Consider the following 72,089-nt stretch of genomic DNA (forward strand, 5'->3'; position numbering starts at 1 on the left):
GCTCCTGAGGGGGGGACCCATGCCGGATTTTTATTTAAAATCCGGCGGGGACTTCCCCCTCAGGATTCATAACAAACGCCGCACACGTGTAGAATTGGCGGGAATCCAAGTCGGATCTCCCGTCGCTTCTATGACGCGCTTGCTGGGATGTGCTGTCACTATTCCAGTGAGTGCGAGATCTCGGCACCATGTCGCCGAGTATCAGCGCGACGCTGTCGTGCTAAAAGCACAATATCACAAACACCTACTGTAAGACAGGCTTGCTTTTTTTCTTGGGTAGTCTCAGGGAATACCCCTAAATTTAGTAGTCCAAATGTCAAACAGGGGGTATTCTTCTGAAGAGGCCTACAGGATTCTGACCCAGTCGGATGAGGAATGGGAACTCTCATCTGACGAATCTAGTGGGTCAGAATATGAACCTGTAGAAAGCAGTGGCAGTCTGACCTAAAGTTCGGACGAGGAGGTTGAGGTCCCTGATATCACCAGGCATACCCGGCCCCGTGTCGCTAGACCACAGGTTGCGCAGGATCCGCTTCAAGGGCAGCAGAGTGGGGCTGGCACTGTCGGATTACGTGGTGAGGCATACACCAGCAGCGCAGCCCATCCTGGACCTAGTACCAGCACTGCCGTACAACATGGTGAAGTGGCAAGCACCAGAAGGGCAGTTGAAGCTGGTACGGTGGCACGTGCAATAGTTACCCCGTCGCAGCCACCGCACAGACAGGCCCGTAGAGCCCCTAGAGTCCCTGAGGTGCTGGCAAACCCTGATTGGCAGTCCCCAACTTCAGCCGCACCTGTAGTTCCCCTTTTCACCGCCCAGTCTGGAGTTCGGGTTGAGACAGCTCAAATCGGTTCGGCCCTGGGATTTTTTGAGCTGTTCTTGACTGCGGAGCTCTTGGACTTAGTCGTGGCAGAAACAAATCGGTATGCCACTCAATTTATAGCCGCCAACCCGGGAAGCTTTGATGCCCAGCCTTTCCGGTGGAAACCAGTCCAAGTTTCTGAAATTAAAATTTTTCTGGGCCTTCTCCTCAACATTGGTCTAACCAAAAAGCATGAATTGCGGTCATATTTGTCCACGAACCCAATTCATCACATGCCCATGTTCTCTGCTGCTATGTCCAGGACACAATTTGAGACCATCCTGCGTTTCCTGCACTTTAGCGACAACACCACCTCCCGTCCCAGAGGCCACCCAGCTTTTGACCGGCTCCACAAAATTCGGCCCCTCATAGACAACTTTAACAACAAATTTGCAGATTTGTATACCCCTGAGCAAAACATCTGCGTAGACGAGTCCCTTATACATTTTCTCGGGCGCCATGGCTTAAAACAATACATCCCAAGCAAGCGCGCCCGGTATGGGGTCAAATTGTATAAGCTCTGTGAAAGGGCCACAGGCTATACCCACTAATTTCGGATCTATGAGGGTAAAGATCAGACCCTGGAGCTGGTCTGTTGCCCTGACTACATGGGGAGCAGTGGGAAGACAGTCTGGGACTTGGTGTCACCCTTATTTGGCAAGGGGTACCATCTTTATGTGGACAATTTTTACACAAGTGTGCCCCTCTTCAGGCATTTGTTCCTAGAACAGATTGGCTGCTGTGGCACCGTGCGACCTAGTCGCCGGGGCTTCCCCCAAAGGCTCATTACCACCCATCTTGCAAGGGGGGAGAGGGCTGCCTTGTGTAACGAAGAACTGCTCGCGGTGAAATGGAGAGACAAGCGTGACGTTTACATGCTCTCCTCCATTCACGCAGACACGACAATACAAATAGAACGGGCAACCAGTGTCATTTAAAAGCCCCTCTCAGTCCACGACTATAACCTTCACATTGGAGGGGTGGACTTCAATGACCAGATGTTGGCTCCTTATTTAGTTTCCCGACGCACCAGACGCTGGTATAAGAAGGTGTCTGCATTTTTGTTTTAATTGGCTGCATATAATAGTTTTGTTCTCTACAGTAAGGCTGGGAGAACAGGATCCTTCCTCAAATTTCAGGAAGAGATCATCGAGAACCTCCTGTATCCAGGAGGTTCCGTGGCTCCATCCACCAGTGTAGTGAGCCGTCTACACGAGTGACATTTCCCCAATGTCGTTGCTGGTACCTCAACCAAACCGTCACCCCGAAAAAGATGTCGTGTCTGTAGCAGGAGTGGAATAAGGCGTGACACCCGCTTTTTCTGTCATGACCACCCTGCCCTATGTTTAGGGGAGTGTTTCCAGAAGTACCACACACAGGTACACTTAGCATAGGGATTGCATCTCACAGGACAGGCACACAGGGCTATTAGGGCCCATTCACACAGAGCTGCTGCAAACCTCTCCTTTCACCTGGGACAAAGTGCATAATGTACTTCGCCACATCTTTGGGCGATTTGCGCTTTGCACATTGTCCCATGGGGAAGGAGAGGTTTGTCCTATAAAGGTAAAAAATAAATAAAAATCACTGGTAACATAGTAACATAGTAACATAGTACATAAGGCCGAAAAAAGACATTTGTCCATCCAGTTCGGCCTGTTATCCTGCAAGTTGATCCAGAGGAAGGCAAAAAAAACCTGTGAGGTAGAAGCCAATTTTCCCCACTTTAGGGGAATAAAAAATTCCTTCCCGACTCCAATCATGCAATCAGAATAACTCCCTGGATCAACGACCCCTCTCTAGCAGCTATAGCCTGTAATATTATTAAGCTCCAGAAATACGTCCAGGCCCCTCTTGAATTCCTTTATTGTACTCACCATCACCACCTCCTCAGGCAGAGAGTTCCATAGTCTCACTGCTCTTACCGTAAAGAATCCTCTTCTATGTTTGTGTACAAACCTTCTTTCCTCCAGACGCAGAGGATGTCCCCTCGTCACAGTCACAGTCCTGGGGATAAATAGCTGATGGGATAGATCTCTGTACTGACCCCTGATATATTTATACATATTAATTAGATTTCCCCTCAGTCGTCTTTTTTCTAAAGTGAATAACCCTAATTTTGATAATCTTTCAGGGTACTGTAGTTGCCCCATTCCAGTTATTACTTTAGTTGCCCTCCTCTGAACCCTCTCCAGCTCTGCTATGTCTGCCTTGTTTACAGGAGCCCAGAACTGTACACAGTACTCCATGTGTGGTCTGACTAGCGATTTGTAAAGTGGTAGGACTATGTTCATATCACGGGAATCTATGCCCCTTCTGATGCAACCCATTATCTTGTTGGCCTTGGCAGCAGCTGCCTGACACTGGTTTTTGCTGCTTAGTTTGCTGTTTATTAAAATTCCTAGATCCTTTTCCATGTCAGTGTTACCGAGTGTTTTACCATTTAGTATGTACGGGTGACTTGCATTTTTCCTTCCCATGTGCATAACTTTACATTTATCAGTGTTAAACCTCATCTGCCACTTATCTGCCCAAGCCTCCAGTCTATCCAGATCCCTCTGTAGTAGTATACTGTCCTCATCAGTGTAAATTACTTTACACAGTTTAGTGTCATCTGCGAAAATTGATACTTTACTATGCAAGCCTTCTACAAGATCATTAATAAATATATTGAAGAGAATAGGGCCCAATACTGACCCCTGAGGTACTCCACTAGTGACAGTGACCCAATCTGAGTGGTAAGCAAAAAAGTTAACATTCTGTTCAAAAAGTTAAATAAAGTTTATATGTTCCGTTCTAATTTTATTATAAAGTTAATAAATTTATTGCGTTGCGGTCTGGTTTCTTTTTTTTTTTTTTTACCTTCCAGGTGGACCAACCGATCGACTAGCTGCAGCACTGATGTGCATTCTGACAGAAGCATTGCGCTGCTGTCAAATTACACAAAAGTCGGTGTATGCGGCGCTGCAAGACGATATTTCTCCTCTGCACTAAAAGATACGTTTGCCGAGACATATGAGCTGAGGGGGAGGCGGTGTTCATATACTTTGGCAAACACTTTGTATATAAATAAGAAATCCCGGCAATGATTTATTAATTCACATCGATTGATGTGAATGGAGAAATCTGGTTTGCCAGGGCATACGGGCTAAGTGGGTTTGGATGTTGGGCAGAGCTCCTATGTCCTGGCAGACACCTTTCCCCTCCTTTTTTTCATCCACACTGATCGATGCGAATGAAGAAATCTGTGCCATTCATTTTTTCTTTCAGCCCAGAGGCTGAACGGAAAAAAAAAATCTCATTACCTGTATGCTCAATATAAGGAGAATAGCAGAAACTCCTAATGCTGGCCATACATGTAATGATTGCGGAGACCCTCAAATGCCAGGGCAGTACGAACACCCCACAAATGACCCCATTTTGGAAAGAAGACACCCCAAGGTATTCGCTGAGGGGCATATTGAGTCCATGAAAGATTGAAATTTTTGTCCCAAGTTAGCGGAAAGGGAGACTTTGTGAGAAAAAAAAAATCAATTTCCGCTAACTTGTGGCAAATTATTTTTTTTATATGAACTCGCCATACCCCTCATTGAATACCTTGGGGTGTCTTCTTACCAAAATGGGGTCACATGTGGGGTATTTATACTGCCCTGGCATTTTAGGGGCCCTAAAGCGTGAGAAGAAGTCTGGGATCCAAATGTCTAAAAATGCCCTCCTAAAAGGAATTTGGGCCCCTTTGTGCATCTAGGCTGCAAAAAAGTGTCACACATGTGGTATCGCCGTACTCAGGAGAAGTTGGGGAATGTGTTTTGGGTATCATTTTACATATACCCATGCTGGGTGAGATAAATATCTTGGTCAAATGCCAACTTTGTATAAAAAAATGGGAAAAGTTGTCTTTTGCCAAGATATTTCTCTCACCCAGCATGGGTATATGTAAAAAGACACCCCAAAACACATTGCCTTACTTCTTCTGAGTACGGCGATACCAGATGTGTGACACTTTTTTGCAGCCTAGGTGGGAAAATGGGCCCACATTCCAAAGAGCACCTTTCAGATTTCATAGGGCATTTTTTACACATCTTGATTTCAAACTACTTCTCACGCATTAGGGCCCCTAAAATGCCAGGGTAGTATAACTACCCCACAAGTGACCCCATTTTGGAAAGAAGACACCCCAAGGTATTCCGTGAGGGGCATGACGAGTTCCTAGAATCTTTTATTTTTTGTCACAAGTTAGCGGAAAATGATGATTTTTTTTTTTTTTTACTTTTCTTGCAAAGTCTCTTATTCCACTAACTTGTGACAAAAAATAAAAACTTCCATGAACTCACTATGCCCATCACAAAATACTTTGGGGTGTCTTCTTTCCAAAATTGGGTCACTTATGGGGTAGTTATAGTTCCCTGGCATTTTAGGGGCCCTAATGTGTGGGAAGTAGTTTGAAATCAAAATGTGTAAAAAATGCCCTGTGAAATCCTAAAGGTGCTCTTTGGAATGTGGGCCCCTTTGCCCACCTAGGCTGCAAAGAAGTGTCACACATCTGGTATCGCCGTACTCAGGAGAAGTTGGGCAATGTGTTTTGGGGTCTCATTTTACATATACCCATGCTGGGTGAGATAAATATCTCGGTCAAATGCCAACTTTGTATAAAAAAATGGGAAAAGTTGTCTTTTGCCGAGATATTTTTCTCTCCCAGCATGGGTATATGTAAAAAGACACCCCAAAACACATTGCCCTACTTCTTCTGAGTACGGTGATACCAGATGTGTGACACTTTTTTGCAGCCTAGGTTGGCAAATGGGCCCACATTCCAAAGAGTACCTTTCGGATTTCACAGGGCATTTTTTACACATTTTGATTTCAAACTACTTCTTACACATTAGGGCCCCTAAAATGCCAGGGCAGTTTAACTACCCCACAAGTGACTCCATTTTGGAAAGAAGACACCCCAAGGTATTTTTTGTCACAAGTTAGTGGAATATGAGACTTTGTATAAAAAAAAAAAAAGTCATAATTTTCCGCTAACTTGTGACAAAAAATAAAAAGTTCTATGAACTCACTATGCCCATCAGTGAATACCTTAGGGTGTCTACTTTCCGAAATGGGGTCATTTGTGGGGTTATTCTACTGTCTGGGCATTGTAGAACCTCAGGAAACATGACAGGTGCTCAGAAAGTCAGAGCTGCTTCAAAAAGCGAAAATTCACATTTTTGTACCATAGTTTGTAAACGCTATAACTTTTACCCAAACCATTTTTTTTTTACCCAAACTTTTTTTTTTTATCAAAGAAATGTAAAACAATAAATATAGAGAAAAATTTATATATGGATGTAGTTTTTTTAAAAAAAAATTACAACTGAAAGTGAAAAATTTCTTTTTTAGCAAACATTTAGTAAAATTTTGATTAATAACAAAAAAAGTTAAAATGTCAGCAGCAATGAAATACCACCAAATGAAAGCTCTATTAGTGAGAAGAAAAGGAGGTAAAATTCATTTGGGTGGTAAGTTGTATGACCGAGCAATAAACGGTGAAAGTAGTGTAGTGCAGAAGTGTAAAAAGTGGCCTGGTCATTAAGGGTGTTTAAGCTAGGGGAGCTGAGGTGGTTAAGATCTCCTCAAGGTTTTGTCTAAAACATTAGTTAAAGTTTATCTCAAGTAAATGAATAAGAGAATATGCAGAAGAGAGAGATAAGTGCCTCGACTTTTGTATGGAGTACTAGTGCCATCTAGTGTTAGGGTAACATTAAGGTTTAGGGTGTATTATCCCTAGGGGAGGTGCTATTAGTTATAAAATGAGGTCACTAGTTAATGATAAAACTTGACCAAGCCCTTTCTAAGATAGGATAAAAAGATGGTATGGGCTGACAGAGGGAAACCATCAAAAGGGAGAAGACCATCATCAGAGAACCTTTAGATCAGATCAGGAAGCAAACCATCATCAGATCATCTTGAAGAAACATCTTAATCCATCAGATCCAGACCTGACCACCTTTTCAGTCATTGGAGGCAGCCATCTTAAAACCTTAGAAATTGATTTCTGCTAGCTGACATTTTTGGTATAGTATATTCTTACCTATCTTTTATAGGATAATTAATTAGTATAATATATCTATATACATTCAATTAACCATACTTTGTATATAGTTTCTGTTTTGGAATAAGATTGGGGTATACCTGCAGCATCATCCTAAAACTTAATCCAATCCAGGGAGATTGAGAATATACTGGTGAAAACACGGTATCATCTCCAAGGAACTGAATTCAGTTCTAGACCGTTATGGTTGAATATGTATATATATCTGTATAGGTAAAAGACAAACCAGATTTGGGTTTAATCAGACATTTGTCGGCTGAGAGAAATCAGGTATCAAATTGATTTAAAATATAATTGAGGGGTATTATTATAATAAGGCATAATTGTGTATATATATAAATACTCTCGATTATTTTGACTTTCTTACTATTTTGCATATCATTGATTGAATTTCAATTGTCACCAATTTTAACATATATTATTTTGCACAAAAAATTGTATTAATAAATTATATATATATATATTTTGTCTATAACAGGGTTTTGTCTTCAATTCAACGCAGATCACGAGCTTGTTTTAGCTTGGTATTTATGATATTAGATTAGAATCTCCTTCATTACAGATTCAAATTTATTCTCATAAATAATATAGACTGTCAATCTGAGACAGCATAAATATTCCGACAGCCTCATATCTATTGGTTGTTGGTATATTGTATTGATTGTGTGAACAATAGTTGTTTTTGCTTGTCTCATCTATTTCTATATCTTTATTTGAAGTAATTTTTACACTATTCGCTGGATGATTTAATGTATGTTCTTTTTGTACATGTTGTCTTAATTTTTTAGATTTTTTATTTATTATCTCCTGTTCTAGAGTGTCTATTCCTTTACAGATCCTCTCTTGCCATTTGGTATATGTTTCACCCTGTGGTAATTTATCAATTGATCTGTTTTTCCGTTTCCTCTAAAATTGATGTCCTTCTATTTATTATCATCTGTGTCAATATCCGTGATTGTGATTTTAAAAAAGTGTCCCATTCCGTGTAAAACTCTTGACTATATAGGTCTTGTGCAAAATCTTTTGTGATTAATAGACCTTTGGGTATTATTCCAATGTCTAAATATTTGTTAAGTGACTTAATTTCCCATTTTTATTTTAATTGTTTAGACAGTAATTTCTCCAATTCCCTAAACATATCTGCAGCTGATCTTGATGGGTTAATATGACGATTGTCTATTTCCACTTCATCAAAGACATATAGGTCAATCTTCTCATATTTATGTAGTGTCCCACTACATAAGAGTGGGCACTACACAAGGGTCAATTGGGTCACGTTGTTCTCCACCTCCTGTGGAACATGGTTATTGTATTTTATATGCCATTTTAATGTATGATTGTCATTTTATTAATGTATCTCCTGAGTACCAGCCCTATTAGGGGTGTAATTTCTCCTCCTAGACTGTAGAGGGAGCTAGGGAACATAGTATAAATAGCCAGGTCCAGACCAGAGAGATAGGTCAGTGTGTACAGAAGTCAAGAGTCACCTTAGCCAGAGAGTAGCTGAGGTGCAGCTTCTGACATGCAGCTAGATAGCCCAGGCTTCTAGCTTGCCACCAGGAGAAGAGCTTGCCTCCTGAGAAACGCAGTTCCCACAAGAGTACAGAGCAGAGCCATCATTACAGCTAAACAGAGAGCTGAAGGGCAGAAGGATATATATATGCAAAGCAAGGAGTCATATACCTGAGGAAGTTTCCCTAACCAAGGTTAAAGCCAGCAATAGGGCAATAGCCTTGGGATAAAGACAGACAGGATTCTGAGGAAAAGTGCAGTCTGATCTGTAAGTGTTTAACCCTCTGAATATCTTGCAAGAACAATGTACCTGCCAATTGATGTCAAACCTGCATGTTACTGCCTCTTACATGTGGAACTGAACAACGAACTGTAAATAGTTAACTGTTTCAGTAAAAGGAAGTTTTGGTTCACTGCAATTTGTGTTCCTCCATTATTACTGCAACAAATTGGTGTGCCACCGATGAACTTTAAGGGATATTGCCACAGGCACATTAAACCTACAACACCTAGGGCACCTCACCTACCACCTGGCCTGGTCCCTATATGCAGAGAGTGCCCCAGAGGACTTCTGTGCCAGCCTCTCCATCACTGCTGTACGCCTGCCCAGGGTCTTTTATAAACTGTGAGTAACCAAGAGCAACCCTCGTTTTGCCTATTAACCATGACCTCACCATCGCAATACCCTGCAAGGCTGTGTACTGCATATTTTGGCATCACGAACAGGATGTGATCATTCCTACGCCATTGTGGAATTAAAACTGTGTGCCGTTATTGCCCATAAAGTGATAAAGCCCTATATGTTTATTTGAAAAATTGCTGGGCCAAGAACTGTGAAAATCGCGGTGTGAAAACTATATATTGTGGACTGTTTGCCGCTTCTTAAGTCACTGCTTGCTGTCAGTGAATGGACAGCGTTATACCTAAAGATGGCCACCTAAGCTGACTGAAATAATTGCTGCGCCATCCCTGTATTGTATTGGCGGGAAGAATTTGGCCCCGTCTGCTGAAAAAGCGGGAAAGACTGGATGTCCGCGCCACCGCCTTATCAGCTTATTTGCATGTCTGCCAGTATGGACTCCGCCTCCCCATGTTGGAGTACCTGGGGGGCGGCCTCCCGGAGCAGTGGGAGGTCTTGTGTGCTGTACTGGATGCCGCCCTGTTGCTCTCCACAGAAGGATTGAGCATGCTGAAGAGTGAGGATTGCTCTGATTTGATGGTTTCACCTGTTGTCCCGATTATGGAATCTACCATGTTGGAGAAGGAAGAAGCACCACCGGCCTATACTCCGGGACCGGAGAGGCCACCCTGCCTGCCACAGGGATCGCAGCCCGAGCCGTACTTTGGCTCAGGGAAAGACTTTGCCCGACCCAGTGTGCAATGGTCTGCGCTGATGGCCGAGATACGAGATGCGGCCATACAAAAGACTACACGCAAGAAAATCTACTTCGAAGAACTTGCCAAAACAGTCTATGAGCACCACGCCAATACTCAACCCCGCCTGGAAAGGAGGATGGGGTAGTGGTGGAATTTGACAAGAGTCGGGGGTTCGGCTTTATCAAGGACTATTCCACCGGTCGAGACCTGTTTGTAAACCGGAGGTCTGTCAAGCGCAGCTACCTGCCGGAGCATATGCACAACCTCCGCGAAGGAGAAGAGGTGGAGTTTACCCCCGCTGAGGGCCTGAGAGGTCCATACGCCACGGCTGTAGCCCGTCTCAAGCAGGGACCTGAAAATTGGGAGGAGCCCGAAGAGCCCATCAGCCCGGAACGTGAGCCCGAGCGCCCGGAGTCCTTACCCCTCACCTGAGTTGCCCCGCCGGTAAAAGACTCAGGTGGATATGGAGAATCTGGAGAAGTTCCATGCAGCCCTTGATACCCTACGGAGAGGGAAAAGTTCCGACCCCGCACCGGAGCCTGCTGCAAGAGCGCTGGAGACCTTCAGCGAAGCAGCGCCTGAGAGACTGGAGGATCAAATCGCAAGGTTAGAGATCCAACTTCATGGCCTGCGCCAACTGGTTGCGTCCAGAGCGGCACCAATACCGTCGGACGTTTGTGGTCCTCCAGAGAACTCCAATGTCCCTGAGCCTGTAGTCAGAGTTCCAGTCCCTGCCAGCTCGGCGACCTCTATAGCTGTGCCCGCCGCTGCGGTACCAGAGAAACTCTGCTATTCCAGGAGTCGGGTCTGTCGCCTGAGGCCAGCGACACCCAAACCCATGGAGTCTCCTGAAGCGTTAACCCCTCCTGCAGTGTTAACCCCTCCTGCAGTGTTAACCCCCAAGGCCCATGGGGCCTATACCAGTGACAGGGCCATTTATGCTACAATTGCCTGCCAATACCATTTTGTGGGCCCAGCCATACATGGATCCCCGTTTTAGGCCAAGACCCGGAGCAGAGCCAGGATGTACCACAACTGATGACCAGTGTGGACTTGACACATACCTGTGAGTAGGCCTGCTTGGCCATGTTTTGTTTTAATGATGGACCCTTACAGTCAACTTAACTGTTTCAGGACAGGGGTCCTTTGTTTTGGCCCAAAGAGCTGCTGCCAGTTACCCACGGCCCAGTGGTAGTTGAAAAAAACCCCACTGAGTATAACAAGTGCTTTACTGCCATCCTTCTACCAGGACATCCTGCCAGCTTTATAGTGCCAAACCAAGTTGTGCCTGTTATTTTTGCACTTTAAACTTTTAACCCCCTTTTTGAGTAGGGGATATTACAGCACTTTTTATATACCAGGACTTGCCAGGGAAAAATGTCCCTGGGATATGGACTTTTTGTGCTGTGACTTTTATGTGCAATATTAAAACTTAAAGAAATGTGCCCAGAGATGACCACGGTGCTTGTTGGGTCTCTGAGATGCTGTTTTATGGGACTATTGCATTTTATTATTATGGACTATCCTGGTTATTCCTGATACACTGTACCAGGTCAGCGCCCCTGTTCCCTATACTATCCTGAGTGAAGAGAACGACGCCCTTTTTCACCGCACTTGTTCCTTTGCCAGCAGAGCTGCCTGATAGTTATATTGCAAAAGTAGATGTGTGTGCCTGCTTTGCATTTTTTTTCTTTTGTCTTTCAGGTTGCAGTGTCCAGCTGGGCAGGCCCCTTGTGTTGTGCCCAGAACTGGCAACGTCAAAGCAACGGTGTATGTAGTGTCCCACTACGTAAGAGTGGGCACTACACAAGGGTCAATTGGGTCACGTTGTTCTCCACCTCCTGTGGAACATGGTTTTTGTATTTTATATGCCATTTTAATGTATGATTGTCATTTTATTAATGTATCTCCTGAGTATCAGGCCTATTAGGGGTGTAATTTCTCCTCCTAGACTGTAGAGGGAACTAGGGAACCCCCTAGTATAAATAGCCAGGTCCAGACCAGAGAGATAGGTCAGTGTGTACAGAAGTCAAGAGTCACCTTAGCCAGAGAGTAGCTGAGGTGCAGCTTCTGACATGCAGCTAGATAGCCCAGGCTTCTAGCTTGCCACCAGGAGAAGAGCTTGCCTCCTGAGAAACGCAGTTCCCACAAGAGTACAGAGCAGAGCCATCATTACAGCTAAACAGAGAGCTGAAGGGCAGAAGGATATATATATGCAAAGCAAGGAGTCATATACCTGAAGTTCCCCTAAAGACAGACAGGATTCTGAGGAAAAGTGCAGCCTGATCTGTAATTGTTTAACTCTCTGAGTATCTTGCAAGAACATTGTACCTGCCAATTGATGTCAAGCCTGCATGTTACTGCCTCTTACATGTGGAACTGAACAACGAACTGTAAATAGTTAACTGATTCAGTAAAAGGAAGTTTTGGTTAACTGCAATTTGTGTTCCTCCATTATTACTGCAACAAATCGGTGTGCCACCGTTACCGACACTGGCGTCACAAACTTTAAGGGATATTGCCACAGGCACATTAAACCTACAACACCTAGGGCACCTCACCTACCACCTGGCCTGGTCCCTATATATAGAGAGTGCCCCAGAGGACTTCTGTGCCAGCCTCTCCATCACTGCTGTACGCCTGCCCAGGGTCTTTTAAAAACTGTGAGTAACCAAGAGCAACCCTCGTTTTGCCTATTAACCGTGACCTCACCATCGCAATACCCTGCAGGACTGCGTACTGCATTTAGTTTCCATAAAGCTCCAGATATCCATTGTTGATATGTTGGGAGCTCATCTTGTGGGAGTAAAATTGAAAATAATGATATATATATATATATATATAGATTGGGTTGCTCAACCAACAAATAACCAAAGAATTAGGTGCACTCTCCTATGGCGACATAATTGCAAGAAAAAGTGATAAAGAGGGAGGGCACTCTCTTATCTGGTGCTTTATATGGAAAAATCTTGATTATCTAAAAAGTTTTTTATTCAGCTAAAGAGCATTTACATACTGCAACAGTTGATCCCATAGTGTACAAAATCATTTAAAACCGTATGTAAAAAAAACATATTTGTGAAAAATAAAAATTTGTGAAAAATAAAATATTAAAGCCAACATCTGTCTAAATCCTTATTTTTAGGCTCAAAATCGGCCTGCTATATTGCACACTATGGGATCAATTGATGCTGTATGCAAATGCTCTTTTTCGGAATAAAATACTTTTTAGATAAACAAGATTTTTCCATATAAAGTACCAGATAAGAGAGTTCGCTCCCTCTCCATCACTTTGTTTTACATTTTATTATAAGGTCAAGTGTAAATTCACAATTTTCCTAACTGAAAAGTCAAGGATTTAGTAGACCGTCACATAAATTATGGAACGGTTATAGTTACACAGTATCCAAAAATAAGAGTGAATCTGGATCGCACATCCTCATACTATGCTTTGATCTAACAACAGCTTCTTAGCATAATTAACCCCTTACGGACACATGGCGTACCGGTACGGCATGTTTCCCGAGTCCTTAACCCCTTAGGGACGCATGACGTACCGGTACGGCATGTTTCCCGAGTCCTTAAGGACCCATGAAGTACCGGTACGTCATGTGTTGTTCCGATCACTGCCGCCCGGCCGGCTGTGATCGGAACACGGTGCCTGCTCAAATCATTGATAAAAAATAAAAAATAAAAAACTATGATGAAATTAAAATTTTGCCCACCTTACTTCCCAAAAAAAGGTAATAAAAGTGATCAAAAAAGTCGCATGTATGCCAAAATTGTAACAATCAAACCGTCATCTCATCCCTCAAAAAATGAGACCCTACTTAAGATAATCGCCCAAAAACTGAAAAAACTATGGCTCTTAGACTATGGAAACACTAAAACATCATTTTTTTTGTTTCAAAAATGAAATCATTGTGTAGAACTTACATAAATAAAAAAAAAATAATACATATTAGGTATCACCGCATCCGTATCGACCGACTCTATAAAAATATCACATGATCTAACCCCTCAGGTGACCACCGTAAAAAAATTAAAATAAAAACTGTGTAAAAAAAGCAATTTTTTTGTCATCTTACGTCACAAAAAGTGTAATAGCAAGCGATGAAAAAGTCATATGCACCCCAAAATAGTGCAAATCAAACCATCATCTCATTCCACAAAAAATGAGACCCTACTTGAGATAATTGCCCAAAAACTGAAAAAACTATGGCTCTTAGACTATGGAGACACTAAAACTTCCAGCAAAATCTGCCTTCCAAAAACCGTATGGCATTCCTTTCCTTCTGCGCCCTACCGTGTGCCCGTACAGCTGTTTGCGACCACATATGGGGTGTTTCTGTAAACGAAAGAATCAGGCCATAAATATTGAGTTTTGTTTTGCTGTTAACCCTTGCTTTGTAACCGGAAAAAAATTATTAAAATGGAAAATCTGCCAAAAAAGTGAAATTTTGAAATTGTATCTCTATTTTCCATTAATTCTTGTGGAACACCTAAAGGGTTAACGATGTTTGTAAAATCATTTTTGAATACCTTGAGGGGTGTAGTTTCTTAGATGGGGTCACTTTTATGGAGTTTCTACTCTAGGGGTGCATCAGGGGGCTTCAAATGGGACATGGTGTAAAAATAAACAGTCTAGCCAAACCTGCCTTCCAAAAACCGTATGGCATTCCTTTCCTTCTGCACCCTGCCGTGTGCCCGTAGAGCGGTTTACCACCACATATGGGGTGTTTCTGTAAACTACAGAATCAGGGCCATAAATATTGAGTTTGGTTTGGCTGTTAACCCTTGCTTTGTAACTGAAAAAAAATATATAAAAATTGAAAATCTGCCAAGAAAGTGCAATTTTGAAATTGTATCTCTATTTTCCATTAATTCTTGTGGAACACCTAAAGGGTTAACAAAGTTTGTAAAATCAGTTTTGTATACCTTGAGGGGTGTAGTTTCTAGAATGGGGTCATTTTTGGGTGGTTTCTATTATGTAAGCCTTGCAAAGTGACTTCAGACCTGAACTGGGTCTAAAAATTGGTTTTTGAAAATTTCGGAAAAATTTCAAGATTTGCTTCTAAACTTCTAAGCCTTGTAACATCCCCAAAAAAGATCCAAACATGAAGTAGACATATGGGGAATGTAAAGTAATAACTATTTTTGGAGGTATTACTATGTATTATAGAAGTAGAGAAATTGAAACTTGGAAATTTTCTATTTTTTGCAAATATTTTATAAATTTGGTATTTTTTTATAAATAAAAATGATTATTTTTTTACTTCATTTTACCAGTGTCATGAAGTACAATATGTGACGAAAAAACTCTCAGAATGGCCTGGATAAGTCAAAGCGTTTTAAAGTTATCAGCACTTAAATTGACACTGGTCAGATTTGCAGAAAATGGCCTGGTCCTTAAGGTGAAATAGGGCTGAGTCCTTAAGGGGTTAACATTGCTTCTCAATGCAATTGATAGTATACTGACCCCTATTTTGCATGCTATACATAAGGCGTTAGTATACATTTTGATCAAAAAGCATAGGCCCACTCACCACGACAAGGTTTCCTCCTTGAGTAGGAACCTGCTCTAAATTTCAAGCAACACTTGTTTTTGGATATTTTATAGTAAAACATCAAGCATGTTTTCTGTATAAAAGGCAGAGTAGTAGTGCAGAGATGTAGTTCAGAACAGCAAGAATGAGGTTCTGCGGCAGCTGTTTTATTAAAGGGGTTCTGCCACTTTGTCTTACTGATGATCTATCCTCTGGATGCATCCTCAGCAGGATCGCCCAGGATCAGACACCTGGGACCCCCGCCGATCAGTTGTTTGAGGCCAGTGATATTAGTCGTGACGTCACTGGGCCTTCAGGAAGCAACAAGATGGCTGTGGCGCTACTGCCAGTGGGGCTAGCTTCTCAAATAGCTGAACATCGGTGTCCCCAGGTGTTGGACCCCTGCTGATTAGATGCTGATGAGCTATCCAGAGAATAGCCCATCAATGAGAAAAAGTTGCAGAACCACTTTAAGCACTGTGCTCCAGCCACTCATTTCCTGAAAGCATTCCCTAATCAAAGTCCCTCAATTATATATTTCTATACTTTCCCTACACTGTCCCTGTTACACTAGAGATGCTTTCTTTTGAATCTGTATACTGCATATACCCCTCCACCTTTATTAACAGCTCAACACAGTATGATGTTGTATTCATTGTGTAAAGGCATCTCCCTGCCTGCTGTCCCACTGATCCAGATGCAGATCCAGGCTGCCTGTCACCCTGTGAGCGAATCAAGGCAAGTCCCCTCCCAGGGTCATGTGAGCATCTTTCTACTTCCTCCCTCATATTTTTGCCAGCCAACACATGCACTAAAATGGCACTGCTCACCGCTTTCCTGGATTTTTTCTGAAGCAAATCTAAAAAGCTTTGGGCTTGTTTGGGAATTTTTATGAAATTCTTAACCTGTTAACCCCATCCTTAAGCAGAATAAATTTAAACTATTAACACTTCTATTTTTGAAAGCATTCTTACTTTACAGCTTTTTTTTTCCACACCTGCTTAAAACTTGCTGCTGCGCTTATTTACTGTACATTGCACAATAATAAAGCCTTTAGTCACATTATATTGCTAGCTCCCCATAATTATGACACCATAAAATGTCTTGATATCTAAAAGTTAATCACTGAGCACCATACATGGTTGTGAACAAGACAATGAAGGCGGTCTTCTTTATTCAATCACATTAAGAGTTTCCTCCTTATCCTTTGGACATTCAAGATCCTTGGATAACAGCAATCATTATTTAGTGCTTATGCAGTCACAAATGACAGTGTTTCCATTTAGAATAATATATAAGTGAAAGGAGTGTAGCACAATAGGAGTTATACAGTACCAAGGCCATGTTAACTAATATCCTTGCAGCACTTACACATAGAAATGTCTGTGTGGGATTCTATTTTGACAAGTCAGCAGCGTGGAGTCTGATTTTTTTGTGTGTATTCCACCAATTTAAAAGGTCCTGGATACAATGCCCAGAGGAAAGAATGTATATATGTGAGTACTCTACTGACATATTCAACTGCCCATTTTCTGGGACTTGGGTGATCTATTGAACACTACAAAACAGCTAAAGAGAAATTCCACAATACCATTGTAAAAGAAATAAAACACAGCATTGTAAATGCCACATAAAGATGACACATTATTCTAGTAAAAGCTAGAGTACATTTTTTTTTATTGAATAGCATAAATTTCACTATCCATTGGCAAGCGCATATTGTACATTTATTTCTACTTTTAAAAACATTATGTTTTTCTTAATGTAATAATAGTATATTATTTCAGGTAATATATTGTTATAGAACTCTGCTGACATATTCGTCTTTGCAAATACCACATACTAATAGAATAGATAGTAAGAAAGTAGCATATCTGTGCTCTGCCTTGAATTAAAAAGGTTTATTCAGGGCTAAAGCTAAGACTTTTCACAGAATGAACAGGGCTGTGTACTCTATCTTCCTAACTACTTAGTATTTATTAATGCTTTCTGTCTCATGCGCCAACTAGCAGTTAAGAGGATCACAAATCTAAAATACATTTTGTAAAATCTAATAGACAGCATTATTCTTTTTAAAATGACTAAATGGGTTCTTGAGTAGTTTTATTTTCCCAGACAACTCTTTTTCATGGTATGTACAGTACAGAGTATTGCAACAGCCCAATTCATTGGAGTGAGGATGAACTGCTACTAACTACTAAGGGTACTTTCACACTTTCGTTAGATGATTGCCGGAACTGCCTGCCAGATCTAAAGAATCTGTATGCAAACGGATAGCATTTGTTTCCAGATTCGGATGTGGATCCATCTGACAAATGCATTAAAAAGCTGGATCCGTCTCTCCGGTGTCATCCGGAAAAACGGAGACCTGATCCGTTTTCCGGAACACTTGGTACATTTAAATGGAAATTAATGCTGGATCCGGCATTCCAGCAAGTATTCCGGAATTTTGGCCAGAGAAAATACCGCAGCATGCTGCAGTATTTTCTCCGGCCAAATACCGTGAGAGGGACTGAACTGAAGACATCCTGATGAATACTGAATGGAATGCTTTTCATTCAGAATGCATTAGGATAAAACTGGTGATTTTTTTTTCCAGTATTGAGCCCCTGTGACGGAACTCAATACCGGAAAACTTTAACGCTAGTGCAAAACTACCCTAAGCAAGTCACTGTACAGGAATATCTCAGTTGCTGGAAAGAAAATATAATTCTTGATAATTCCTTTAAGTTTTATAAATGCTCAAGAAAAGGGGAGTGCACGCTAAAAATATAATCTACCATCAGAAAAAAATTATTGCTATAATAAAGCCACTAGAACATGATTGTCAACTTCCATCTTCCTACAGCTATCAGGGCATTCTGGGAGTTGTAGTTTTGCAAGAGCTGGAAGACAACGAGTTTGACATCCCTGCACTAGAAAATATAAAAATTATATTTAGACCTTTAGAAAAGCATAATATATATGTTAAATTACTAATAAATGTACTCACTTAAATAGGTTTTCTGGGACCATTCACCATATTTATCCCATACAGCGAATGGCCTAAAAAATAAATAAAAAATAGCTGATTCACCATTTTTTAATCGCTTCACTTACCCAAAAGAAAATTAATAAAATGTAATCAAAAAGTCACACACACTCCATGGTATAATAAAACATGATATTAATAAAAATGAAGATCGTTCCACAAAAAATGAGCCCATACAGCTTCATAAACCAAATTACAAAAAAAAGTTATGGCGGTAAGAATATGGCGATATATATATTTTTTTCAGTGTTAAAACACTAGAAGAACTATAAACGGTAAATGTGATATCTTTATAAATGTACTGACTGAGAGAATGAAGAGCAACATTTAGTTTTACTGCATAGGGAACACCGTAGAGACAAAACTGGTAAAACTGTGGCAGAATGGCTTTTTTTGTTTTAATTCCATCCCATTTGGAATTTTTTCCCACTTTCCACTACATTGTATGCCATAATAAATGGTGGCATTAGAAAATACAACTTGTCCTACAAAAAAATGTTAAAATAAAGAAACCTCCAGTATTGAAGGAGTTAAAGCTTTATTCTCTTACAATAGAATTAAACAGTTATTCTACCTGTGGATAAATGGATTGGATGATTTCTGGCCATGACTTTGGTCAAGTCACAAAAGGACTGGAAAAATTAAATGAGTGCTCATATTTGGTATTGGTTATCATATTTTCACTACTTTCAAAATCTCCAAAATCATTCACATTCTGTGTGCATAGATCATACCAGTCCGGGGTTCTGTTATCAACTTAAAGGGGCTGTCCCATGAAAAATATTCTACAGTTTTTAAACCAGCATCTAAATATGAGTACATTTGTACTTGCATATAATTAAAAATTTAGTATAGCCACTGAGTTATTTAATAAAATGTATCTGTATAGTGCCACCTACAGTTTTTTTTTTCCCTATTTCTTTGTCCGGCTCACTTAGATAGCCGCAGCCCGCACATGCTCAGTTTCATCCTTCTTCTGCCTCCCGAGTTGTAATAAGGAGAGAGCTCCAGCAGAATCGACACACCCTCTTAGCTCCAGCAGAAAAGACACTCCTCTTGAGCTGCCAGCTTGACATAAATCTAGCAAAGTAATGAATGGGGAGATCTCTGGATCCATGTGTTTGTCATGTACTATATGATGTCTGATTTTCATTTTTTACATTATTCATGGGATAAACTTTTTAATACATTTACAATACTTGCTAACTTTTAAGGTAAAGCCTTATGAATTTTCATAGCAGAATTTGGACTGCAGATTTTACTGTGCTTCTGAGGCAGAAATTCTGCTGTGGAGTTGTTGCAGATTTCACTGTAGATTTGCCATAAATGTTATACTATGTGTTGCAAATAGAGTTGAGCGAACACCTGGATGTTCGGGTGCGAGAAGTTCGGCCGAACTTCCCGGAAATGTTCGGGTTCGGGATCCGAACCCGATCCGAACTTCGTCCCGAACACGAACCCCATTGAAGTCAATGGGGACCCGAACTTTTGGGCACTAAAAAGGCTGTAAAACAGCCCAGGAAAGAGCTAGAGGGCTGCAAAAGGCAGCAACATGTAGGTAAATCCCCTGCAAACAAATGTGGATAGGGAAATGAATTAAAATAAAAATAAAAAAAATAAAAATGAACCAATATCAATTGGACAGAGGTCCCATAGCAGAGAATCTGGCTTCAAGTCAGCAGAGAATCAGTCTCTTCATGCCATAGCAAAGAATCTGGCTTCATGTCAGCAGAGAATCAGTCTCTTCATGCCATAGCAGAGAATCTGGCTTCATGTCAGCACAGAATCAGTCTTCATGTCATAGCAGAGAATCAGGCTTCACGTCACCCACCACTGGAACAGGCCACTGTCACACATTTAGGCCCCGGCACCCAGGCAGAGGAGAGAGGTCCCGTAACAGAGAATCTGGCCTGATGTCAGCACAGAATCTGTCTTCATGTCATAGCAGAGAATCAGGCTTCACGTCACCCACCACTGGAACAGGCCACTGTCACACATTTAGGCCCTGGCACCCAGACAGAGGAGAGAGGTCCTGTAACAGAGAATCTGGCCTTATGTCAGCACAGAATCTGTCTTCATGTCATAGCAGAGAATCAGGCTTCACGTCAACCACCACTGGAACAGGCCACTGTCACACATTTAGGCCCCGGCACCCAGACAGAGGAGAGGTTCATTCAACTTTGGGTTGCCCCGCAATATAATGGTAAAATGAAATTAAAAATAGTATTGAATGAGGAAGTGCCCTGGAGTAGAATAATATATTGTTAAGGGGAGGTAGTTAATATCTAATCTGCACAAGGGATGGACAGGTCCTGTGGGATCCATGCCTGGTTCATTTTTATGAAACGTCAGCTTGTCCACATTAGCTGTAGACAGGCGGCTGCGTTTGTCTGTAATGACGCCCCCTGCAGGCCAGCACCTCCAAGGCATAAAAGGCTAGCTCCGGCCACGTGGACAATTTGGAGACCCAGAAGTTGAATGGGGCCGAACCATCAGTCAGTACGTGATGGGGTGTGCACAGGTACTGTTCCACCATGTTAGTGAAATGTTGCCTCCTGCTAACACGTTCCGTATCAGGTGGTGGTGCAGTTAGCTGTGGCGTGGTGACAAAACTTTTCCACATCTCTGCCATGCTAACCCTGCCCTCAGAGGAGCTGGCCGTGACACAGCTGCGTTGGCGACCTCTTGCTCCTCCTCTGCCTTCGCCTTGGGCTTCCACTGGTTCCCCTGTGACATTTGGGAATGCTCTCAGTAGCGCGTCAACCAGCGTGCGCTTGTACTCGCGCATCTTCCTATCACGCTCCAGTGTAGGAAGTAAGGTGGGCACATTGTCTTTGTACCGGGGATCCAGCAGGGTGGCAACCCAGTATTCCGCACACGTTAAAATGTGGGCAACTCTGCTGTCGTTGCGCAGGCACTGCAGCATGTAGTCGCTCATGTGTGCCAGGCTGCCCAGAGGTAAGGACAAGCTGTCCTCTGTGGGAGGCGTATCGTCATCGTCCTGTGTTTCCCCCCAGCCACGCACCAGTGATGGGCCCGAGCTGCTTTGGGTGCCACCCCGCTGTGAACATGCTTCATCCTCATCCTCCTCCACCTCCTCCTCATCCTCGTCCTCCAGTAGTGGGCCCTGTCTGGCCACATTTGTACCTGGCCTCTGGTGTTGCAAAAAACCTCCCTCTGAGTCACTTTGAAGAGACTGGCCTGAAAGTGCTAAAAATGACCCCTCTTCCTCCTGGGCCACCTCCTCTTCCATCATCGCCCTAAGTGTTTTCTCAAGGAGACATAGAAGTGGTATTGTAACGCTGATAACGGCGTCATCGCCACTGGCCATGTTGGTGGAGTACTCGAAACAGCGCAACAGGGCACACAGGTCTCGCATGGAGGCCCAGTAATTGGTGGTGAAGTGTGTCTGATCCGCAGTGCGACTGACCCGTGCGTGCTGCAGCTGAAACTCCACTATGGCCTGCTGCTGCTCGCACAGTCTGTCCAGCATATGCAAGGTGGAGTTCCACCTGGTGGGTACGTCGCATATGAGGCGGTGAGCGGGAAGGCCGAAGTTACGCTGTAGCGCAGACAGGCGAGCAGCGGCAGGGTGTGAACGCCGGAAGCGCGAACAGACGGCCCGCACTTTATGCAGCAGCTCTGACATGTCGGGGTAGTTGCGAATGAACTTCTGCACCACTAAATTCAGCACATGCGCCAGGCAAGGGATGTGCGTCAAACCAGCTAGTCCCAGAGCTGCAACGAGATTTCGCCCATTATCGCACACCACCAGGCCGGGCTTGAGGCTCACCGGCAGCAACCACTCGTCGGTCTGTTGTTCTATACCCCGCCACAACTCCTGTGCGGTATGGGGCCTGTCCCCCAAACATATGAGTTTCAGAATGGCCTGCTGACGTTTACCCCGGGCTGTACTGAAGTTGGTGGTGAAGGTGTGTGGCTGACTGGATGAGCAGGTGGAAGAAGAGGAGGAGGAAGCTGAGTAGGAGGAGGAGGAGACAGGAGGCAAAGAATGTTGCCCTGCGATCCTTGGCGGCGTTTATGTTACTGTAAAAAATATATGTGTTTCTCTTTATCTCATCTACCTGGTCTACATCAACCCTAACTTGATTAATGTGTCTTTTTTGTGACATATGTTTACTGGTATTCAAATCAATGCTGTCTTACTTCTATCTGTAAAGCATTGTGCACTTAATCATAAGATCTATGACCTTTATAAAACAATAAAAATTGTTAACTCAAAAAAAAAAAAGCAGAATAAAGTAGAGACAGGTGAGTTGATTTCAGCGGTCTGTCAGTGGTTGCCAGGAACCAACTTCACAAACATTGCAGACTCTGAAAGAGAGTCAGGGCCACCTGAGAAGAGTCATGGTTATTCTTGAATTCCTGCTCTCTCTGCCTACCTGGTGATGACTGACAGTCTTCTACCTAGTTTTCTCCCTTTCTCTCTAGGAGAGAACTACCAATTATTAGTAGATAGGCGGGAAAGCAGGAGATTATGAATAACCATGACTCTTCTCAAGTAGATTTGACTCTTTACAAGGCCTGTGCTGTAATGATTATGATGCTAAATCGGCAACCACTTACTATTAGCTCATGATTGACACACCGCTGAAATCAGGATTTTAGTCACTGCTTTATGCTGTCCTCAGTGAGGTCAGCATAAAGTTGATTGGTTCCCTTTAACATTTCATCCACCTTGCTGGTAATGAAAAAAATGCTGCAGATTTGCAACACATGGATCCCCAGCACAAATCTGCAGTTTAAATGTCCCTTGTAGATGTACCCAGGGCTGGAATAGGACTAATCCCTATCAGCCCATGTGAGATTGTGGAACAGCTCTTCCTGTATAATGTTTGTGCCTAAATTGTATTGAAACTGTAATTTGGCATTCTGGGCACTAGAGGCCACTGTTTCGCAGCTACAACCAGCACACTCTGGTATTTGCATATGTAAAGCAGGTGATGACTCATGCAGGCTGCTTCTGAGTGAACTAGGAAGTGCTGATCTGACATGGTGGAAGCAATGTTCTGTGAGAGACTGAATCCGATTCCATCTTGGCTTCCGGGTGTCCAGGAGTGAATGGGCATGCAGAGAAAGGAGACTAGTTGTTGTCCCTTACTTGGATCCGGCTCTTTGAAAGAGAGATTGTTCCAGGAAGACAGTGTACAGCGTGGGGGTAGAAGTCTGATTACCAAGCAAGGCCGCACGGTTGCTGAGAGTTTGGTGGCCATCCCGAGTAAGCGGCATCCTCGGGCATAGAACGGACGCAGGTCAGTACACCTGGTTACTCGACGTCTTATACTGAGTGGCGCCTGAAGTAACAGGAGACAAAGCCTAGGCCTGAACATAGTTAGATAGTTAGGTTTATATGTTTTGCTAGGCCAGACAGAACTGTTCTGCGGTGCAGTATTTTGACTTGCAGGATCTGCTGCGTTTGCCACCGGCTAGGTGTGTCCTCATTAGTGGCACAGCACGACTTGCAGGCTCTGCTGTGTACTCCACCGGGTTAGGCCTGTCCCTCGGACAGGGACAGTGACTGAGAGCCAGGAGCATAGCTTAGTCTGTGTATATTCATATTGTTGTGTTATTACACATATATATATATATACACTGCTCAAAAAAATAAAGGGAACACTTAAACAACACAATGTAACTCCAAGTCAATCACACTTCTGTGAAATCAAACTGTCCACTTAGGAAGCAACACTGAGTGACAATTAATTTCACATGCTGTTGTGCAAATGGGATAGACAACAGGTGGAAATTATAGGCAATTAGCAAGACACCCCCAATATAGGAGTGGTTCTGCAGGTGGTGATCACAGACCACTTCTCAGTTCCTATGCTTCCTGGCTGATGTTTTGATCACTTTTGAATTCTGGCGGTGCTTTCACTCTAGTGGTAGCATGAGACAGAGTCTACAACCCACACAAGTGGCTCAGGCAGTGCAGCTTATCCAGGATGGCACATCAATGCGAGCTGTGGCAAGAAGGTTTGCTGTGTCTGTCAGCGTAGTGTCCAGAGCATGGAGGCGCTACCAGGAGACAGACCAGTACATCAGGAGACGTGGAGGAGGCCGTAGGAGGTCAACAACCCAGCAGCAGGACCGCTACCTCCGCCTTTGTGCAAGGAGGAACAGGAGGAGCACTGCCAGAGCCCTGCTAAATGACCTCCAGCAGGCCTCAAATGTGCATGTGTCTGCTCAAACGGTCAGAAACAGACTCCATGAGGGTGATATGAGTGCCCGACGTCCACAGGTGGGGGTTGTGCTTACAGCCCAACACCGTGCAGGACGTTTGGCATTTGCCAGAGAACACCAAGATTGGCAAATTCGCCACTGGCGCCCTGTGCTCTTCACAGATGAAAGCAGGTTCACACTGAGCACATGTGACAGACGTGACAGAGTCTGGAGATGCTGTGGAGAACGTTTTTCTGCCTGCAACATCCTCCAGCATGACCGGTTTGGCATTGGGTCATTAATAGTGTGGGGTGGCATTTCTTTGGAGGGCCGCACAGCCCTCCATGTGCTCGCCAGAGGTAGCCAGACTGCCATTTGGTACCGAGATGAGATCCTCAGACCCCTTGTGAGACCATATGCTGGTGCGGTTGGCCCTGGGTTCCTCCTAATGCAAGACAATGCTAGACCTTATGTGGCTGGAGTGTGTCAGCAGTTCCTGCAAGACGAAGGCATTAATGCTATGGACTGGCCCGCCCGTTCCCCAGACCTGAATCCAATTGAGCACATCTGGGACATCATGTCTCGCTCTATCCACCAACATCACGTTGCACCACAGACTGACGAGGAGTTGGCAGATGCTTGAGTCCAGGTCTGGGAGGAGATCCCTCAGGAGACCGTCCGCCACCTCATCAGGAGCATGCACAGGCGTTGTAGGGAGGTCATACAGGCACGTGGAGGCCACACACACTACTGAGCCTCATTTTGACTTGTTTTAAGGACATTACATCAAAGTTGGATCAGCCTGTAGTGTGTTTTTCCACTTTAATTTTGAGTGTGACTCCAAATCCAGACCTCCATGGGTTGAAAAATTTGATTTCCATTTTTTTATTTTTGTGTGATTTTGTTGTCAGCACATTCAACTATGTAAAGAACAAAGTATTTCAGAAGAATATTTAATTAATTCAGATCTAGGATGTGTTATTTTTGTGTTCCCTTTATTTTTTTGAGCAGTGTATATATATATATACACTCACCTAAAGAATTATTAGGAACACCTGTTCTATTTCTCATTAATGCAATTATCTAGTCAACCAATCACATGGCAGTTGCTTCGATGCATTTAGGGGGGTGGTCCTGGTCAAGACAATCTCCTGAACTCCAAACTGAATGTCAGAATGGGAAAGAAAGGTGATTTAAGCAATTTTGAGCGTGGCATGGTTGTTGGTGCCAGACGGGCCGGTCTGAGTATTTCACAATCTGCTCAGTTACTGGGATTTTCACGCACAACCATTTCTAGGGTTTACAAAGAATGGTGTGAAAAGGGAAAAACATCCAGCATGCGGCCGTCCTGTGGGCGAAATGCCTTGTGGATGCTAGAGGTCAGAGGAGAATGGGCCGACTGATTCAAGCTGATAGAAGAGCAACGTTGACTGAAATAACCACTCGTTACAACCGAGGTATGCAGCAAAGCATTTGTGAAGCCACAACACGCACAACCTTGAGGCGGATGGGCTACAACAGCAGAAGACCCCACCGGGTACCACTCATCTCCACTACAAATAGGAAAAAGAGGCTACAATTTGCACGAGCTCACCAAAATTGGACTGTTGAAGACTGGAAAAATGTTGCCTGGTCTGATGAGTCTCGATTTCTGTTGAGACATTCAAATGGTAGAGTCCGAATTTGTCATAAACAGAATAAGAACATGTATCCATCATGCCTTGTTACCACTGTGCAGGCTGGTGGTGGTGGTGTAATGGTGTGGGGGATGTTTTCTGGGCACACTTTAGGCCCCTTAGTGCCAATTGGACATCGTTTAAATGCCACGGGCTACCTGAGCATTGTTTCTGACCATGTCCATCCCTTCATGACCACCATGTACCCATCATCTGATGGCTACTTCCAGCAGGATAATGCACCATGTCACAAAGCTCCAATCATTTCAAATTGGTTTCTTGAACATGACAATGAGTTCACTGTACTAAAATGGCCCCCACAGTCACCAGACCTCAACCCAATAGAGCATCTTTGGGATGTGGTGGAACGGGAGCTTTGTGCCCTGGATGTGCATCCCTCAAATTTCCATCAACTGCAAGATGCTATCCTATCAATATGGGCCAACATTTCTAAAGAATGCTATCAGCACCTTGTTGAATCCATGCCACGTAGAATTAAGGCAGTTTTGAAGGCAAAAGGGGGTCCATTGTGTATTAGTATGGTGTTCCTAATAATTCTTTAGGTGAGTGTATATTGCATTATTGCTCTTTGATCAAACTGTATACTATTGCCTCCTAATAGTGCATAGCAATAGATTGATAATAGTGTTGTATAGCCATGTTTTATCATGCTGAAATTTAAAACAGTTGTTATATCAAAAGCATAGTAATGAGGATGTGCGATTTAGATTCTCTCTAATATTGAATACATTATATAGACTTTTCTCTTTTTCCCCCCTCTGGATCAGCACTCCTTCCAATTCGGCTCAGGTGCTTTTAACTAGCAGAAGTCTGCAAAGGGTTTATAAATTCCTACCACCTCTCAGTTGGTGTTCCTGAGAGGCTGTAAACAGGTGAGCTCTTTGCACCTGTTCACATTATGCAGTGCTGGACGGCGGCCGTCGCTGCTTTTGTGCTGAGCTAGTGGGGTGATGGGGCCCAGGGCCTAGGTGGCTTTGCCGCACAGTGAGGGCGCTATGTGGCTGCTGGGTACCATTGCCTGCTGCAGCGGTGTGGGGGCGCGATGGTCGCCGCACAGTGCCATGCCAAAGTTAGAGTAGGTCCCCACTTGAAGAGGCAACCTTGTCGTGGTAAGTGGGCCTATGCTCTTTGATCAAACTGTATACTAATGCCTCCTAATAGTGCATAGCAATAGATTGATAACAGTGCTGTATAGCCATGTTTTATCATGCTGAAATTTAAAACTGTTGTTATATCAAAAGCATAGTAATGAGGATGCGCGATTTAGATTCTCTCTAATATTGAATACATTGTTGTGTTATTACTATTGTTAAAGTAAACTTTCTGTTCTTGCATATAAAGCTGGTGTCAGTGTCGCTTTTCTTGTCTATAACTTCACTGTATCCTGGGGAGCCCACCCCGGTACACGGCTTACACCCACACACATTATTGCTACCAAAGCCAACCTCAGTGCACCTTAAAATGCTTGCCCAGCACCACTAAACAAATAGAATGCAGAACATAATTGGTCCACTAGCATCGCCAAATAACAGTGTACAGCACAAATAGCTTCCCTAGCAGCACCAAGAAAATACCAGAGTGCAGGACAAAATACTTCCTTGGCAGTGCCAGATACCACAGTGTGCAGTGGTAGAGTGTGGGGTTGGCCCCAACACTATGCTGGATTCCCCAGACACTGAGGTGTCACCATGTGTTGCTGCTCTCCGGGATCGATGCTAAGGCGTGGGGAATCCCAATGGGAAAGAAGTCTAGAGAGTAAGGTTTTGCAGTAAACCGACATGCTTCTTTATTGGAGAAACTCAAGTGCAAAACAATACAGGCAAGGTGCTGAGCAGGCTTCTCTAATCTCCTCACAGGCAGAAGGTTTTATTCTGGAGGCCTGTGCTAGCTATGGAGGCCTGTGCTCTATTAGAAGACTGGTACCCTAGTGAAAGGTTAGTGGTCCAAGGTTGGTGGCTCAGTAGTCTAGTTGGCTCCTTGGTCAATAGGTTGGTAACCCAGGGTCTGTGGCTCAGCATCCACATCTCAGTGTCTTCTTTGGGTCATGTATTCAGTCTGGCAGAGTCTCTCCTACTAAGCACTGTTCCTTATCTGCAGAGCAGCAGAGTCTGTTCTACAAAACACTGGTTACTATCTGCAGACAACTAGGGGCTCTAAATGCACTTTTTAAATACAGCTTCTAGCTGAAATAGAACCTTCTAGAGGGAGGGGTGGGGTGTAGAAGCACAGCCTAAACAGAAACAATGTTGAAATTTTAATCTAACATAGGCTTGTATAGAGCTTCAATGCAAGTACATGGGAATGACTAAGCAGCTTTTACAGGCATAAACCATGTTCTCTTAGTTGGTTCTTCCACATTCAGTCTTTGATACCACACAACTTTATTACAGGGAGATATAAACCACCATTACACGTGTGTCTGTCTTCTCAGCCAACCGATAAGTCCCGGAACAACAGGTAGAATTCATCGACAAGTAGTGACTTAATGCTACACTGATAGTTAATTTCTTGTGTGGAAGAATGGAGAAACTTCCACTGGAGCATGTTGCTTGCTTTTTGGCTAGTCCTTCAAGATGATAGTCTTTAGGATCTGGAGAGTTTTATCCTCCTCTGTCAAAGTCTGTATTTGTTTCAACTTTTCCTTTGACACTGCCAGGTATTCCCACATATTGATGCTTTCAATGTCGTTTTTGTCCTTATCTGTGATGAGCAGGTAAGCTCTGCTTAGAGTATCTGCAATCTGATTTGGACAGTAGACAGAAAATTTCAAAATCATATTTCTGAAGTCATAAAAGGATGTGCTGCAGTCTCTTTGTGGCATTTGGCAGTAGTTTCTTGGGAATTCTCTCCAGAGAATATACTGGTGGATCTTCTTCATCCCAAATCCTATAGCTAGTAGTTTCTTCTCAATTTGAGCAGATACTTGCTCTGTCGGTGATAGAGCTCTGCTTGCAAATGTAACTGTCTCCTTATCCTGCATTAATGTGGTTTCAAGACCTGTTTCTGAGGCATCGCATTGAACTACCACTACAACATCTGGATCAAAGTATTTTAGGGTTGCTGTGTCTGCAACAGCCTTCTTCACTGACTGGAAAGCAGTTTATTGAGTTTTGGTCCATTCCCAGAGCACATCTTTATGAGTTAGCTATCTCAGTGGCTCACACAGTGTCCCACTATGCACTACATGTGGGCACTTTAAACTTTTGAAATATCATGTCAATGTATTGCTATGTACTGTAAATTCCTTAAAACAGGCTGTTGTACAGAAGAGTGTTATTACATCTATTCGCCCCTAGGTGGTGCTGGCACCACATATATTTAGTTGATGGTGTGATAATACAAGGGAGTTTAGAGAAAGTAGAAAAGAAGGAAGGAAGTTTGCTATGTGTGAGGAGGTGAACAAGACAAGTTTAGAATGTAGCTGCCACTTTAGCCCCTTAGTCCTGATCAAGCTGAGGGAGTGTGGGCAGATCTCTTACAGATACCTAGCACAGACCAGTGAGTCAATGTATGGATATGGAACAACTGTAGTGGAGAAAGAAACAGTATTAGTTTATGGACTCCACAGCACCAGTGACCGGGAGAAGCTTAAAAGCACTTGGACACAGCAGGACGACTAGGCGCAAAGTTGTTCATTACCACATGCCTCTATGGACATTGTGGATCAGAGTATATGAAAGCATCCTGTACAAAGAATGGAGCAGAGGTTTTTGCCTGTGGATTGCTAACTACAAGTAAGAAGTTATTATATCCAGTACCAGATTGCTAGAGTGTGGACAAAATATAGACAGATAAAGAGAGAGAAGGAAACTCCTCAAGTTACAATTGCCAACCCTGTTACAACGATTACAGCTGAACTAATATTTGGAGTATTACTTATGCTATCTACATGAACTGTACTGACTACCCTGAGACAATTGATCAAGTAAAAGTTCTGTTGTTTACAACAATTGACTCGTCATCCTTTCTACTACCTTCATTTACACCAGGGACCCTGCCACCAAGGCACCTTAAGCACCTACACCATCAAGAGCACCTCAACCACCATCTGGTTGGGAATCCCTGGACAAATAGAGAGTGCCCCGAGGAATTTCATGCCGTCCTTCCCTTCACTGCACGCCGGCCCAGGGAGGCTCTGCTAACCGTGAGTAAAACTACTACTACCCCCATCGGCCCACCGTACCTCACGTGTTGCCCCTGCGGACCCGGTTGCTGCACTAACACATGTCTGAAAGACCATGCCAAGAAATCGTTGTACTCCACATTAGGGATGAGCGAACCCGAACTGTATAGTTCGGGTTCGTACCGAATTTTGGGGTGTCCGTGACACGGACCCGAACCCGAACATTTTCATAAAAGTCCGGGTTCGAGTTCGGTGTTCGGCGCTTTCTTGGCGCTTTTTGAAAGGCTGCAAAGCAGCCAATCAACAAGCATCATACTACTTGCCCCAAGAGGCCATCACAGCCTTGCCTACTATTGGCATGATTATGATTGGCCAGTGCAGCATGTGACCCAGCCTCTATATGAGCTTGGGTCACCTAGCGCTGCACGTCACTCTGCTGATACAAGTGTAGGGAGAGGTTGCAGCTGCGACGTTAGGGCGAGATTAGGCAGTGATTAACTCCTCCAAAAGACTTCATTCAGTGATCGATCTACAGCTGTGGATCATTGAACTGCTGCTATTCAATTGCTCAGTGTTTTTAGGCTGCCCAGAGCGTTTTTCTGTCACTTTTTTCTGGGGTGATCGGTGGCCATTTTGTGGCTTGTGGTGCGCCAGCACAAGCTGCCACCAAGTACATTTAACCATCAATAGTGTGGTTATTTTTTGCTATATCCTACATCAGGGTCAAGCTTTCATCAAGTGCATTTAACCATCAATAGTGTGGTTATTTTTTGGCCATATACTACATCAGGGGCAAGCTGAGCCTGTCCCCCAAGTGCATTTAACCATCAATAGTGTGGTTATTTTTTGCTATATCCTACATCAGGGGCAGGCTGAGCCTGTCACCCAGCGCCTAAAAAATAGGCCTCACATTTATATTCATCCAAATCTGTCATTACTGTTTTAGCTGGTCAAGTTATTTTTAGTGTCCGTCAAAGCACACTTTTTGTTCTGGGTTGAAAAACAATTCCCAATTTTGCAATTCTCAAAATTAGTGGTTTCTGCTGTATTAGGCCTACTTTAAATCTATCCCTAAAAGGGTAGATTAGATTCAAGGTGCTGATAGGGTCATTCTCAAGAACTTCACACACACGCTACAGTGCAGATCCAAGTCTAATTCTGAGATTAAACGTATACCTGTCACCCAGCACCTAAAAAATAGGCCTCACATTTATATTCATCCAAATCTGTCATTACTGTTTTAGCTGGTCAAGTTATTTAGTGTCCGTCAAAGCACAGTTTTTGTTCTGGGTTGAAAAACAATTCCCAATTTAGCAATTCTCAAAATTAGTGGTTTCTGCTGTATCAGGCCTACTTTAAATCTATCCCTAAAAGGGTAGATTAAATTCAAGGTGCTGATAGGGTCATTCTCAAGAACTTCACACACACACTACAGTGCAGATCCAAGTCTAATTCTGTGATTAAACGTATACCTGTCACCCAGCGCCTAAAAAATAGGCCTCACATTTATATTCATCCAAATCTGTCATTACTGTTTTAGCTGGTCAAGTTATTTAGTGTCCGTCAAAGCACAGTTTTTGTTCTGGGTTGAAAAACAATTCCCAATTTTGCAATTCTCAAAATTAGTGGTTTCTGCTGTATCAGGCCTACTTTAAATCTATCCCTAAAAGGGTAGATTAGATTCAAGGTGCTGATAGGGTCATTCTCAAGAACTTCACACACACGCTACAGTGCAGATCCAAGTCTAATTCTGTGATTAAACGTATACCTGTCACCCAGCGCCTAAAAAATAGGCCTCACATATATATTCATCCAAATCTGTCATTACTGTTTTAGCTGGTCAAGTTATTTAGTGTCCGTCAAAGCACAGTTTTTGTTCTGGGTTGAAAAACAATTCCCAATTTTGCAATTCTCAAAATTAGTGGTTTCTGCTGTATCAGGCCTACTTTAAATCTATCCCTAAAAGGATAGATTAGATTCAAGGTGCTGATAGGGTCATTCTCAAGAACTTCACACACACGCTACAGTGCAGATCCAAGTCTAATTCTGTCCGTAAACGTATACCTGTCACCCAGCGCCTAAATAATAGGCCTCAAATTTGTATTCAGCTAAATCTGTCATTACTGGTGTGCCTGTATTAGTGTAATACGGTACCTAAATAGATAGCCAGATAGTGTTATGTGTCTGTAAAAAAAGGCCTGATTTTGAATTCAATACATTGGCCCGAATAATATTTTTCTTATTGTGGTGAACGGTAACAATGAGGAAAACATCTAGTAAGGGACGCGGACATGGTCGTGGTGGTGTTAGTGGACCCTCTGGTGCTGGGAGAGGACGTTTCCGTTCTGCCACAGCCACACGTCCTAGTGTACCAATTACCTCAGGTCCCAGTAGCCGCCAGAATTTACAGCCATATTTGGTGGGGCCCAATGCCGTTCTAAGGATGGTAAGGCCTGAGCAGGTACAGGCATTAGTCAATTGGGTGGCCGACAGTGGATCCAGCACGTTCACATTATCTCCCACCCAGTCTTCTGCAGAAAGCGCACAGATGGCGCATGAAAACCAAGCCCATCAGTCTGTCACATCACCCCCATGCATATCAGGGAAACTGTCTGAGCCTCAAGTTATGCAGCAGTCTCTTATGCTGTTTGAAGACTCTGCTGCCAGGGTTTCCCAAGGGCATCCACCTAGCCCTTCCCAAGGGGTGGAAGAGATAGAATGCACTAACGCACAACCACTTATGTTTCCTGATGATGAGGACATGGGAATACCACCTCAGCACTTCTCTGATGATGACGAAACACAGGTGCCAACTGCTGCGTCTTTCTGCAGTGTGCAGACTGAACAGGAGGTCAGGGATCAAGACTGGGTGGAAGACGATTCAGGGGACGATGAGGTCCTAGACCCCACATGGAATGAAGGTCGTGCCACTGACTTTCACAGTTCGGAGGAAGAGGCAGTGGTGAGACCGAGCCAACAGCGTAGCAAAAGACAAAGAGGGAGCAGTGGGCAAAAGCAGAACACCCGCCGCCAAGAGACTCCGCCTGCTACTGACCGCCGCCATCTTGGACCTAGCACCCCAAAGGCAGCTTCAAGGAGTTCCCTGGCATGGCACTTCTTCAAACAATGTGCTGACGACAAGACCCGAGTGGTTTGCACGCTGTGCCATCAGAGCCTGAAGCGAGGCATTAACGTTCTGAACCTTAGCACAACCTGCATGACCAGGCACCTGCATGCAAAGCATGAACTGCAGTGGAGTAAACACCTTAAAAACAAGGAAGTCACTCAGGCTCCCCCTGCTACCTCTTCTGCTGCTGCCGCCTCGGCCTCTTCTGCTGCTGCCGCCTCTCCCTTTTCCTCCGCCTCTGGAGGAACGTTGGCACCTGCCGCCCAGCAAACATGGGATGTACCACCAACACCACCACCTGCGTCACCAAGCATCTCAATCATGTCACACGGCAGCGTTCAGCTCTCTATCTCACAAACATTTGAGAGAAAGCGTAAATTCCCACCTAGCCACCCTCGATCCCTGGCCCTGAATGCCAGCATTTCTAAACTACTGGCCTATGAAATGCTGTCATTTAGGCTGGTGGACACAGACAGCTTCAAACAGCTCATGTCGCTTGCTGTCCCACAGTATGTTGTTCCCAGCTGGCACTACTTCTCCAAGAGAGCCGTGCCTTCCCTGCACAACCAAGTATCCGATAAAATCAAGTGTGCACTGCGCAACGCCATCTGTGGCAAGGTCCACCTAACCACAGATACGTGGACCAGTAAGCACGGCCAGGAACGCTATATCTCCCTAACTGCACACTGGGTAAATGTAGTGGCGGCTGGGCCCCAGGCGGAGAGCTGCTTGGCGCACGTCCTTCTGCCGCCAAGGATCTCAGGGCAACATTCTTTGACTCCTGTCTCCTCCCCCTCCTACTCAGCTTCCTCCTCCTCTTCTTCCACCTGCTCATCCAGTCAGCCACACACCTTCACCACCAACTTCAGCACAGCCCGGGGTAAACGTCAGCAGGCCATTCTGAAACTCATATGTTTGGGGGACAGGCCCCACACCGCACAGGAGTTGTGGCGGGGTATAGAACAACAGACCGACGAGTGGTTGCTGCCAGTGAGCCTCAAGCCTGGCCTGGTGGTGTGCGATAATGGGCGAAATCTCGTTGCAGCTCTGGGACTAGCCGGTTTGACGCACATCCCTTGCCTGGCGCATGTGCTGAATTTGGTGGTGCAGAAGTTTATTCGCAACTACCCCGACATGTCAGAGCTGCTGCATAAAATGCGAGCCGTCTGTTCGCGCTTCCGGCGTTCACATCCTGCTGCTGCTCGCCTGTCTGCGCTACAGTGTAACTTCGGCCTTCCCGCTCACCGCCTCATATGCGACGTGCCCACCAGGTGGAACTCCACCTTGCACATGCTGGACAGACTGTGCGAGCAGCAGCAGGCCATAGTGGAGTTTCAGCTGCAGCATGCACGGGTCAGTCGCACTGCGGAACAGCACCACTTCACCACCAATGACTGGGCCTCCATGCGAGACCTGTGTGCCCTGTTGCGCTGTTTCGAGTACTCCACCAACATGGCCTGTGGCGATGACGCCGTTATCAGCGTTACAATACCACTTCTATGTCTCCTTGAGAAAACACTTAGGGCAATGATGGAAGAGGAGGTGGCCCAGGAGGAGGAGGAGGAAGAGGGGTCATTTTGAGCACTTTCAGGCCAGTCTCTTCGAAGTGACAGAGAAAAGCAGAGGCCAGGTACAAATGTGGCAAGACAGGGCCCACTACTGGAGGACGAGGAGGACGAGGATGAGGAGGAGGTGGAGGAGGATGAGGATGAAGCATGTTCACAGCGGGTTGGCACCCAACGCAGCTCGGGCCCATCACTGGTGTGTGGCTGGGGGGAAACGCAGGACGATGACGATACGCCTCCCACAGAGGACAGCTTGTCCTTACCTCTGGGCAGCCTGGCACACATGAACGACTACATGCTGCAGTGCCTGCGCAACGACAGCAGAGTTGCCCACATTTTAACGTGTGCGGACTACTGGGTTGCCACCCTGCTGGATCCACGGTACAAACACAATGTGCCCACCTTACTTCCTGCACTAGAGCGTGATAGGAAGATGCGCGAGCACAAGCGCACGTTGGTAGACGCGCTACTGAGAGCATTCCCAAATGTCACAGGGGAACAAGTGGAAGCCCAAGGCGAAGGCAGAGGAGGAGCAAGAGGTCGCCAACGCAGCTGTGTCACGGCCAGCTCCTCTGAGGGCAGGGTTAGCATGGCAGAGATGTGGAAAAGTTTTGTCACCACGCCACAGCTAACTGCACCACCACCTGATACGGAACGTGTTAGCAGGAGGCAACATTTCACTAACATGGTGGAACAGTACCTGTGCACACCCCTCCACGTACTGACTGATGGTTCGGCCCCATTCAACTTCTGGGTCTCCAAATTGTCCACGTGGCCAGAGCTAGCCTTTTATGCCTTGGAGGTGCTGGCCTGCCCGGCGGCCAGCGTTTTGTCTGAACGTGTATTCAGCACGGCAGGGGGCGTCATTACAGACAAACGCAGACGCCTGTCTACAGCCAATGTGGACAAGCTGACGTTCATAAAAATGAACCAGGCATGGATCCCACAGGACCTGTCCATCCCTTGTGCAGATTAGACATTAACTACCTCCCCCTTAACCATATATTATTGTACTCCAGGGCACTTCCTCATTCAATCCTGTTTTTATTTTCATTTTACCATTATATTGCGGGGCAACCCAAAGTTGAATGAACCTCTCCTCTATCTGGGTGCCGGGGCCTAAAAATATCTGACAGTGGCCTGTTCCAGTGGTGGGTGACATGAAGCCTGATTCTCTGCTATGACATGAAGACTGATTCTCTGCTGAGTCGCTGACATGAAGCCTGAATCTCTGTTATGGGACCTCTCTCCTCTGTCTGGGTGCCGGGGCCTAAATTATATGACAATGGACTGTTCCAATGTTGGGTGACGTGAAGCATGATTCTCTGCTATGACATGAAGACTGATTCTCTGCTGACATGAAGCCAGATTCTCTGCTATGGGACCTCTCTCCTCTGCCTGAGTGCCTGAGCCTAAATATGTGACAATGGACTGTTCCAGTGGTGGGTGACGTGAAGCATGATTCTCTGCTATGACATGAAGACTGATTCTCTGCTGACATGAAGCCAGATTCTCTACTATGGGACCTCTCTCCTCTGTCTGGGTGCCGGGGCCTAAAAATATCTGACAGTGGCCTGTTCCAGTGGTGGGTGACATGAAGCCTGATTCTCTGCTATGACATGAAGAATGATTCTCTGCTGACATGAAGCCTGAATCTCTGTTATGGGACCTCTCTCCTCTGTCTGGGTGCCGGGGCCTAAATTATATGACAATGGACTGTTCCAATGTTGGGTGACGTGAATTATGATTCTCTGCTATGACATGAAGACTGATTCTCTGCTGACATGAAGCCTGAATCTCTGTTATGGGACCTCTCTCCTCTGTCTGGGTGCCGGGGCCTAAATTATATGACAATGGACTGTTCCAATGTTGGGTGACGTGAAGCATGATTCTCTGCTATGACATGAAGACTGATTCTCTGCTGACATGAAGCCAGATTCTATGTTATGGGACCTCTCTCCTCTGTCTGGGTGCCGGGGCCTAAATTATATGACAATGGACTGTTCCAATGTTGGGTGACGTGAAGCATGATTCTCTGCTATGACATAAAGCCAGATTCTATGTTATGGGACCTCTCTCCTCTGTCTGGGTGCCGGGGCCAAAAAATATCTGACAGTTGCCTGTTCCAGTGGTGGGTGACATGAAGCCTGATTCTCTGCTATGACATGAAGACTGATTCTCTGCTGACATGAAGCCAGATTCTATGTTATGGGACCTCTCTCCTCTGTCTGGGTGCCGGGGCCTAAATTATATGACAATGGACTGTTCCAATGTTGGGTGACGTGAAGCATGATTCTCTGCTATGACATGAAGACTGATTCTCTGCTGACATGAAGCCAGATTCTATGTTATGGGACCTCTCTCCTCTGTCTGGGTGCCGGGGCCTAAAAATATCTGACAGTGGCCTGTTCCAGTGGTGGGTGACATGAAGCTTGATTCTCTGCTATGACATGAAGCCAGATTCTATGTTATGGGACCTCTCTCATCTGTCTGGGTGCCGGGGCCTAAATTATATGACAATGGACTGTTCCAATGTTGGGTGACGTGAAGCCTGATTCTCTGCTATGACATGAAGACTGATTCTCTGCTGACATGAAGCCTGAATCTCTGCTATGGGACCTCTCTCCTCTGTCTGGGTGCCTGGGCCTAAATATCTGACAATGGACTGTTCCAGTGGTGGGTGACGTGAAGCCTGATTCTCTGCTATGACATGAAGACTGATTCTCTGCTGACATGAAGCCAGATTCTATGTTATGGGACCTCTCTCCTCTGCCTGGGTGCCGGGGCCTAAATATCTGACAATGGACTGTTCCAGTTTTGGGTGACGTCAAGCCTGATTCTCTCATATGACATGAAGACTGATTCTCTGCTGACATGAAGCCTGATTCTCTGCTATGGTTCCTCTCTCCAATTGATATTGGTTAATTTATATTTATTTTATTTTTATTTTAATTCATTTCCCTATCCACATTTGTTTGCAGGAGATTTAACTACATTTTGCTGCCTTTCTCAGCCCTCTAGCCCTTTCCTGGGCTGTTTTACAGCCTTTTTAGTGCCGAAAAGTTTGGGTCCCCATTGACTTCAATGGGGTTCGGGTTCAGGACGAAGTTCGGGTCGGGTTCGGATCCCGAACCCGAACATTTCCGGGAAGTTCGGCCGAACTTCTCGAACCCGAACATCCAGGTGTTCGCTCAACTCTAGTAGTGATCCTTGTTTACGATTATAAATGATGACCCTCGAATATATATGTATATGGATGTACCATCCCACCTGGGGGAGGGATAGCTCCACCCACTTTGTATTATATAAGGCACACGTTTGTTAATTTATTGTATTGCTTGAGAAAGACTGAGGAAGGTCGAAACGTCGCATCACCATTCTGTTTATTGAATAAACCACTATTGGATTTACTACACTGGTGAGTGCTGCAGATTTTTGCATTTTTGTTTAGCAGTATGAGGAGGCCATCGAGTGGCACAATGACTGAGTCTGGAGTTGGCAGCAGTATGAGGAGGCCACCGAGTGGCCAATAACAGAGTCTGGAGTTGGCAGCAGTATGAGGAGGCCACAGAGTGGCACAATGACCGATTCTGCATTTGGCAGCAGTATGAGGAGGCCACTGATTGGCACAATGACAGAGTCTGGACTTGCCAGAATCAGGATGAGGCCACAAAGTGGCACAATGACTGAGTCTGCTGCTGGCAGCAGTAGGAGGAGGCCACCAAGTGGCACAATGACCAAGTCTGGAGATGGCGGCAGCATGAGGAGAACACAGAGTGGCCCAATGACAGAGAGTGGAGGTGGCGGCAGCAGCAGGACGAGGCCACAGAGTGGCAAAATAACAGAGTCTGGAGGTGACAGCAGTATGAGGAGGCCAATATGTGGCACAATGAAAGAGTCTGGAGGTGGCAGCAGTATGAGGAGGCTACCAAGTGGCACAATGACCGATTATGGAGTTGGTAGCAGTATTAGGAGACCACCAAGTGGCACAATGACCGAGTCTGGAGGTGGCGGAAGCATGAAGAGACCACAGAGCGGCCCAACAACAGAGTTTGGAGGTTGCGGCAGCAGCAGCATCAGTAGGAGGCCATAGAGTGGCACAATGACAGGGTCTGGAGGTGGCAGCAGTATGAGGAGGCTACCAAGTGGCACAATGACCAATTATGGAGTTGATAGCAGTATGAGGAGACCACATAGTGGCACAATAACCGAGTCTGGAGTTGAAAGCAGCATGAGTTGGCCACAGAGTGGCACAATTACAGAGTTTGGAGTTGGCAGCAGTATGAGGAGGCCACCGAGTGGCACAATAACCGAGTCTGGAGGTTGCGGTAGCAACAGGAGACCACAGCATGGCCCTATTATAGAGTGTGGAGTTGGCGGCAGCAGCAGCATCAGGATCAGGCCACTGAGTGGCACAATGACAGAGTCTGCAGGTGGAGCAGTTTCAGGAGGCCACCGAGTGGCACAATGACCGATTCTGGATTTGGCAGCAGTATGAGGAAGCGACAGAGTGGCAAAATGACAGAGTTGAGTTGGCAGCAGTATGAGGAGGCCAGAGAGTGGCACAATGACCGAGTCTGGAGTTGGCAGCAGTATGTGGAGGCCACCGAGTGGCCAATGAAAGAGTCTGGAATTGGCAGCATCAGGAGGAGGCCACAGAGTGGCACAATGACTGAGTCTGCAGTTGGCAGCAGTATGAGGAGGCCACCAAGTGGCACAATTACCAAGTCTGGAGGTGGCAGCAGTATGAGGAGGCCAATATGTGGCACAATGAAAGAGTCTGGAGGTAGTAGCAGTATAAGGAGGCCACCGAATGGCACAATGGCAGAGTCTGGAGGTGGCGGAAGCATGAGGGGACCACAGAGTGGCCCAAAGACAGAGTGTGGAGGTGGAGGCAGCAGCAGAACAGGAGAAGGCCACAGAGTGGCACAATGACCGAGTCTGGAGGTGGCGAAAGCATGAAGAGACTGCAGAGTGGCCCAATGACAGAGTGTGGAGATGGCGACAGCAGCAGCATCAGGAGGAGGCCACAGAATTGCACAATGACAGAGTCTGGAGGTGGCAGCAGTATGAGGAGGCCATTGAGTGGCACAATTACCGAGTCTGGAGGTGACGGCAGCATGTCTAGACCACAGAGTGGCCCAATGAGTGTGGAGGTAACGGCAGTATGAGGAGGCTATTGAGTGGCATAATGACAGAGACTGGAGGTGGCAGCAGTATGTGGAGGCCACCAAGTGGCAAAATTGACAGAGTTTGGAGTTGGCAGCAGTATGAGGAGGCCACCAAGTATCACAATAACCGAGCCTAAAGTTAAAAGCAGTATGAGGAGGCCACCGAGTGGCACAATAACCGAGTTTGGAGTTGGCAGCAGTATGAGGAGGCCACCGAGTGGTACAATAACCGAGTTTGGAGTTGGCAGCAGTGGGAGAAGGCCACTGAGTGGCACAATTATAGAGTCTGGAGTTGGCAGCAGCATGAGGAGGCCACAGAGTTGCACAATTACCGAGTCTGGAAGAGGCGACATCATGAGCAGAACACAGCTTGGCCCAATGACAGGGTGTGGAGTTGGCGGCATTAGCAGCATCAGGAGGAGGCCCCAGAGTGAAACCATGACCGAGTCTGGAGGTGGCGGCAGAATGATGAGACCACAGAGTGGCCCAATGACAGGGTGTGGAGGTGTGCGGCATCAGCAGCATCAGGAGGACGCCACAGAGTGGCACAATGACAGAGTCTGGAGGTGGCAGCAGTATGAGGATACTACCTAGTGGCACATTGACAGAGTCTGTAGTTGACAGCAGTATGAGGAGGCCCCCGAGTGGCACAATGACTACATCCGGAGTTAGAGTATGCATGAGGAGACCACAGAGTAGCCCAATGACAGAGTGTTGAGGTGGAGGCAGCAGCAGAATCAGGAAGAGGCCACAGAGTGGCACAATGACAGAGTCTGGAGGTGGCAGCAGTATGAGGAGGCCACTGAGTGGCACAATGACAAAGTTTGGAGTTGGCAGCAGTATGAGGAGGCACCAAGTGGCACAATTACAGAGTCTGGAGTTGGCAGCAGTATGAGGAGGCCACTGAGTGGCACAAGGACCGAGTCTGGTGGTGGCGACAGCATGAGCAGCCCACAGCGTGGCCCAATGACAGAGTGTGGAGGTGGCGGCATTAGTAGCATCAGGAGGAGGCCACAGAGTGGAACAATGACCGAGTCTGGAGGTGGCAGTAGCATGAGGAGACCACAGAGTGGCCCAATACAGAGTGTGGAGGTGGCGACAGCAGCAGCATCAGGAGGAGGCCACAGAGTTGCACAATAAAAGAGTCTGGAGGTGGCAGCAGTATGAGGAGGCCATTAAGTGGCACAATTACAGTGTCTGGAGGTGACGGCAACATTAGGAGACCACAGAGTGGCCCAATGACAGAGTGTGGAGGTGGGGGCACCATCAGTAGGAGGCCACCAAGTGGCACAATCACCAAGTCTGGAGTTGGAAGCAGTATGAGGTGGCCACCGAGTGGCACAATGACAGAGTCTGAAGATACCATCAGTATGAGGAGGCCGCACAGTGGCACAATAACAAATTCTGGAGTTGGCAGCAGTATGAGGAGTCCATTGAGTGGCATAATGACAGAGTCTGGAGGTGTCAGCAGTATGAGGAGGCCACCAAGTGGCACAATGACAGAGTTTGGAGTTGGCAGCAGTATGAGGAGGCCACCAAGTATCCCAATAACCGAGTCTGGAGTTCAAAGCAGTATGAGGAGGCCACCGAGTGGCACAATGATAGAGTTTGGAGTTGGCAGCAGTATGTGGAGGCCACCGAGTGGGACAATAACCCAGTCTGGAGTTGGCAGCAGTATGAGGAGGCCTCTGAGTGGCACAATTATAGAGTCTGGAGTTGGCAGCAGTATGAGGAGGCCACAGAGTGGCACAAGGACCGAGTCTGGTGGTGGCGACAGCATGAGCAGCCCACAGCGTGGCCCAATGACAGAGTGTGGAGGTGGCGGCATTAGTAGCACCAGGAGGAGGCCACAGAGTGGAACAATGACCGAGTCTGGAGGTGGCAGTAGCATGAGGAGACCACAGAGTGGCCCAATACAGAGTGAGGAGGTGGCGACAGCAGCAGCATCAGGAGTTGGCCACAGAGTTGCACAATAAAAGAGTCTGGAGGTGGCAGCAGTATGAGGAGGCCATTAAGTGGCACAATTACAGTGTCTGGAGGTGACGGCAACATTAGGAGACCACAGAGTGGCCCAATGACAGAGTGTGGAGGTGGGGGCACCATCAGTAGGAGGCCACCAAGTGGCACAATCACCGAGTCTGGAGTTGGAAGCAGTATGAGGTGGCCACCGAGTGGCACAATGACAGAGTCTGAAGATACCATCAGTATGAGGAGGCCGCACAGTGGCACAATAACAAATTCTGGAGTTGGCAGCAGTATGAGGAGTCCATTGAGTGGCATAATGACAGAGTCTGGAGGTGTCAGCAGTATGAGGAGGCCACCAAGTGGCACAATGACAGAGTTTGGAGGAGTTGGCAGCAGTATGAGGAGGCCACCAAGTATCACAATAACCGAGTCTGGAGTTCAAAGCAGTATGAGGAGGCCACCGAGTGGCACAATGATAGAGTTTGGAGTTGGCAGCAATATGTGGAGGCCACCGAGTGGGACAATAACCCAGTCTGGAGTTGGCAGCAGTATGAGGAGGCCTCTGAGTGGCACAATTATAGAGTCTGGAGTTGGCAGCAGTATGAGGAGGCCACAGAGTGACACAATGACCGAGTCTGAAGGTGGCGACAGCATGAGCAGACCACAGCGTGGCCCAATCACAGAGTGTGGAGGTGGCGGCATTAGCAGCAGTATCAGGAAGAGGCCCCAGAGTGGAACAATGACCAAGTCTGGAGGTGGCGGTAGCATAAGGAGACCACAGAGTTGCCCAATGACAGTGTGTGGAGGGGGCAGCATCAGCAGCATCAGGAGGACACCACAGAGTGGCACAATGACAGAGTCTGGATGTGGCAGCAGTATTAGGAGGCCACCGAGTGGCACAATTACAGAGTCTGGAGGTGGCAGCAGTATGAGGATACTACCTAGTGGCACATTGACAGAGTCTGTAGTTGACAGCAGTATTAGGAGGCCACCGAGTGGCACAATGACCACGTCTGGAAATGGCGCATGCATAAGAAGACCACAGAGTGGCCCAATGACAGAGTGTTGATGTGGCGGCAGCAGCAGCATCAGAAGGAGGCCACAGAGTGGCACAATGACAGAGTCTGGAGTTGGCAGCAGTATCAGGAGGCCACAGAGTGGCACAAGGACCGATTCTGGAGGTGGCGGTAGCATAAGGAGACCACAGAGTTGCCCAATGACAGTGTGTGAAGGGGGCAGCATCAGCAGCATCAGGAGGACGCCACAGAGTGGCACAATGACAGAGTCTGGATGTGGCAGCAGTATTAGGAGGCCACCGAGTGGCACAATTACAGAGTCTGGAGGTGGCAGCAGTATGAGGATACTACCTAGTGGCACATTGACAGAGTCTGTAGTTGACAGCAGTATTAGGAGGCCACCGAGTGGCACAATGACCATGTCTTGAGTTGGCGCATGCATGAGGAGACTACAGAGTGGCCCAATGACAGAGTCTGGAGGTGGCAGCAGTATGATGAGGCCACCGATTGGCACAATGACAGAGTTTGGAGTTGGCAGCAGTATGAGAAGGCCACCAAGTGGCACAATGACCGAGTCTGGAGTTGAAAGCAGTATGAGGAGGCCACAGAGTGAAACAATGACCGAGTCTGGAAGTGGCGGTAGCATGAGGAGACCACAGAGTGGCCCAATGACAGAGTGTGGAGGTGGCGACAGCAGCAGCATCAGGAGGAGGCCACCGAGTGGCACAATAACCGAGTCTGGAGTTGGCAGCAGTATGAGGAGGCCACTGAGTGGCACAATTATAGAGTCTGGAGTTGGCAGCAGTATGAGGAGGCCACCGAGTGGTACAATAACCGAGTTTGGAGTTGGCAGCAGTGGGAGAAGGCCACTGAGTGGCACAATTACCGAGTCTGGAAGAGGCGACATCATGAGCAGAACACAGCTTGGCCCAATGACAGGGTGTGGAGTTGGCGGCATTAGCAGCATCAGGAGGAGGCACCAGAGTGAAACCATGACCGAGTCTGGAGGTGGCGGCAGAATGATGAGACCACAGAGTGGCCCAATGACAGGGTGTGGAGGTGTGTGGAGGTGTGCGGCATCAGCAGCATCAGGAGGACGCCACAGAGTGGCTCAATGACAGAGTCTGGATGTGGCAGCAGTATTAGGAGGCCACCAAGTGGCACAATTACAGAGTCTGGAGGTGGCAGCAGTATGAGGATACTACCTAGTGGCACATTGACAGAGTCTGTAGTTGACAGCAGTATGAGGAGGCCCCCGAGTGGCACAATGACTACGTCCGGAGTTAGAGTATGCATGAGGAGACCACAGAGTAGCCCAATGACAGAGTGTGGAGGTGGAGGCAGCAGCAGAATCAGGAAGAGGCCACAGAGTGGCACAATGACAGAGTCTGGAGGTGGCAGCAGTATGAGGAGGCCACTGAGTGGCACAATGACAAAGTTTGGAGTTGGCAGCAGTATGAGGAGGCACCAAGTGGCACAATTACAGAGTCTGGAGTTGGCAGCAGTATGAGGAGGCCACTGAGTGGCACAAGGACCGAATCTGGTGCTGGCGACAGCATGAGCAGCCCACAGCGTGGCCCAATGACAGAGTGTGGAGGTGGCGGCATTAGTAGCATCAGGAGGAGGCCACAGAGTGGAACAATGACCGAGTCTGGAGGTGGCAGTAGCATGAGGAGACCACAGAGTGGCCCAATACAGAGTGTGGAGGTGGCGACAGCAGCATCATCAGGAGGAGGCCACAGAGTTGCACAATAAAAGAGTCTGGAGGTGGCAGCAGTATGAGGAGGCCATTAAGTGGCACAATTACCGTGTCTGGAGGTGACGGCAACATTAGGAGACCACAGAGTGGCCCAATGACAGAGTGTGGAGGTGGGGGCACCATCAGTAGGAGGCCACCAAGTGGCACAATCACCGAGTCTGGAGTTGGAAGCAGTAAGAGGTGGCCACCGAGTGGCACAATGACAGAGTCTGAAGATACCATCAGTATGAGGAGGCCGCACAGTGGCACAATAACAAATTCTGGAGTTGGCAGCAGTATGAGGAGTCCATTGAGTGGCATAATGACAGAGTTTGGAGTTGGCAGCAGTATGAGGAGGCCACCAAGTATCACAATAACCGAGTCTGGAGTTCAAAGCAGTATGAGGAGGCCACCGAGTTGCACAATGATAGAGTTTGGAGTTGGCAGCAGTATGTGGAGGCCACCGAGTGGGACAATAACCCAGTCTGGAGTTGGCAGCAGTATGAGGAGGCCTCTGAGTGGCACAATTATAGAGTCTGTAGTTGACAGCAGTATTAGGAGGCCACCGAGTGGCACAATGACCATGTCTTGAGCTGGCGCATGCATGAGGAGACCACAGAGTGGCCCAATGACAGAGTCTGGAGGTGGCAGCAGTATGATGAGGCCACCGATTGGCACAATGACAGAGTTTGGAGTTGGCAGCAGTATGAGAAGGCCACCAAGTGGCACAATAACCGAGTCTGGAGTTAAAAGCAGTATGAGGAGGCCACAGAGTGAAACAATGACCGAGTCTGGAAGTGGCGGTAGCATGAGGAGACCACAGAGTGGCCCAATGACAGAATGTGGAGGTGGCGACAGCAGCAGCATCAGGAGGAGGCCACAGAGTGGAACAATGACCGAGTCTGGAGGTGGCAGTAGCATGAGGAGACCACAGAGTGGCCCAATACAGAGTGTGGAGGTGGCGACAGCAGCATCATCAGGAGGAGGCCACAGAGTTGCACAATAAAAGAGTCTGGAGGTGGCAGCAGTATGAGGAGGCCATTAAGTGGCACAATTACCATGTCTGGAGGTGACGGCAACATTAGGAGACCACAGAGTGGCCCAATGACAGAGTGTGGAGGTGGGGGCACCATCAGTAGGAGGCCACCAAGTGGCACAATCACCGAGTCTGGAGTTGGAAGCAGTAAGAGGTGGCCACCGAGTGGCACAATGACAGAGTCTGAAGATACCATCAGTATGAGGAGGCCGCACAGTGGCACAATAACAAATTCTGGAGTTGGCAGCAGTATGAGGAGTCCATTGAGTGGCATAATGACAGAGTTTGGAGTTGGCAGCAGTATGAGGAGGCCACCAAGTATCACAATAACCGAGTCTGGAGTTCAAAGCAGTATGAGGAGGCCACCGAGTTGCACAATGATAGAGTTTGGAGTTGGCAGCAGTATGTGGAGGCCACCGAGTGGGACAATAACCCAGTCTGGAGTTGGCAGCAGTATGAGGAGGCCTCTGAGTGGCACAATTATAGAGTCTGTAGTTGACAGCAGTATTAGGAGGCCACCGAGTGGCACAATGACCATGTCTTGAGCTGGCGCATGCATGAGGAGACCACAGAGTGGCCCAATGACAGAGTCTGGAGGTGGCAGCAGTATGATGAGGCCACCGATTGGCACAATGACAGAGTTTGGAGTTGGCAGCAGTATGAGAAGGCCACCAAGTGGCACAATAACCGAGTCTGGAGTTAAAAGCAGTATGAGGAGGCCACAGAGTGAAACAATGACCGAGTCTGGAAGTGGCGGTAGCATGAGGAGACCACAGAGTGGCCCAATGACAGAATGTGGAGGTGGCGACAGCAGCAGCATCAGGAGGAGGCCACAGAGTGGCATAATGACAGAGTCTGGAGGTGTCAGCAGTATGAAGAGGCCACCAAGTATCACAATAACCGAGTCTGGAGTTGAAAGCAGTATGAGGAGGCCACCGAGTGGCACAATGACAGAGTTTGCAATCGGCAGCAGTATGTGGAGGCCACCGAGTGGCACAATAAACGAGTCTGGAGTTGGCAGCAGTATGAGGAGGCCACTGAGTGGCACAATTATAGAGTCTGGAGTTGGCAGCAGTATGAGGAGGCCACAGAGTGGCACAATGACCGAGTCTGGAGGTGGCGACAGCATGAGCAGACCACAGCGTGGCCCAATGACAGAGTGTGGAGGTGGCGGCATTAGCAGCATCAGGAGGAGGCCCCAGAGTGGAACAATGACCGAGTCTGGAGGTGGCGGCAGCATAAGGAGACCACAGAGTGGCACAATGACAGAGTCTGGATGTGGCAGCAGTATTAGGAGGCCACCGAGTGGTACAATTACAGAGTCTGGAGTTGGCAGCAGTATGAGGATACTACCTCGTGGCACATTGACAGAGTCTGTAGTTGACAGCAGTATTAGGAGGCCACCGAGTGGCACAATGACCACGTCTGGAGTTGGCGCATGCATGAGGAGACCACAGAGTGGCCCAATGACAGAGTGTTGATGTGGCGGCAGCAGCAGCATCAGAAGGAGGCCACAGAGTGGCACAATGACAGAGTCTGGAGTTGGCAGCAGTATGAGGAGGCCACAGAGTGGCACAAGGACCGAGTCCGGAGGTAGTATCAGCATGAGCAGAGCACAGCGTGGCCCAATGACAGAGTGTGGAGGTGGCGGCATTAGTAGCATCAGGAGGAGGCCACAGAATGGAACAATGACCGAGTCTGGAGGTGGCGGTAGCATGAGGAGACCACAGAATGGCACAATGACAGAGTGTGGAGGTGGCGACAGCAGCAGCATCAGGAGGAGGCCACAGAGTTGCACAATGAAAGAGTCTGGAGGTGGCAGCAGTATGAGGAGGCCTTTGAGTGGCACAATTACCGAGTCTGGAGGTTACGGCAACATGAGGAGACCACAGAGTGGCCCAATGACAGAGTGTGGAGGTGGGGGCAGCATCAGGAGGAGGCCACCAAGTGGCACAATAACCGAGTCTGGAGTTAAAAGCATAATGAGGAGGCCACCGAGTGGCACAATGACCGAGTCTGGAGTTGGCAGCAGTATGAGGAGGCCACCGAGTGGCACAATGACAGAATCTGGAGATCGCATCAGTATGAGGAGGCCACACAGTGGCACAATGACCGATTCTGGAGTTGGCAGCAGTATGAGGAGTCTATTGAGTGGCTGTCGTTCATCCCGTAGTCCTGGCGACTGACAAATAACGTGGCGTCCTCAAAGGTCCTGAGCATACGGCAGGTGTCACACATGAGCTGCCACTGGCTGACATCTAAGTTACACCGGGGAGTACTTCTATCCGCCTGCATCATGAAGAAATCATTGATGGCCTCTATATGTTCGTATAGTCGGTCCAACATATGGAGGATGGAATTCGAACGGGTGAAAACGTTGCATATCAGCTTATGTTGGGGGATGCTGTTCTGCCGCTGCAGCTCAAGGAGGGTGTGCTTTGCGGTGTACGAGTGACTGAAGTGCATGCAAAGTTTCCTGACAATTTTTAGGATGTCTTGCAGATGGGTGGAAGACTTCAGGAACCGCTTGACAACCAGATTGAACATATGCGCCATGCAGGGTGCATGGTTCAGCCCTCCTTGACGCAGCACCGACACAATGTTCTTTCCGTTGATGGTCACCATGCTTCTGATTTTCAGTTGTCGGGGAGAAAACCAGGAATCAATTTCTTAACAAAGGACACGGAGCAGTTCCTCCCCTGTGTGACTCCATTCGCCCAGGGAAACAAGGTGCAGAACAGTGCACTGCACATGTGGTATGCTGGAGGGGCACTGTGACTTGTCCCCGCAGTGGAGGCTGAGGACATGGTGGAGGATGAGGAGGCAGAGGCAGACATTGTCACAAGACCAATGGCGTGACAACGTGGAGGCGGAAGCAGCGTGACCTGGCCAAGGAAACACATTCACCCAGTGGGCCATAAAGGACATGTATTATCCCTGACTGTAGTTACAGCTCCACACGTCGGTGCTGCCGTGCACTTTGGCAGACACTGACAGGCTCAAGGACTGGCCCAAATTCTGTTCTACATATTTGTGCAGGGCTGGTACTGCCTTTTTTGCAAAGAAATGATTGCTTGGGTCTTTCCACCTCAGCTCGGCACAAGCCATCAGTTCTCTGAAAAGTGCAGAGTCCAGCACATGTAAAGGGAGTGACTGCAGCACCATAAACTTGGACAGCAGCACATTCAGCTTCTGCGCCATTGGATAAGTGCACGCATACTGCTGTCTCTTGGCAATCGCTTCGGTGATCGATTGCTGACGGAATGACTGATGAGGAGTCGGAGGAGGAGCAGGAGCATCAAGACCAGCAGATGATGAGAATGACAGACAGCTCCCTTCGACTGAGGTGGTGGAGCCTTGACTGCCTAAAACAGGGTGCAAGCCACTGGGTGATGCAGCGGTTGCGGCAGCAGGCTGGACCATTACATCAGAGCCACGGTTCTCCCAGGCCACTGTATTGCGATGCTGCATATGTTTACGCATGGCCGTAGTGCAAACATTGGCACCCTGGCCACGTTTCACCTTCTGCCCACAGATTCTACATTTAGCCACGTTCAGCTCCTCCGGCGGGTTAACAAAAAACTGCCGCACCACCGAGTAGGTGATTTTACCACAAAAAGTCTGCACTGACTTACTGATACTGCCGCTGCCTCCATGAACCCCATCACCACTACTTCCCGGGCAGGTTGGCTGCGAAGCAGGTGGTCTACCCTGGACATGTTTGTCTTCCGACCTCTCACTGCTGCCATTTTGCTGACTACCAGCCAAGCTACCAACTTGCTGGCTCTGCCGCTGCCTCACGGGCAGGCTGCCACCCTCTTCTGATGAGGATGAAGCCCCTTCTGCACCCAGCTCCTAAGTGCGATCAGATTTATCATCATCGAGTAGTGTCTGCACGTCACTGATGTCCTCCTCAACGGTCTCTGGGTCAGAAGCCTGACCGCTCATAACACCACCTCCCACGCCACTCTCCTCATCACTACTTGCCCATCTAGCGGAGAAAGCAGTAAATTTCTCCTCTAGATCTTGTCTGGCCATGAGCTGCTGACTGTACTCTAGTAGCTCATCCTCGCTGTATAGTGGAGCTGAGCCCACAGCATACAATACTTCTGTGGCTGAGGGAACAACAAAGGAAAGAAGCAGGTTGAGGACAGGTGAGGGCACAGGGCCTGCTATCAGGCCATGCCAACTAAGGGTTGTGTCTAACGAACCCAACGACTGTTGGCTGGTTTCACCACAAATAACTGCAACAATGAAGTGCGTATATATTTTTCTTTCTGTTCTGAAATAGGCCACTAAATGCTTTCAGCACAAATAACTGCAACAGTGAAGTGCGTTTATATTTTTCTTTTTGTGCTGAAATAGCCACTAAACGCTTTCACCACAAATAACTGCAACAGTGAAGTGCGTGTATATTTTTCTTTCTGTACTGAAGTAGGCCACTAAACACGTTCGCCACAAATAACTGAAATAGTGAAGTGCATATATATTTTTCTTTCTGTACTGAAATAGGCCACTAAATGCTTTCGCAACAAATGACTGCAACAGTGAACTGTGCATATATTTTTCTGTTTGTGCTGAAATAGCCACTAAACGCTTTCACCATAAATAACTGCAACAGTTAAGTGCGTATATATTTTTCTTTCTGTACTGAAATAGACCACTAAACGCTTTTACCACATATAACTGCAGAAGCAAACTGAGATTATATTTATATTTTTGTACTGAAATAGGCCACTAAACGCTTTCACCACATATAACTGCAGAAGTGAAGTGCGTATATATTTTTCTTTCTGTACTGAAATAGGACACTAAATGCTTTTGCCACAAATAACTGAAATAGTGAAGTGCATATATTTTTTTCTTTCTGTACTGAAATAGACCACTAAACGCTTTCACCACATATAACTGCAGAAGTGAACTGAGAATATATTTATATTTTTGTACTGAAATAGGCCACTAAATGCTTTCACCACATATAACTGCAGAAGTGAAATGCGTGTATATTCTTCTTTCTGTACTGCAATAGGCCACTAAACGCTTTCGCAACAAATAACTGCAACAGTGAAGTGTATGTTTATTTTTATTTTAGTACTAAAATAGGCCACTAAACTCTTTTACCACAAATAACTGCAACAGTGAAGTGTGTATATATATTTTTACTGTACTGAGAAAGGCCACTAAATGCTTTCGCCACAAATAACTGCAACAGAGAAGTGCGTATATATATTTTTCTTTCTCTACTGAAATAGGCAACTAAACATTTTCCCCACAAATAACTGCAACAGTGAAATGAGTATATATTTTTATTTCTGTACTGAAATAGGCCACTAAACGTTTTCACCACAAATAACTGCAAGAGTGAAGTGCGTATATATTTTTCATTCTGTACTGAAATAGGCCACTAAATGCTTTCTCCACAAATAACTGCAACAGTGAAGTGAGTATATATTTTTCTTTTGGTACTGAAAAAGGCTACTAAATGCTTTTGCCACAAATAACTGAAACAGTGGAGTGCATATATATTTTTCTTTCTGTACTGAAATAGGACACTAAATGCTTTTGCCACAAATAACTGAAATAGTGAAGTGCGCATATATTTTTCTTTCTGTACTGAAATAGGCCACAAAACGCTTTCGCAACAAATAATTGCAACAGTGAAGTGCGTATGTATTTTTCTGTTTGTGCTGAAATAGCCACTAAACGCTTTCACCATAAATAACTGCAACAGTGAAGTGTGTATATATTTTTCTTTCTGTACTGAAATAGGCCACTAAACGCTTTCACCACATAAAACTGCAGAAGTGAACTGAGAATATATTTATATTTTTGTACTGAAATAGGCCACTAAACGCTTTCACCACATATAACTACAGAAGTGAAATGCGTATATATTTTTCTTTCTCTACTGAAATAGGCCACTAAACAGTGAAGTGCATGTATATTTTATTTTAGTACTAAAATAGGCCACTAAACTCTTTTACCACAAATAACTGCAACAGAAAAGTGCGATATATTTTTCTTTCTGTCCTGAAATAGACCACTAAATATTTTCACCACAAATAACTGCAACAGTGAAATGTGTATATATTTTTCTTTCTGTACTGAAATAGGCCACTAAACGCTTTTGCAACAAATAAGTGCAACAGTCAAGTGCATATGTATATTTTTCTATCTATACTGAAATAGGCCACTAAACATTTTCACCACAAAAAAATGCAACAGTGAACTGTGCATATATATTTTTCTTTCTCTACTGGAATAGGCCACTAAACGCTTTAACCACAAATAACTGCAACAGTGAAGTGCGTATATATTTTCCATTCTGTACTGAAATAGGCCACTAAATGCTTTCTCCACAATTAACTGAAACAGGGAAGTGTGTATATATTTTTCTTTTTGTACTGAAATAGGCCACTAAACGCTTTCGCCACAAATAACTGAAATAGTGAAGTGCATATATATTTTTCTTTCTGTACTGAAATAGGCCACTAAATGCTTTCTCCACAATTAACTGAAACAGTGAAGTGTGTATATTTTATTCTTTTTGTATTGAAATAGCCACTAAACGCTTTCACCACAAATAACTGCAACAGTGAAGTGAGTGTATATTTTTCTTTCTGTACTGAAGTAGGCCACTAAACACGTCCGCCACAAATAACTGAAATAGTGAAGTGCATATATATTTTTCTTTCTGTAATGAAATAGGCCACTAAACGCTTTCGCAACAAATAACTGCAACAGTGAAGTGCGCATATATTTTTCTGTTTGTGCTGAAATAGCCACTAAACACTTTCACCACAAATAACTGCAACAGTTAAGTGCGTATATCTTTTTCTTTCTGAACTGAAATAGGCCACAAAATGTTTTCTCCACAAATAACTGCAACAGTGAAGTACGCATATATTTTTCTTTCTGTATTGCAATAGGCCACTAAACGCTTTCATCACAAATAACTTCAACAGTGAAGTGCGTATATATTTTTCTTTTTGTACTGCAATAGGCCGCTAAACGCTTTCTCCACAATTAACTTAAACAGTGAAGTGTGTATATATTTTTCTTTTTGTACTGAAATAGGCCACTAAACGCTTTCACCACATATAACTGTAGAAGTGAACTAAGAATATATTTATATTTTTGCACTGAAATAGGCCACTAAACGCTTTCACCAAATATAACTGCAGAAGTGAAATGCGGATATATTTTTCTTTCTGAAACGAAAAAGGCCACTAAACGCTTTCGCCACAAATAACTGCAACAGTGAAGTGTGTATATATTTTTCTTTTTGTACTAAAATAGGCCACTAAAGGCTTTTCAACATAACACTTGCACCCCAATAACAAGAACAAATTGCTGGAATGACAGAACTGTATAATGGCTATTTGGATCCCTAAATAATCTTTCCCTGCACTTGTAAATCGCTTTTCTAGCATTGTCCCTAGCGCCTTCTGATGTCTCTCCCTGCACTAAGATGCTGTGAAATGATTCCTCCCTATCCTTTCCCTGCACTTGTAAATCGCTTTTCTAGCACTGTCCCTAGCGCCTTCTGACAACTCTCCCTGCACTAAGATGCTGTGAAATGATTCCTCCCTATCCTTTCCCTGCACTTATAAATCATTTTTTCAGTAGTTTTTTTTTTACAATGAGGTTTTACCAATTGCTGTCCCTAGCGCCTTCTCACCTCTGTCCCTGCACTCAGAACGCTGGAAAATGTCTGACTCTAAGATGACCACCGTATTTATAGGGCTGTGACATCACAGTGCTGGCTGGCTGCTGATTGTCTGCATCATGCATGTCAGTCTGGGTGATCCCGCCTTCCCATACTTCCTTTCTCCATGTCCTCACACATGCATCAGTCATTTTAGGAAAATTGTGATTTGTTACCACGAAGTGCGAGGAAATTCGCTTTAGTGGCGAATCACATTTTTCCTGAAATTCGGATCGAATTCCACTTCGTCAGCTTTGATTCGCTCATCTCTAGTCACACAAGTTAAAAATAAAACGTCTGAACAAGCCCTATGGAACAATGGCATCTCAGTCTAGCATTCTGTGTCTGGGTCAGAACTGTAGCCATTTCTTAACAATATGCTCTGCTCCAGAAGGTCTGTCTCCACAGCTGATTCCAATCTGCAGCTACAAGATCATGTGATTAAACTCTACCATCCGACTAGTTATTGGAAGAGCAGTGGAGTGGCTGGGCAGGTGCTGGCTAAATGAAAATGAAGGTACATTTCTGATGTTTGCTCAACTGAAGATTTGGACCTCTCATATTATGGTACTGATTGAGATTTGGGAAATGTGAAGGGCAAGTGAAGACAGTTGTCTCTTTGTCATGTTTCAGAAACCATTCCTGAACAAGTTTTGCAGTGTGTTTCCTGCTAAAAGAAGAAACTGCAACTTGGGAATATCATTGTCCAAAAGGGGTAACAATGCAACTGTTTTTAGATGGGTGGTATGGTAAACTGATGCCTGTCAAGAAAACATTCCTATGAATGCTAGTACCCAATGTTTCCCAGGAGAACAATGGAGCACCGCACTGTCTCTGATGGCTTAACTTCATTCTATAATGCATCCTGCTGCCATCTCTTCCTCAGGTAAGCAACACACTTGTCCCCAGCAATTCATATAATGTGAAAGAAAATGTGACTCATCATAGCAGGCCACCGTCTTACACTGCTTTCTGGTCAAGTTCTGATGCTCACATGCTCATTGTGGGCACTTTTGGTGATGGGCATGGTTCAGGATGAGCATTTTTTACAGGTGCTATTGTAAAAAGATGATCAATTTTATTCACTTTACCTGTAAGTGGTTTAATGTTATGACTGATCTGTGTACATTATGAGTAAACTCCAACACATCTCATTAGCAGATCTTCATTTACTTATACTGCTTCATCCAGTAATGAATTTTCTTATGTCTGTCATCAATTAAAAATAAAGTAAATAAGAATGGGCTACATAGCTATAATAATTTATGACATAATTTGTTCATTGCCATCAGACATGACAGAAGTAAATGATTATGTCATGCATCAGTCAGAATTGTTTTTTGTTGAAAACATTTATCATAGTTAGTAAAAAAAAAATCATTTTATTGCAGTGTGCCTGCAGTCTGACATTCTATTTGCAAGTCATAGTGAACTCTTCCCAACAGACCACTTTGTGCTGTAAAAATGTTGCCATTTTAGGCATTTCATCAGAGTATGCCTGCAGCCTGATGTATTTTTTTTGTGCATCATAGTTTACGATATCTCAAATCCAAAACAGAAAACGAACATCCAGCTCAATTTCACAAAGGTTCAATGGTACTTTATTAGCGCGGTTAAAAGTTAAACATCCAGTCCAACCAGTCTTAGTCTACGCGTTTTGGGCTGTCAGGTATATAAACCCTTACTCTTGACATGCTGAAGACACAACTGAGCGCAGCATATAAAGTGGGTCAACACATGTGCCACTAAATGGGCTGTTATGTGACCCAAATAAGACGCTGCCAATCACATGCATCAACTCTTCTGTTTAAAAGTTATATAATTAATTATCTAAAAACACCAATATTCGACACAAAAGAAATTCCAGAGTGGGAAAATATATATCACTATATCGCATAGCATTATTGCTGCAATATCAGATCCAATCTTTTGTTAAGTCCCTTAGAATGGCAGCTGTCCAACTGAAAAATCCAGAAGGATTCCCTGTTGAGAAGTTTCCTCTTGTGATCACCTCCTCTGACTGGTGCTTTAACCCTCTCAATCCCCTGTACTTGCATGCCAGACGTGTCTCCACAATGGGCTACCGCAAAGTGCATGCTAGCCGCAGACACACTGTGGCTCCCATGGTACGGCACGTCCGAAATGTGTTTACGTATCCTTACCTTAATAGCATTAGTGATGCAGCCAACATACTGCAAGTGGCAAATCATACATGTAATCAGATATATAGCATATGTTGTATTGCAATTAAGGTGTGACCTTATTATAAAATCATTACCATTTGCAGTAGATCTCAATGATTTGATACGGTATTGGGATGGTAGGATGAGGTGTTGAGAAGGTGAGGGATTGGATGTCTGCGTCACAAACTCTGCAGATATAAGACATGGCTGAAAGAAGTCCTTATGGCAGTCTGGTCCGAATGGAGAAGAGGAGGGAAGAGAACATCTATATCAGAGGAGACATCACTGAATTTAAGAAGCATGTAGTGCTGTGTTCTCCTGTATGTTTGGTAGCTAAGAATGGAATTTAAATAGTAATAGTCACCCTAATGGGTCTGTCATTTTGACAGGAAGACTAGTTCTGTATGCTGCTCTATTCTTTCTTTCAAGTCTGAAGTAATGGCTGACAGAGGCTTAGATCAGAGCCTATGATAGCAGCATGGGAATATTCTTATTTGGTTAACATTTATCACTGTTCACTTACTTGAGGGTACTCTGTTAGAATTTCTTGTCACTAGGGAGTACTTGGAGTGACATGGCTATACAATTGTGCAGTGCTGCCCTGGCAAACTCAAGCTTACAGTTTTTATAGACTATAATATAAAAATTGTTCATATGTTTGAACTTGGTAAATAAGCACAAATAAAGAAAAACACTTAAAGTAATTAACTAACAATGTAAGACTTTCACTGATTTGTTCATTCTTTAGATTGATTTTGGACCATAAGACAGTGGACACAAATATTTTTGCTTATTATTAATTTTTATTTTTAATCTTGGTGTTTGTGTCTTGGGGTTACAATGATTGGGTTTTTTGTTTGAACACTACTCGTTATCTCATCTTTATCTGACTTTTCTCAGGTCTCACACTTGAACCCCTGAAGAACAAAGTGCTCAAGGAGAAACACCACAGGTGTTGTGAATCAGTCATGCGGGATACAAGAACACCTGATATAGCTTTGATATATGTAAACTTTCTTCTCTTTTACTCCTGGTGCTCCAGGCTTTTGTAAGGTTTGTACATTCTACATTCAAAATTAGTTTTCAAAGTCAAATCTAAAAGTTTGTTGCCACTATAACTTCTAAATCTAACACATAAAAAATTAAAGGAAAAGTTTTGATTTGCATGGTATATAAAGACTATTTACATGCAATTCTTGAAACTTTAGACTGAGTTCACAGATAGCAGTAGTATGCCAAGCAGCCAATGGCCACGTGCCAAAATGGCATGTTTTTGGCAAATTACATTAATTTTGCAAAGTTTTAACAGCTGAAACATCATAATAAAATGTATTTCAACTAATAAAAACAACATTTCTATATTGAAAAACGTCACCAATCCTTTGGAAAGCATTTAGCTCATTGTATTGTTTGTGCACAGAGAATCGATCAAGGTGCATAGACTAACCTTCATCAGTCTGAAATTATTTTTTTATCTATTATGTCCAAACCATAGCTCATTTATCAGTGCAAGTTCCTCATAAGCAGGGGGGGGGGGAAGTGTTATAGAAATATTAATAGTAGAAATCCGCTCTCATCAGACTTTGTGTAAGGACAGGCAAAACTCTCAACCGCAGTCAGACAAAGGTGTTTTCATGTTCAGTTCTGCTGAGCAACTGCCCTGCTCCTGCCCAGTCTGTACACTTTTATTGTTTACTCACAAAAGGTGTAACAATAGAAAAGGGGCTGGCCCATCACGGACCACTTACTTCATGTAACAAGGATGCAGGAAGTGATGACATACAGGAAGTGATGACATATGAAGACACCATCATTTAGAATAACATAGCCAGCTAACAAACACATGTATCCTATAACCACTGGAGTTAACTTTATCCATCCTTGCTCAGTGATCAATGCCAGATAAAGTTACTATGAACCTCATGCATGTTTATTTACAGGACAACGTCATTATCTCCAGCGGCTGATCAGGCGCACTAGAGACAACAAACTCACGTTCCTTTTTATATATTGTTCTCTTAACAAATGCATCCACGCCAAGCCAATAAATCTGCGTCTTGCGCGGGGGCCCTAGCCGGCGTCCATACATCAGCCAACAAAACACTGCTCTGCTGAACACATCAGTCTCCCCCGGCCCACAGCCCAGTGCTTAGCACATGGACCATTCACCGACGGAGACCTCTGCGCCCAGCAGCTGTGACAGGACATACACAGGAAGATATCCACTCCAATGGTTTACCCTGACACTGAGAGACATGATGACAATACACAATATATTAGAAACACATCCTAATAAAATTTCCACAAAAGACCCTCCTCTTTGTCATATGCTCCCCAGTGTCCCTCGACGAATCTCGATCTTCTTCTTTGAAAAAAACTGTCTTGTCTACGAAAAGTCCTGAATCCATAAAACAAAACAGATGATGGAAAACAGAAAGTTAATCTTGACACGTAGCTCAAAAACAAATCTTGACTCTGAGATTCTTTTCTTCGGGAGCTAACTCAGGAGGTGGTGTTTCGCGCTGGTCGCCGGCTGGTTTGGAATCCTCTGCATCTGGTCCATGGTTTGGTCTTCAGGGCATCTTGTCTGTTCGGGCTTCGGTAACTCAGTCGATTAGACATCAGGAACATCTTACTCCGCCGTATAGAAGGAATGGAAACAAAAAAACATAAGTACATGTCCTATTTCCTTTCGCCCGGATCCAATGGAAAACCAGTGAGCCCCAAGACCTCCCAAAGCTTTAAAATGGATTCCAACCCTCACTAGTCATAGCTCCGCCTCTGCCCTGCTTCTGTCAGTATGGGCCTGACCCTTGTCAATGGTGTCTGCTAGCCAGGCATAACCGTCATCTAATTCACAGAAACCCTCCTCTGGACGCTCTACTGATGTTTCTCGGTGATCTCTCTTACTGCCTCAACGGTTTCTTTGAACATCTCCTCCACTATGGACGAGAAATTGTTCAATCGCTTCATAAGTCCAACTCCCCATCACGTCCAGGCAGAAAACAAATCCCTTCTAGCTCTCTCTGCCCTTCTTACCTCCTTCCACACCATCAGTTTCTACCAATCGACTGCAACGTAAGATACAGGGACAAGCTTCACCAGGACATATGAACTTCTGGCATTAGGGGGAATTACCTTATAAGCGGCTAACCCGCATAGGAAATAGTATGGACCCGTCAACTCTACACAAGAACTTCTGACGGTCACGGGCTTCCAGTAATAACTGAATAGACTGAGGGATCGCTCCATGAGTCTGAACGTCACACCCTTCTTTCCAGCAGATATAATCTGGTCTATGGGTGTTATTAAAGAGATCGGGGGTTTCATTAGTAAGGTTGACCGTTATACCTTCCTCACAACTGGAGGATCCCACAAAATTAGGACCTTTACCACATCTACTGTATGGGTCGCCTAGCTGCCCAGACACCCATACAGGATTAACAAGCGAGGAGCAGGAGCCAGAGCTAATGGAAAATCAGTGCTATCAACAAATGTCTCCTTGTGGCCCTGGCTAGTTTGATGTGCATTTAACCATCAACAGTGTGGTTATTTTTTGGCCATATACTACATCAGGGGCAAGTTGAGCCTGTCACCCAGCGCCTAAAAAATAGACCTGACATTTCTATTCAACCAAATCTGTACTGTTTTAGCTGGTCAAGTTATTTGTAGTGACCGTAAAAGCACACTTTTTGTTCTGGGTTAAAAAACTATTCCCAAATTTGCCATTCTCAAAATAACTAGTTTCTGGTATTTGAGGCCTACTTGAAATCTATCCCAAAAAAGGATATCTTACATTGAAGGTACTGATAGTGTCATTCAGAAAAACCTAAGACACACGCTAGCGTGCAGATAGAAGTCTGATTCTGTGATTAAACCTATACCTGTCACACAGCGCAAAAAAAAACAGGCCTCACATCTCTATTCAACCAAATCTGTACTGTTTTAGCTGGTCAAGTTATTTGTAGTGACCGTAAAAGCACTTTTTTTTTTCTGGATTGAAAAACTATTCCCAAATTTGCCATTCTCAAAATAACTAGTCTCTGGTATTTGAGGCCTACTTGAAATCTATCCCAAAAAGGATATCTTACATTGAATATACTGATAGTGTCATTCAGAAAAACCTAAGACACACGCTAGCGTGCAGATAGAAGTCTGATTCTGTGATTAAACCTATACCTGTCACACAGCGCAAAAAAAACCAGGCCTCACATCTCTATTTAACAAATCTGTACTGTTTTAGCTGGTCAAGTTATTTGTAGTGACCGTAAAAGCACACTTTTTGTTCTGGGTTGAAAAACTATTCCCAAATTTGACATTCTCAAAATTGTGGTGAACGGGAACAATGACGAAAACATCTAATATGGGACGCGGACGTGGACATGGTCGTGGTGGTGTTAGTGGACCTTCTGGTGCTGGGAGAGGACGTGGCCGTTCTGCCACAGCCACACGTCCTAGTGTACCAACTACCTCAGGTCCCAGTAGCCGCCAGAATTTACAGGGATATTTGGTGGGGCCCAATGCCGTTCTAAGGATGGTAAGGCCTGAGCAGATACAGGCATTAGTCAATTGGGTGGCCGACAGTGCATCCAGCACGTTCACATTATCTCCCACCCAGTCTTCTGCAGAAAGCGCACAGATGGCGCATGAAAACCAAGCCCATCAGTCTGTCACATCACCCCCATGCATATCAGGGAAACTGTCTGAGCCTCAAGTTATGCAGCAGTCTCTTATGCTGTTTGAAGACTCTGCTGCCAGGGTTTCCCAAGGGCATCCACCTAGCCCTTCACCAGGGGTGGAAGAGATAGAATGCACTAACGCACAACCACTTATGTTTCCTCATGATGAGGACATGGGAATACCACCTCAGCACGTCTCTGATGATGACGAAACACAGGTGCCAACTGCTGCGTCTTTCTGCAGTGTGCAGACTGAACAGGAGGTCAGGGGTCAAGACTGGGTGGAAGACGATGCAGGGGACGATGAGGTCCTAGACCCCACATGGAATTAAGGTCGTGCCACTGACTTTCAGAGTTCGGAGGAAGAGGCAGTGGTGAGACCGAGCCAACAGCGTAGCAAAAGACAAAGAGGGAGCAGTGGGCAAAAGCAGAACACCCGCCGCCAAGAGACTCTGCCTGCTACTGACCGCCGCCATCTGGGACCGAGCACCCCAAAGGCAGCTTCAAGGAGTTCCCTGGCATGGCACTTCTTCAAACAATGTGCTGACAACAAGACCCGAGTGGTTTGCACGCTGTGCCATCAGAGCCTGAAGCGAGGCATTAACGTTCTGAACCTTAGCACAACCTGCATGACCAGGCACCTGCATGCAAAGCATGAACTGCAGTGGAGTAAACACCTTAAAAACAAGGAAGTCACTCAGGCTCCCCCTGCTACCTCTTCTGCTGCTGCCGCCTCGGCCTCTTCTGCTGCTGCCGCCGCCTCGGCCTCTTCTTCCGCCTCTGGAGGAACGTTGGCACCTGCCACCCAGCAAACATGGGATGTACCACCAACACCACCACCTGCGTCACCAAGCATCTCAACCATGTCACACGGCAGCGTTCAGCTCTCCATCTCACAAACATTTGAGAGAAAGCGTAAATTCCCACCTAGCCACCCTCGATCCCTGGCCCTGAATGCCAGCATTTCTAAACTACTGGCCTATGAAATGCTGTCATTTAGGCTGGTGGACACACACAGCTTCAAACAGCTCATGTCACTTGCTGTCCCACAGTATGTTGTTCCCAGCCGCCACTACTTCTCCAAGAGAGCCGTGCCTTCCCTGCACAAACAAGTGTCCGATAAAATCAAGTGTGCACTGCGCAACGCCATCTGTGGCAAGGTCCACCTAACCACAGATACGTGGACCAGTAAGCACGGCCAGGGACGCTATATCTCCCTAATTGCACACTGGGTAAATGTAGTGGCGGCTGGGCCCCAGGCGGAGAGCTGTTTGGCGCACGTCCTTCCGCCGCCAAGGATCGCAGGGCAACATTCTTTGCCTCCTGTCTCCTCCTACTCAGCTTCCTCCTCCTCTTCTTCCACCTGCTCATCCAGTCAGCCACACACCTTCACCACCAACTTCAGCACAGCACTGGGTAAACGTCAGCAGGCCATTCTGAAACTCATATGTTTGGGGGACAGGCCCCACACCGCACAGGAGTTGTGGCGGGGTATAGAACAACAGACCGACGAGTGGTTGCTGCCTGTGAGCCTCAAGACCGGCCTGGTGGTGTGCGATAATGGGCGAAATCTCGTTGCAGCTCTGGGACTAGCCGGTTTGACGCACATCCCTTGCCTGGCGCATGTGCTGAATTTGGTGGTGCAGAAGTTCATTCGCAACTACCCCGACATGTCAGAGCTGCTGCATAAAGTGCGGGCCGTCTGTTCGCGCTTCCGGCGTTCACACCCTGCCGCTGCTCGCCTGTCTGCGCTACAGCGTAACTTCGGCCTTCCCGCTCACCGCCTCATATGCGACGTACCCACCAGGTGGAACTCCACCTTGCATATGCTGGACAGACTGTGCGAGCAGCAGCAGGCCATAGTGGAGTTTCAGCTGCAGCACGCACGGGTCAGTCGCACTGCGGATCAGACACACTTCACCACCAATGACTGGGCCTCCATGCGAGACCTGTGTGCCCTGTTGCGCTGTTTCGAGTACTCCACCAACATGGCCAGTGGCGATGACGCCGTTATCAGCGTTACAATACCACTTCTATGTCTCCTTGAGAAAACACTTAGGGCGATGATGGAAGAGGAGGTGGCCCAGGAGGAAGAGGAGGAAGAGGGGTCATTTTTAGCACTTTCAGGCCAGTCTCTTCGAAGTGACTCAGAGGGAGGTTTTTTGCAACACCAGAGGCCAGGTACAAATGTGGCCAGACAGGGCCCACTACTGGAGGACGAGGAGGACGAGGATGAGGAGGAGGTGGAGGAGAATGAGGATGAAGCATGTTCACAGCGGGGTGGCACCCAAAGCAGCTCGGGCCCATCACTGGTGCGTGGCTGGGGGGAAAAACAGGACGATGACGATACGCCTCCCACAGAGGACAGCTTGTCCTTACCTCTGGGCAGCCTGGCACACATGAGCGACTACATGCTGCAGTGCCTGCGCAATGACAGCAGAGTTGCCCACATTTTAACGTGTGCGGACTACTGGGTTGCCACCCTGCTGGATCCCCGGTTCAAAGACAATGTGCCCACCTTACTTCCTACACTGGAGCGTGATAGGAAGATGCGCGAGTACAAGCGCACGTTGGTAGACGCGCTACTGAGAGCATTCCCAAATGTCACAGGGGAACCAGTGGAAGCCCAAGGCGAAGGCAGAGGAGGAGAAAGAGGTCGCCAATGCAGCTGTGTCACGCCCAGCTCCTCTGAGGGCAGGGTTAGCATGGCAGAGATGTGGAAAAGTTTTGTCAACACGCCACACCTAAGTGCACCACCACCTGATACGGAACGTGTTAGCAGGAGGCAACATTTCACTAACATGGTGGAACAGTACCTGTGCACACCCCTCCACGTACTGACTGATGGTTCGGCCCCATTCAACTTCTGGGTCTCCAAATTGTCCACGTGGCCAGAGCTAGCCTTTTATGCCTTGGAGGGGCTGGCCTGCCCGGCGGCCAGCGTTTTGTCTGAACGTGTATTCAGCACGGCAGGGGGCGTCATTACAGACAAACGCAGCCGCCTGTCTACAGCCAATGTGGACAAGCTGACGTTCATAAAAATGAACCAGGCATGGATCCCACAGGACCTGTCCATCCCTTGTGCAGATTAGATATTAACTACCTCCCCTTAACAATATATTATTCTACTCCAGGGCACTTCCTCATTCAATACTATTTTTAATTTCATTTTACCATTATATTGCGGGGCAACCCAAAGTTGAATGAACCTCTCCTCTGTCTGGGTGCCGGGGCCTAAATGTGTGAAAGTGGCCTGTTCCAGTGGTGGGTGACGTGAAGCCTGATTCTCTGCTATGACATGAAGACTGATTCTGCGCTGACATAAGGCCAGATTCTCTGTTACGGGACCTCTCTCCTCTGTCTGGGTGCCGGGGCCTAAATGTGTGACAGTGGCCTGTTACAGTGGTGGGTGACGTGAAGCCTGATTCTCTGCTATGACATGAAGACTGATTCTGCGCTGACATAAGGCCAGATTCTCTGTTACGGGACCTCTCTCCTCTGCCTGGGTGCCTGGGACTAAATGTGTGACAGTGGCCTGTTCCAGTGGTGGGTGACGTGAAGCCTGATTCTCTGCTATGACATGAAGACAGATTCTGTGCTGACATAAGGCCAGATTCTCTGTTACAGGACCTCTCTCCTCTGTGTGGGTGCCGAAGCCTAAATGTGTGACAGTGGCCTGTTCCAGTGGTGGGTGACGTGAAGCCTGATTCTCTGCTATGACATGAAGACTGATTCTGCGCTGACATAAGGCCAGATTCTCTGTTACGGGACCGCTCTCCTCTGTCTGGGTGCCGGGGACTAAATGTGTGACAGTGGCCTGTTCCAGTGGTGGGTGACGTGAAGCCTGATTCTCTGCTATGACATGAAGACTGATTCTGCGCTGACATAAGGCCAGATTCTCTGTTACGGGACCTCTCTCCTCTGCCTGGGCCTAAATGTGTGACAGTGGCCTGTTCCAGTGGTGGGTGACGTGAAGCCTGATTCTCTGCTATGACATGAAGACTGATTCTGCGCTGACATAAGGCCAAATTCTCTGTTACGGGACCTCTCTCCTCTGCCTGGGTGCCTGGGCCTAAATGTGTGACAGTGGCCTGTTCCAGTGGTGGGTGACGTGAAGCCTGATTCTCTCTATGACATGAAGACTGATTCTGCGCTGACATAAGGCCAGATTCTCTGTTACGGGACCTCTCTCCTCTGCCTGGGTGCCTGGGCCTAAATGTGTGACAGTGGCCTGTTCCAGTGGTGGGTGACGTGAAGCCTGATTCTCTGCTATGACATGAAGACTGATTCTTCGCTGACATCAGGCCAGATTCTCTGTTACGGGACCTCTCTCCTCTGCCTGGGTGCCTGGGCCTAAATGTGTGACAGTGGCCTGTTCCAGTGGTGGGTGACGTGAAGCCTGATTCTCTGCTATGACATGAAGACTGATTCTCTGCTGACATGAAGCCAGATTCTCTGCTATGGCATGAAGAGACTGATTCTGTGCTGACATGAAGCCAGATTCTTTGCTATGGCATGAAGAGACTGATTCTCTGCTGACGTGAAGCCAGATTCTCTGCTATGGGACCTCTGTCCAATTGATATTGGGTCATTTTTATTTTTTTAATTTTTATTTTAATTCATTTCCCTATCCACATTTGTTTTCAGGGGATTTACCTACATGCTGCTGCCTTTTGCAGCCCTCTAGCTCTTTCCTGGGCTGTTTTACAGCCTTTTTAGTGCCCAAAAGTTCGGGTCCCCATTGACTTCAATGGGGTTCGTGTTTGGGACGAAGTTCGGTTCGGGTTCGGATCCCGAACCCGAACATTTACGTGAAGTTCGGCCGAACTTCTCGAACCCGAACATCCAGGTGCTCGCTCAACTCTACTTAAAACCAAACCTCACATACAAAAAAACAAAAAACAAAAAAACCTTTGGAAAACATACAACTGTATAGGACTGAATTAACAAATCAATGTCTTGGAGGGTTGACCTGAAACCGTGAGCAGGAGAATTTCTACCCACCCAGTCATTGAAATGTTAATTTGCCCAGCCCCAAGCCAGCTTCAGATTAATTTTACCAAAGAAGCAGGATTTAACAATACAAGGTCCTGAAACCGTTTTTTTTTAGGGGAAGGGAAAAATCTATTTAAATTACCGTATTTTTCGCCCTATAAGATGCACCGGCTCATAAGACGCACCTAGGTTTTTGAGGAGGAAAATAAGAAAAAATATATTTTTAACCAAAAGGTGTGCTTTTGGTGGGTTTGAACTAATGGCGGTCTGTGCATGACACTATTATGGGGGATCTGTGGATGATGCACTGTTATGGGGTGGGGGATTTGTGGATGGCACTGTTATGTGGGGGATCTGTGGATGGCACTGTTATGGGGGGGAGCTGTGGATGGCATTATGATGGGGGGGTCTGTGGATGGCATTATGATGGGTGGGATCTGTGGATGGCATTATGATGGTGGGGGGGATCTGTGGGTGGCATTATGATGGTGGGGGGATCTGTGGATGGCATTATGATGGTGGGGGGATCTGTGGATGGCATTATGATGGTGGGGGGATCTGTGGATGGCATTATGATGGTGGGGGGATCTGTGGATGGAATTATGATGGTGGGGGGATCTGTGGATGGCATTATGATGGGGGGATCTGTGAATGGCATTATGATGGTGGGGGGGATCTGTGGATGGCATCCACAGATCCCCCCCACCATGATAATGCCATTCACAGATCCCCCCATCATAATGCCATCCAAAGATCCCCCCATCATAATGCCATCCACAGACCCCCCCCCCCATCATTATCCCATCCATAGATCCCTAAGGAGGGGCTGTAGTAGGCAGGGAGAGCGGCGGGGCATTGCAGGCACTGTACTCTGGCCCCACCGCTCAGTATGTACTGTATTATACCTAGTGTTAATTATAATATCTAAACTGCACTCCCCCTGCTCCCCATCTGTACCGTACTTACTGGTACACATGTCACACTCCGTCTCCTGTAGTAAGCACTAGCAGGCAGGCTGGGCTGCATGCGGCTGTAACTCACTGAGGTCACGTGCCTGCTCCGCCTAGTTTATTCATAAAGTAGGCAGGGCAGGCACGTGACCTCAGTGAGTTACGGCCGCCTGCAGCCCAGCCTGCCTGCTAGCGCTTACTACAGGAGACGGAGTGTGACATGTGTACCGGTAAGTACGGTACAGATGGGGAGCAGGGGGAGCGCAGTTTAGATATTATGATTAACACTAGGTATAATACAGTACATACTCAGCGGTGGGCCAGAGTACAGTGCCTGCACTGCCCTGCCGCTCTACCCGCCTACTACAGACCCTCCTCACTAATGCATCGCAGACTGCGATGTAAATTTCCAGCATTCGCCACATAAGATTCAGGGGCACTTTTCCCCCACTTTTTTTTGGGGGGGGAAAGTGCGTCTTAGAGTTAGGTAGGTCTTAGAGTTAAAATGGTTTATAAAGACCTTAATTTACCCTTCTCTGGCACACTAAAATTTGAAACTCTACTGAATTCCAGGAACCGAGCTCTTTCCTCTCTGAGCTTTACATTTTCACATTTTAACCGTGCATATTGGGATTTAAAATCTGCTTTATTGATCAATGACCTTGGCTGTCCTTGGGTTCTATGCCTTTGCAAAGAACCATGTCTGAGACCATTAACCCACCTTTCTGAATAAACCACTTTACTTCTAGGTGTGGTTCTGGGGTACTTAACATATCTGTGTCTGTTGCCATTAGCAACGTCACAATATCGTGCAATGTGCCCATATTCCCTGCATGCAAAGCAACGAATAGCTTGTCTCCCTGCACAATACCTTGTCTGGGCACATGGTGATTTGACTTGGTGCACAACATTAATCATCCTAGCATGACTAGATCCCACACTACTATCTGTATTGAGACCACTTACCACGGACTCATCTGAGGAATCTTCTGGCATTGTGTTAACACTTCCAACTCCAGGGTCAGACACACTGTCCATCTCCATCCCCGAGTCGGATCCACTATGTGACACACAGTCCTCAGACTTCTCCATGCTTACAGCCCATACATGTCCTCTAAACCTAGACACATAACTCTCTAACGGTTACTCCAATGACTCTGGCTGCACTAAGCACTGAGAATGTTCATCTTCTGTCCTCCTGCAGAGAGCAGACAATTCCCTTACAGCACCCTGTGCGTGCATCAGGCTTTCAGATAACCATTCATTCTCTTTGCGCAGCTCAGTATTACACCTAACAGTATATTCATAATTAGCGCTAGCTTCAGCTGCCTGCTGGACAAGATTTCTCAATTTAACAATTTCCACTTTTAAATTTTCCACTTCTCCTTCCAAACTCAGCTTCAGCCTACAAGACTCCTGATATTTATCCGCTATCCACCCAGCCGCAAAAATCAGAGCATACTTGCCTTTCCTTTTGCACCATTTTTTGGTACCAATCAGGTTTGCTACACAATTCTGAGCCTGCAGCCATGGATCAGTCGATCCCTGCATAACTTGAAGAATGGCCGCCATGTCCTTCGACTATGCAACTTCTTAAAAAATACTTTCCATTGCACAAGAAAACAAAGCACTGGTACCAATTTCTAGGAGTTCTCCCAATACTTTTGGCACAGAACTACAAGCACCTCCTTTCTACACGGTAGTACCCATATTAATTATGCCAAACAATTTTACAATTCAGTGTAACAGCCACAGATATACAAACATTAAGCAGAATTATCAACTATAGAACAGTTTCACCGCTAAACTGCCACTAATGCTCACACAATGATTCCTGTATCAGACTGGTCACTGAGCTTTACCATAACCGAACACTCAACTGATATCCAGCACAAAACTTACCAACACAAAATCAAACTGTACATAGAAAGGTTACAAAAAGACAAGATAACTATTCTGGACAAAACTGACATTTGAGGCAAAAACAACCAAATTGCTTTCCATAGACACCAAAACTAATAATGAACCAGCTCAAACTTAAATGAATTCCTTGTTAAAACCTGCAGCACCAAACTAACCAAGATGGCCGACAAAACCTCATGTCTTCACACACACAAAGGACATCAAAGATGGCCGACAAACCCACATGGCCTTCACACAAACAAAGGAAAATAAAATGTTCGACAAACCCACATGGCCTTCACACAAAGGAAGACAAGATAGTATCTACAATATCCAGCAATAGGAAAACCAAACTAAACAAAACAGTTTCTATATTCCCTGTTCCCCACCCCCGAAACCAGAGCAAACCTCCACTCTGTGGGTGATTTACAGGCTAACAATATAAAAATACTCTTTAAATGCTGTCTCTGATGTACTGCTCAGCACACACATACTCAGATCCACCAAAAACTGCACAACGGAAAAGCACTTACCTTATCCTTACACAAATAGAGCGAAAAACGTTCTTTTAACAAGCAGAAATTTTCTCTGACGCAGCAGACAAGTACTACAGTTTACTTTTCTCTCCCATTTTACCTGCTGTGCAGAGAAAAAATCTGTTGAATCCTTCCAAACTCGCCATCTGTTATAGAAATATTAATAGAAGAAATCCGCTCTTATCAGACTTTGTCTAAGGACAGGTAAATCTCTCAACCGCAGTCAGACAAAGGTGTTTTCATGTTCAGTTCTGCTGAGCAACTGCCCTGCTCTCGCACAGTCTGTACACTTTTATTGTTTACTCACAAAAGGTGTAACAATAGAAAAGGGGCTGGCCCATCACCCGACCACTTACTTCATGCAACAAGGATGCAGGAAGTGATGACATACAGGAAGTGATGACATAGAAAGACAAGACACCATCATTTAGAATAACATAGCCAGCTAACAAACACATGTATCCTATAACCACTGGAGCGAACTTTATCCAGCCTTGCTCAGTGATCAATGCCAGATAAAGTTACTATGATCCTCATGCATGTTTATTTACAGGACAACGTTATTATCTCCAGCGGCTGATCAGGCGCACTAGAGACAACAAACGCACGTTCCTTTCATATATTGTTCTCTTAACAAATGCATCCACGCCAAGCCAATGAATCTGCGTCTTGCGCGGGGGCCCTAGCCGGCGTCCATACATCAGACAAAAAAACACTGCTCTGCTGAACACATCAGTCTCCCCCGGCCATATATATATATTTTTTGTGTGTCAGTGTGCTAACTTTTAAATCAGTGCTCATCTCTTTACTATCTTACACTGACTCCGGTAACAGGCAGTGAGGGCGGCGCTCTCTCACTGACGTCACGCGCCTGCTCCTCCCACTAGGCGGCGAAGGCGCGTGACGTCAGTGAGTGAGCGCTGCCGCCCGCACTACCTGTTACTGGAGGGAGCTGAATGTAAGGTAGACTAGCGTCTAGTTTTCTGCCAGTATTGATAGGTGCATCATTTATGTGGTTTTTGCCGCTGTCCGGTTGTTGTATAATTCAGCCCTCCAGTAAGTCTTTGGGTATCGGAGTAACACGAGCCACAGTTAGGACTTGGGAAAGGAGACCGCTATAAGCGAAGTCCAGTTCTGCAGTGTTGTGCACAAGTGTCATTACAGATTAGAGGCAATGGGCTTGGTAAGCATATCGTCTCTATTAATGGCAAAAGACTCAATCGCGTAACTAGACTGTCTATCTGGCACTGAGCATCTGAAGTTGCATTCAAACCCTACTAGTAAAGAGATGAGCGCTGATTTAAAGTTACTGTCTGCAGGATACCGATTACAGTTTATAAATGTATACTACTGTGAGCGGCGGGGAGGGGGATCTATGGATGACGGCACTGTTATAGGGAGGGGAATCCGTGGATGACACTGTTATTGGGGGGGGGGTCTGTGGATGACACTTATGGGGGGGGATCTGTGGATGACACTCTTATGGAGGGGGATCTGTGCACTGTTATGGGGAGGGGGATCTGTGGATGACCTCCATAACAGTGCCATCCACAGATCCCCCTCCATAACAGTGTGTCATCCACAGATCCCCCATAACAGTGTGTCATCCACAGATCCCCCATAACAGTGTGTCATCCACAGATCCCCATAACAGTCTGTCATCCACAGATCCCCCATAACTGTCATGCCCTGCTCATGCTATGTGCGGAGGTCTGCCAGGTTAGCAGCACGTGTCTAGCCTTTTGTTTTGTTTTGGAGTTGAGCTATATCCACCTCCCTTCAGGTGCACTGGGTGGGGTCGTTGGTTTGAGTTAAAATTACACCCACTCCCAGTGTCCTGTGCGGGTTATAGCTTCTGTCTGGCTCTGTGAAAGGAAGGAAGGAAGGATTTGCTGTTCCTGCTCAGAAAAGATAAGTTGGTTTTTGTTTTCTTGTGGTTGGCTGTCTTGGCTGTTAGAGAGACGCCTGCCCCCTCCAGGTTCTGAGGGAGCAGGCTGCCTCTATCCCCCTTTCACCATCTTAGGGATTTTAGGGAATTTTCAGCCCAGGCACGAGGACACGTTATTCCCACCTTCAGGGTCTGAACGTAGGCATAGAAGTATAGGGAGAGCTGGTAGGGATTTGTCAGGAGGTGACCTTGATCCCCAGCTTCTCACCTAGACACTTGTTTGTTTATTTTTCTGTGTATCTGGTATCCTGTCCAGCGTGACAATAACAGTGTGTCATCCACAGATCCCCCATAACAGTGTGTCATCCACAGATCCCCCATAACAGTGTGTCATCCACAGATCCCCCATAACAGTGTGTCATCCACAGATCCCCCATAACAGTGTGTCATCCACAGATCCCCCCCATAACAGTGCCATCCACAGATCCCCCCCCATAACAGTGCCATCCACAGATCCCCCCATAACAGTGCCATCCACAGATCCCCCCATAACAGTGCCATCCACAGATCCCCCATAACAGTGACTGGAGCAGACCTGCTGATAAACACACCTAGGCCACCACCAGTCAAGGTAAAAACTTACAGTTGTCAATAATGTAATGTAGTGTAGGGGGTCATGTAATGTTTTGAGGCCAAAATGGCACAGATGACCACCAAGAATATCTAAAATTAGCTGGTCAAGTAAAATGTTGCATGAAACAATCATTAAATAGGTGGCCGACAAAAAGGGGGGGGTTAAAGGGTGTGGTCAATGGGCTGAGTCAAGGGGGGCGGCAAAATTAGCTTTCATCTGGAAGGGGGGGGGGGGTTGGGGGGCCCAGGCCTTGAGCTGTGTAAGGGGCCCCAACATTTCTGATGGCAGCCCTGCATGGACCATTCGCAGACGGAGACCTCTGCGCCTAGCAGCTGTGACAGGACATACACAGGAAGATATCCACTCCAATGGTTTACCCTGACACTGAGAGACATGATGACAATACACAATATATTAGAAACACATCCTAATAAAATTTCCACAACAGAAGCAAAGTACAAGAAAAAAATAGAAAATACAAGCCCAGTTGCTCTGACATATTACTACTAACATGAATAAAGGAAAGTGATTTCTGCCAAAATTGTCTAAGATGCAGGAAGACCTAGAGAC

This window comes from Bufo bufo, chromosome 2 (genome assembly GCF_905171765.1).
Source record: "Bufo bufo chromosome 2, aBufBuf1.1, whole genome shotgun sequence".
Lineage (NCBI taxonomy): Eukaryota > Metazoa > Chordata > Amphibia > Anura > Bufonidae > Bufo > Bufo bufo.